The 69,855-nt window shown below is 45.3% G+C and overlaps 5 protein-coding genes across 7 annotated transcripts in view; 4 read left to right on the forward strand and 1 right to left on the reverse strand.

Annotated features, from left to right (window-relative positions):
• The window catches only part of si:dkey-219c10.4 (high affinity cGMP-specific 3',5'-cyclic phosphodiesterase 9A), a 5,354-nt gene extending 772 nt beyond the window's left edge, over positions 1-4,582 (forward strand). Inside the window, exons 2-14 of the mRNA XM_062402807.1 lie at positions 279-440; positions 528-579; positions 749-851; positions 1,122-1,264; positions 1,358-1,417; positions 2,321-2,498; positions 2,576-2,698; positions 2,966-3,058; positions 3,188-3,255; positions 3,338-3,440; positions 3,547-3,651; positions 3,755-3,901; positions 4,023-4,582. Of these exons, the coding sequence (XP_062258791.1) occupies positions 279-440; positions 528-579; positions 749-851; positions 1,122-1,264; positions 1,358-1,417; positions 2,321-2,498; positions 2,576-2,698; positions 2,966-3,058; positions 3,188-3,255; positions 3,338-3,440; positions 3,547-3,651; positions 3,755-3,901; positions 4,023-4,229 (1,544 nt within the window). The 3' untranslated portion in view covers positions 4,230-4,582. The remainder of the gene's footprint in view (positions 1-278; positions 441-527; positions 580-748; positions 852-1,121; positions 1,265-1,357; positions 1,418-2,320; positions 2,499-2,575; positions 2,699-2,965; positions 3,059-3,187; positions 3,256-3,337; positions 3,441-3,546; positions 3,652-3,754; positions 3,902-4,022) is intronic.
• A 506-nt stretch (positions 4,583-5,088) lies between these two features.
• Positions 5,089-18,912, forward strand: LOC133966885 (glycerol kinase-like). Of its 2 annotated transcripts, XM_062401946.1 has the most exons (20): positions 5,089-5,284; positions 7,406-7,479; positions 8,113-8,219; positions 8,336-8,413; positions 9,589-9,668; positions 9,807-9,944; positions 10,034-10,143; positions 10,548-10,614; positions 12,640-12,675; positions 12,866-12,933; positions 13,067-13,109; positions 13,202-13,282; positions 13,419-13,497; positions 13,626-13,722; positions 13,885-13,969; positions 14,083-14,203; positions 15,143-15,286; positions 15,887-15,973; positions 16,235-16,309; positions 17,751-18,912. In XM_062401946.1, the coding sequence occupies exons 1-19, from the start codon at positions 5,231-5,233 to the stop codon at positions 16,306-16,308; spliced, it is 1,623 nt and encodes a 540-aa protein (XP_062257930.1). In that variant the 5' UTR covers positions 5,089-5,230; the 3' UTR covers position 16,309; positions 17,751-18,912. The 2 variants fall into 2 exon arrangements, with proteins under 2 accessions (XP_062257930.1, XP_062257931.1); XM_062401947.1 differs by lacking the exon at positions 16,235-16,309.
• Positions 18,913-19,637: 725 nt separating this feature from the next.
• Positions 19,638-24,628, reverse strand: ddx18 (DEAD (Asp-Glu-Ala-Asp) box polypeptide 18). The gene is made up of 14 exons (XM_062401945.1): positions 24,468-24,628; positions 23,889-24,068; positions 23,608-23,796; positions 23,119-23,254; positions 22,865-22,965; positions 22,516-22,715; positions 22,316-22,430; positions 21,843-21,982; positions 21,600-21,761; positions 21,236-21,388; positions 21,038-21,151; positions 20,875-20,931; positions 20,567-20,744; positions 19,638-20,114 (listed from the first exon to the last, which is right to left on the reverse strand). The coding sequence occupies exons 1-14, from the start codon at positions 24,571-24,573 to the stop codon at positions 19,969-19,971; spliced, it is 1,977 nt and encodes a 658-aa protein (XP_062257929.1). The 5' UTR covers positions 24,574-24,628; the 3' UTR covers positions 19,638-19,968.
• Positions 24,629-26,824: 2,196 nt separating this feature from the next.
• si:dkey-3d4.3 (ras guanine nucleotide exchange factor F) lies at positions 26,825-34,078 on the forward strand. Of its 2 annotated transcripts, XM_062401833.1 has the most exons (8): positions 26,825-26,888; positions 30,457-30,649; positions 30,822-30,904; positions 31,054-31,132; positions 31,471-31,517; positions 31,932-32,052; positions 32,338-32,527; positions 32,657-34,078. In XM_062401833.1, the coding sequence occupies exons 2-8, from the start codon at positions 30,481-30,483 to the stop codon at positions 33,294-33,296; spliced, it is 1,329 nt and encodes a 442-aa protein (XP_062257817.1). In that variant the 5' UTR covers positions 26,825-26,888; positions 30,457-30,480; the 3' UTR covers positions 33,297-34,078. The 2 variants fall into 2 exon arrangements, with proteins under 2 accessions (XP_062257817.1, XP_062257816.1); XM_062401832.1 differs by lacking the exon at positions 26,825-26,888 and having other exon boundaries at positions 30,123-30,649.
• A 1,740-nt stretch (positions 34,079-35,818) lies between these two features.
• On the forward strand, positions 35,819-44,095 carry inhbb (inhibin subunit beta B). The gene is made up of 2 exons (XM_062401824.1): positions 35,819-36,792; positions 41,668-44,095. Exons 1-2 carry the CDS (start codon positions 36,405-36,407, stop codon positions 42,489-42,491), a joined length of 1,212 nt encoding a protein of 403 aa, XP_062257808.1. The 5' UTR covers positions 35,819-36,404; the 3' UTR covers positions 42,492-44,095.
• The last annotated feature ends 25,760 nt before the right edge of the window (positions 44,096-69,855 follow it).

The raw sequence follows: 69,855 nt of genomic DNA on the forward strand, positions 1-69,855 counted from the left end.
TATGCATTATATAATGTATTGTATAATACTTGATCTTATGGAAATATAAATAATTGATTTAATCTAGTACCTGCAGTCATATTTGTCAAGGGAACTTTTCACAACCTAAATGATTTCTTAAACAATTTATCAAACAAATAAGTATAACTTCTATTTATTAACCCTTCATAATAATCACCCTTATTAAAACATCTTCTAGTCCTTAATTCTCCTGCTTCTTTTGCAGAAGAAAAAAGAGAGGGCATCATAACAAATAAACGTTGCTCTGTTTTTTTCAGATCTCTTCCGCTCTGCAGCGGAGGCCGGACCCCACGACATCCTGAAGCTTTACAACCCCAAAGGCAACATCATCAACATCTCCCCGGGTTTGGAGCCCAACAGCCCGAGCTGCTGCTACAAGCTGGAGGTGGTGGCTGCCGACCGCAGCACCGAGCCGTTAGGTACCTTCACTTCAGCACCTCGGGAATCTGACGGCCTGGGTTTGTTCCACAGCTGATCACAGTCTCCCTCTTCTCTTGGCCTTTCAGGAGCAGAGCTGGCTGGTGCACTAGGATTTGATCTCTCGTCCATAGAGAAAAGGTTTGTAAGGGAGGGAAACCAGAGAAACTGGACACACTTAATGTTTTTAAGGGAAAAATATGATCGTGAAGTCTTTTCAGGGGTTGGGGTGGGGGGGTTTACAGCACAGTCCAAAGTTACACATGCATACCTGATGTTTAAAGACCTCACTGATGATGTGCGACTTCAGACTGCAGGGCCTGGAGAAGAAGATCCTGACGGAGGCTGGTGAGACGCCTGCAGTCGTGAACGAAATGATGAAACAGGTGGATTCATTCCGGGAGAAACTGGAGGTACGGCCAGAGACAGAATTCTGTGGGGAAAGATACACAGAATCTATCCATATAATGAAGTGACAAAATCAAGCCAACTCTAAGTGAAGGCCGTTGTTTTTACATATCATAAATCTGTTGTATGCTTCATGACAAGCTTTAGGTGAAACACAAAATTACTTACTGAAGTCCCTTCTCCTAATTAGTGCAATAAAAACAGCCAAGGGATCTGATGGGATGAACAATATAAATCTCAGTTCTCAGCTGGATTTATTCCCGTTCTGTTTTCAGAGTGTGGAGCATTTGAGTTGGCTTGGATTGTTTAAAGACCTGTCCGAGGGAAACCACAAGCCCTCCCCCTTCTACCACAAGAGAACCCTGCGCAAAACCAGGGAGGAGTGTGAGCATGTTCGGGAAAAGTTTCTACAAATGAGGTACGTTCAATATGCAAACACCAATAAACACTAGTCTCCATCCACATTGTGTGTTTGAATAATGTCACGAATGGTGATATGTTCCCCCTGCAGCTCCCTGGAGGTATCAGAAGAAGTGAGGCAGTATTTAAAGACCCCAACCTTTGATAACTGGTGAGTTATTAGGAGCCTAAAGGAGGAGACATGTGAATGTCACCTGTGCTCATCACATCGATGTGTCTGTGAAGATCACAAACAACCAGTGCACCTGTTTGCTCCGTGCACAGACAGGGAGGCAGATGGTCGCCCAGCGAGCACCTCCTCTGAGGAGGAGGAGGGGAGCCCTCGCCCTTTTCTCCTGATTGTCACACTCATCTCAATATGAATGGGTCGGCCGAGTGCTCGCAAATCAAAAGAGCGTCTTCATAAAAGGCTTAATCAACACACCGCGATTGAAGAGGGCTTCACAAACAGGAAGTGCATGTCATTATTCTGTTTGTCCAATTTATTTTCTTTTAAACACAAGGATGGAGATGAATAGATGTTAGAAGGATGCACGGGGTGCCAAACAAGAATTGGAGCTGATGGTGTCACGCATCACATAGTTAATTATCTTTTATATTTGAAATATAAATACACATGCATATAGGTATACATATAAATTTACATATGCCTACACATATACTTGGAGGGATTTGATGATTAATATAGAGATTCTAGATTTATTTCACAAATGGCTGACTTTCTATAAGATGTGAGATCATAAAGGAGAATATAATCTTTTTTACAAATGATAACAGAACATCTGGCTTGATTTGAATAGAAATGAAAAGCTTTAGATGGGGATGCTTACCTGACACATCGTCAATATACTGACCCTCAGTCAGGTAATAATTCATGTGTTATGTTGTGATGATGCCATGATGCATGTGCACAAGATGCACCAGGCAGAGTTACAGAGGCTGAAGGGAAGACAATGATTTTACGCTGCTGACCGCACTGACAAATCCTATCCTGTATTTTGTGTGTGTGTGTGTGTGTGTGTGTGTGTGTGTGTGTGTGTGTGTGTGTGTGCAGGCAGTGGGAGGACGCAGAGATCATGGTGCTCCTGCAGGTCATGTACACAGATTTAGATTTCATAGCCACGTTCAACATTGAGCCTGAGGTGCTGCAGCAGTTTCTGTTCGAGGTTTACCGAAGATACAACAACATCCCGTTTCACAACTTCAAGCACTGCTTCTGTGTCACCCAGATGGTGAGTCTCTGTGTGTGTGTGTGTGTGTGTTTAATCAAGACTAGAAAAGCTCTATTAAAATCAAACCATTTGAACAGATGTATGGTCTGATCTGGCTGACGGACCTGAGGAGTAAGCTGGATGCCATCGACCTGCTGATCATGCTGACCTCTGCAGTGTGCCACGACCTTGACCACACAGGATACAACAATGCCTATCAGGTACACAACTCCCTCTTTTTGATTACACTAGCTGAGGGAGGACCGTGGAGTTTGTGCCCCATCACTTCCACTGACATTTCTATAGAAAGGACTCTTTTCACTGCTGACCATAGACTGTACTATGAACAACGTGTCTTCACTTCCTCCTACGATACAGAAATGAGCCAAATATTCCAGAAACAACGCTGAGCATGACTCTACATTTCGATCGGGGGGGTGGGCATGTTTGACCACTCAATGTCAATCCTGACATTTGACCTTTTCCAGATAAATGCTCGAACTGAACTGGCTCTTCGCTACAACGACATCTCTCCACTGGAGAACCATCACTGTGCTGTGGCTTTTGAGATCCTGGAGAAGGTGAGGTTCTAACATTCTGTACCTGCTGCTATAAAAACATACATTCAGTTCATGGATTCAAACTAATTTAGGAATTTGAACCTAAGGAGACAGGAAGAAGGACTTAAGGTTTTTTCTTCTGTTGTGTAGACAGAGAACAACATCTTCAGAAATCTGCCCATGGATAAATACAAGCAGACACGAGAGGGAATCATCAAGTGAGATCACGAGCACATTTCCTTATTCCCTCTTGATAACTGATCATCACACAGAACGCCTCCTGATCTGTTGTCGCTGCAGATGCATCCTGGCCACTGACATGACGAGCCACAACGACATCCTCAGCAAGTTCAAGGCCATCCTGCCGACTTTCCACTTCACCAACAAGGACCACAAAGATGTGGTGAGAGGGCAGCAGACACACACACACACACACACACACACACACACACCATGTTTCCTCCTCCTGGTGTGATACACTCTCTTGTGACGCCTCCTTGTGTCTGCAGCTCATGATGATCCTGATCAAAGTGAGTGACATATCCAACGAGGCTCGGCCCATGGAGGTGGCTGAGCCTTGGCTGGATTGTCTTCTGCAGGAGTTCTACAACCAGGTAGTTCTTCAGATCTCAACTTCACTTGGGTTGGTTTTTAAAAAGAGGGCGAAACCCATTGGTCCCATTAAAACCAGCTGTCCCACCGTGTGTCTGTCCTCAGAGTGACGTGGAGAAGCTGGAGGGTCTTCCAGTCACTCCCTTCATGGATCGGGACAAAGTCACAAAACCTTCTTCTCAAACCGGCTTCATCCGATTTGTTCTCCTGCCGCTCTTCATCGAACTGGCCAACCTCTTCCCCTGCCTGGAGGTCAGTGATGTTCAACACTATACATGTTCATATACTAAACCTAAGCATAAGGTCTTTTGAGTTTTCGATTTCCTCTGGATGATGTGATAACTTATTTGTATTTCTTTCATAATTCCTGCAGCACCACATAATAGACCCCGTCCGGAAGGCTCTGGACTACTACACCGAAATGGAGAAAGCTCTGGAGAGGGAGAAACTGAACCGGGCTCAGATTGAGACCGCAGCCAAGAGCAAGGACCAAGCACCGAGCACAGCAGGGAGCCACGTGGAGGCCGGACCCGAAGCCTCCAGAGCACACACCCCGCAGACTGTGGTGGGCGACACCTGAGAACTCCTCACGAGCATCTCATCTGAACCTGGTTCAACTTTATATAATGAGTGAAGTGAATCTGCACCAACAGAATCTGAACCTTAAGCACAAACACTGCAGCTGCTCCGAGCTGTTGAGCTTCGGTGATGCAGAATGAAATGTTATGTGATGAATTGGAACTTTTAATTTATGATTCCACTGGACATTTCAATACAAATTCTATATAATTTGCATGGTCCTGAATCTCCTTGGGATGCCAGGCTTTTATTGGTCTTTTATCTCTATTATTATTATTATTATTATAATTTCTATTATTATTTATGTATCTTCTGTATTTTAACCATTTGTTTTCTTGTTGTGCAGCAATTTGTACTTTGTGCTCCGTAAATAAAGTTATTATTATTATTCCATCCATAAACCTGATTACATGTCCCAGAGCAGTCAGTTCTTTCTGTTGACATGAATAAGTGAAACCCAATAATTAGTCACTGATGAAAAAGCCTGATTGCTTGATATTCATGTGAGAAGGTGCAGTACACATGACTGGCCTCTAGGTGCCAGCAAACGTCCCTTGATGTGACTTAATCACACAATCAGAGCTGAGACTCTTCTTCTAATTCTGTCACGTGTATTTGAGAAGAGCGATTTGGGTTGTGTGTCTATCTATCTATCTATCTATCTATCCATCCCTTCATCCATTCATCCATTCATCCTTAACTCCAGTTTCTAATTAAAGTCCAAGGTTTCGAGTGACGTAACAAACATACTTTCCTTCAGAACGTGCCTACAGCTGTGATTGGACAGCGCGTGGCAACGCCTTCCAACAAGCAGCCAATCAGAGGCTGAGCCGGGGCCGACTCCAGTGCTTGCTCCTCCCCCAGGGTCCAGAGGGTGCCGGTGGTTCGAGCCCCTCACGAGCAGACGTGGCAGGTCTTTAAAAACCAAAACAATCATCAGCTGTTTGTATTGAACGTGGGTTTCCCAGCGCTTGAACACAGGAACACGAACTGGGAACCAGCATGGATCCACTGGTGGCTGCGATCGACCAGGGCACGAGCTCCACGAGGTTTCTGGTGAGTGTGGGAACAGTCGGCTCGTGCATGTCACCCATAGCAGAGGGTCTTTATTCCAGCAGCGTGCGCGCTCACGTCCCCACATGGCTGATATCAAGAGAGGACACTAGGAACTAAAACAAGGAAACGTCTTATAACTACGATTAGTGTGCAACGTGCAATAAGGAAATACAGTTGGAACAGAAATCAATCTGTACATGTTGCCCTTTATCTCAAGCTGGTGTTTACACACAATGATTAACTGAATGACAATCTACTCTTTAGCTACACACATGTTGTACAATACACAGACTGACAAATGTTGAAAATGCAGAAGGTCACAACTCACTGTAAATTAACTTTAATAAGATGTTTGAACTTATCCATTGGTCAGTTTAGAATGATCAGAGTATTTATTGTGTAGAGCACTTTGTGTTGTATTGTGTTTGTAAGACTATGAAGTTTTTCCACCCAGCATCCAAATTAGAACTTTGGATAATGTCCATGAGCAGATGTGAGAACACAGCAGGAGATATCTGGAGTGTTGACAACAGCGTTTCTAAAACATGACGACAAATATGCAAAAATCTAAACTAATACAAATGTAGAAGATCCCATCGAAGATGTCCAGAGAGCGTTCAATGATCAGAGCTGGTGTGGAAGTGTGTCATCTCCACAGCAGAATGAATGTGTCACCTGAGGACACCGGAGAGTTGTGTTGTTGTGATCTCCTGCTGCGTCACTCAAACTCCAGACAAGGTCGAGACCCGATTGTGAGGACATTCTCTGGACCCCAGAGAACGGCTTGTGACAAGTGGGACACAGATAAACTGAACAAGTCACTTCCTCCTTAATATCATCTCAGTCCAGTTTTACCTGTAAATGCTTCTTTGAAAGTTTCTGCCTGTGGAGGAAACCCGTCGGATCTTTGTGCTCGACCTCCTCATTCCGCTGTGGAGCTAAATTAATCCTGTGCAGTGAATGAAGTTGGGTTCCATCAAGTAGGTCAGCTGGAAGATTCTTGGCACAGAGGGCACAGCGTGGTGGAGCCCTGGAGAGACTCAAGTTCATCCTGCTGATTCAGTTTCCATTGAATCTAAACAGAATGGTTTTTGGACCACAGGGGTCATTGGCCCTGTTCAGACCTGGTGTTAGCGTATGTCTTAATCCCATCACAAGAGGACACCTCTAAGTTAAAGTGTGCAACACACCTGAGAAACATTGAGGACCCGGTGGAGACCCGATCATTCAGACCACTTTGAAGGTCGGTCTGGGAAGCAAGTGGCCACATTCCTGTTCTTCATGTTTTCCAGCCAGTTGATGAAACGTGGAAATAATCGGTTTTTAAAATAGCCTGAAAGTTAGTCAGTGGAACTCGTCAAAGAATCGTCAGTGGATGAACTTGAGCAGCTGTTTAATTAGATTTGGAAGAAGGTCGGTGCAGTCCTTCAAAACATGTCACCTTGAAGCAACAGGCCTCTGAACACCGTGCAACTACCATGACATCGGGTGAGGACACTAAAAGGTTTAAAGTGACAACCACTGTCACACAAAGTACGGTAAACTGAACATGCACCTTGTGTGGAGACAGTGTTTGACCTGAACTAACATGGGGGGGGGGGGGGTGTCACCCAGTGAGGAACTACGTTGAGCCACAGGTGAATGAACCTCTCCTGGTCTCAGAGGGAGCAGCTCCTAGTCTCAGTGTGTTCCTGCCTCCTCGATCCTCCTGAGCAGTTTCAGAGAATCATAAAGTTGAAAGAGTTCAAGGTTGAAGGTTTCCTGTGCGTCATGTGTCCGTTGAGGTTTCTCCTCGTGCAGCGTGCTGACCTGATTTAACCCGGCGGTTTGAGCCTGGTCTGTACTGTACGAGTAGAAATGTGATGCTGCCGGGAGCTGTGGTTCATTTGGCAGAACCCCGGGTCGAGACTCGTGCCAGGTGCAGGATGAAATCCACCCGGCCGGCGAAGACCGTCATCTTTCCACTGGCAGCGCCGACTCTCCTCCAGTCACGGGATCCTGTGTCACTGGGAAATGCCTCGTCCCACTCACTGCTCCTCTCCAGCACTGGGCCGTCGTCTTGTGAATCTTCTGGCTCCTTCCTCTCTGGTCCTTTCCTGACAAAATTCTTCTTCTCTGCAGGTGTTCAATGCAAAAACAGCCGAAGTGATCAGTCACCATCAGGTAGAGATTAAGCAGAGGTTCCCCAAGGAGGGGTGAGTGCTCCGACCTTCATTCCTGCTCAACACATGTTGATAACTAGATTCTCCTTAGAAGTAGCTGATGATGAGAGATGGATCCTCGAGATTCTGTATTTGAGTCCATAAATATCTTGTATGAAAATGGCAGAGAATAAAGTTAGTATTAAAACAAATATGGAAAGAATAAAGGTTCAAATCCATCTTTCTATAAACATAAACATAAAAATGAATCAGAGTGAGGTTCTCCCTCCTGTTTACTGGGTTATTCAAGTTATACTTTAACTGAATTGTAGATGAATGTCTGACTTTATTTAACAATGTGTCCAAGGTCCAGCTCCGTATTGTATCATTCATTGATTTATACATATTCACTTTGCTGTGTCTACACATCTGGTGGATGAACACCAGAGATACTGTAGAGTACATATTTGATATTACATTTTTGTGTGTGTAACAATAACTCGAAAACACAAGTTTTCACCAAACTTGAAGTACATATTACTTTGGGATGGTACCTGCAGATCTGTCAGTGGGGGGGTTGGATGATACATGATGATGCTGTTTCCTGCTCATTCATCTTCACAGTTCACCTCTGTGTGTTAACATGCCTGTGTGTGTGTGTGTGTGTGTGTCTGTGTGCTCGATCAGCTGGGTGGAGGAGGACCCCAAGGAGATCATACAGTCCGTGTACGAGTGCCTGGAGAGAACCTGTGAGAAACTCAACCAGCTCAACGTTGACCTCTCCAACATAAAAGGTGGGAGCCTGCTCGTCCTCTGAATACAGGACGGACACACAACCGGATGTTCACCAGCACCGAGCAGAGAGGATTCTGGGAGTATTGTCTTCACCTGTGTGTTGTTGTTTTATCAGCGGTGGGAGTGACCAATCAGAGAGAGACGACCCTGGTATGGGACAGGGAGACGGGAGAGCCACTCTACAATGCCATTGGTGCGTGTATCATATTCTACATCACTGTCTAATGTTTTTATTTGGATTTACATCTAAAGCTTATTCCACTAACGTCTGTCTTTGTGGATGAAGAGTTCAGTTTGGATCATTTGGACATGATACTTTCGATATTAAAACAAATTGAGGAGGACTCACTAATGACAAGAAGTCATTCTGAAGAAGCTCCAGGTTTAGAACAGTAAACTGCACAAGTTATTTCTCATTTAATGATTAAAATTACCAGCTTTCAGACTAAGTATCAACTACACACTAACTACACAACCAGGGGAAGTAGTGTGAAAGACAAAGTATGTTATGTAACTGCTAACTTTATAGACTGACGCACAACTCTGTCAAGAATAACCAGTGTAAAGAATCCCACCAAACTGGGTCTGACACGAGCCTCCATACGTCTTCTACTGAGCAAATGAGGTTATGTCATCGAGGAAACAGCTCAGCACATGAGTGGGTTGCATCAGAGTGTCATGTATCATGTCCAGCCCCCCCACCCCATGCACCCACCACCACCCATCAACACGTGAGCACACACAGTGACCTCCCACTCAAACCTTCTGCGCCAGTGGCTTGTATTCGTAGCTCCAGGCCTCTCGTCCCAGTTGATTGGTTTGTCTGGTTTGTCTAATGCAGTTTGTTCACTGTGTCGTGTGGAGCTGCTTCAGAATAACATCGCACAACTGTGTGTGAGTCGTCCTCAGACAGTTCTACAATGAACTGTCACTTTTTCAGTGTTTGTGTAAAGAGCTTTTTATAACAAGTGAAGTTAGAAAACGTTGTGTTCATGCTGCCTGGTTTTATCTGCATGGTTGATTATATATTTAAACAAACACAGAAATATGAAGGTGTCACTTTGGACTTGTGTTTGTCTTTTGACTGAGCAATAGTCCAACAGGTGTGACTGATATGGTTCACTCTCTGTAAAACCAGTGCTGCTGGTTCTTTATACTGGTTACCTGAAGGCGGAAGTTTCTGTATGACTTGCTTTTCTTTACATTCCCTCCAGCTCTCAAACAACAGACGTAATTAGAATAGAGTTGTGAATCTATTTGAATGTTTTCGGGTTTAGGGCAAAGTGTTGAAGGTGAAAGATTGTCATGATGAATGTTGATGCTTTCCTTTCTAACTGTGAGTCTGTGTGTTGTGTGTTCTGTGTGTAGTTTGGTTGGACCTGCGCACACAGTCCACAGTGGAGCGGCTCATCAACAAAACTCCGGGTCAGAACAAGAACCACCTGAAGGTGAGAGAGGATCTGATCTGAGTGCAGCGTTTACAAAGTCATTACTAACGAATCAGGCAGTCAGGGATAATGAACATATATAGAACTGTGATTAAAGATGGACGACATTCTGTGTCCCTGCTGTCCTCCCGTCTCCAGCACAAGACCGGTCTTCCCATCAGCACCTACTTCAGCGCGGTCAAGCTGCGCTGGCTTCTGGACAACGTGGAGGAGGTCCAACAGGCGGTGGCGAGCGGGAGGGCCTTGTTCGGCACGGTGGACTCCTGGATCATCTGGGTAGGGTCCGTTTGAAACACGGTTCGATCCTTTCCTTTACAACGTGTGAAGCGCAACGAGTCCATTGTTGTTGTTGTTTTCTTCCTCAGTGCCTGACGGGGGGCAGCAACGGGGGGGTCCACTGTACAGATGTGTCCAACGCCAGTCGCACCATGCTCTTCAACATCAACAGCCTGGACTGGGATCCTGAGCTGTGCAGGTGAGGAGACACAGTGGAGCACAAACCTTCACCGAGACCCAACAAGTCCCCTAGATCAATCAAGATGCACCAAATAACACACTCACAGATATCAGTCCTTAAATATGGCTGAATTATTTCAATTTTTATCAAGATCCATGAATTATTCCCTCGGAAATCCGGGTAATGTTAAAAAATAAAGAATATCTCCACCCTGTCTTACAAGGTTAGAGAAAGTGATAATTGATGGATTCCAAATGGATAGGGATGAAAAGAATGTTATATACATGTGAGTGTAACTGAAACACTTTCCCACTGGTCACAGTAGAATCACTTTTGTCGTGTGTGTGTCTGTTGTGTGTGTGTGTGTGTGTGTGTGTTGTGTGTGTGTAATACATCGTGACTGTTTGCTCTGCTGCTCTCAGGTACTTTGACGTCCCCATGCAGATCCTCCCCGAAGTCAGGAGCTCCTCTGAAATCTACGGCTGGATGGTAAACTCCACTGACCAGAGGTCGCTCTCTGTCTGTGTGTTGTGCTCTGTGTCTCTTCTGTGTCTCTTCCTTGTCTCTTCTGTCTCTTCTGTCTCTTCTGTCTCTTCTATCTCTTCTGTGTCTCTTCTGTCTCTTCTCTGTCTCTTCTGTGTCTCTTCTGTGTCTCTCCTGTGTCTCTTCTGTCTCTTCTGTGTCTCTTCTGTCTCTTCTGTCTCTTCTGTCTCTTCTATCTCTTCTGTGTCTCTTCTGTGTCTCTTCTGTGTCTCTTCTGTGTCTCTTCTGTCTCTTCTGTGTCTCTTCTGTCTCTTCTGTCTCTTCTCTGTCTCTTCTGTGTCTCTTCTGTCTCTTCTGTGTCTCTTCTGTCTCTTCTGTGTCTCTTCTGTGTCTCTTCTGTCTCTTCTGTGTCTCTTCTGTCTCTTCTGTGTCTCTTCTGTGTCTCTTCTGTGTCTCTTCTGTCTCTTCTGTGTCTCTTCTGTGTCTCTTCTGTCTCTTCTGTGTCTCTTCTGTCTCTTCTGTCTCTTCTCTGTCTCTTCTGTGTCTCTTCTGTCTCTTCTGTGTCTCTTCTGTGTCTCTTCTGTGTCTCTTCTGTCTCTTCTGTGTCTCTTCTGTCTCTTCTGTCTCTTCTCTGTCTCTTCTGTGTCTCTTCTGTCTCTTCTGTGTCTCTTCTGTCTCTTCTCTGTCTCTTCTGTGTCTCTTCTGTCTCTTCTGTGTCTCTTCTCTGTCTCTATTTGACATGGACCTCACCCACTTGTCTTCCCCAGCTCGTTCCAAAGCTGTTAATCTTAATTCCAGCTAAGCCATTGTCATAAAATACGATCTCATAATTGTCTAATAAAACATTTTAAATCACTGTGGTGAACACATACCTTTGATATGATGCAGTGTGTAATTTAATTGAAAAGCAGATAAAGCACTAATAAGAGCTGAAAGGTAAACTAGGGAGGAAATTACAGTTTAAATAACCTTTAAGTGACCTTTGACCCACTTCCTAACAATATAGTTTTTTCATGATAGCTTCCCGAGGAGGTTTTATTTTTAATTACTACTGATAGAGCTCTGTGGCCTCTCCCTGATACTTGGTGTGATAAGTTTCTCTTGTTCTTTATCACAGCAGCAGATCAGTTGATAACAGAGACACGATACTGAAGCAGTGGATCAGCCCATGTTCCAATTAACTGAAATATATAAAATACCTGCTTGTGTTATCATGTGTCTCTGTTTGTCTGTGCTCTTTTCTTATCTCCTGACCACAACCTGGTATCCGTCTGGTGCTCAAGCTTCTTTTTTATTCTATGCAACATGCACTTTGCCCGGCAGAGCCGAGGTCACCACCGGGCTCTGTTGGTTTTGCTGCAGAATGGATTTGTTGTTGTTTATTTCCCACGCGTTTGTTTTCCTGGTTGATTTCTCACAAACTGTTACAGCCTCTCTGTAAAATCATGATGATGTCCCCAATAAGAAAAGATCTGGGTTTTCCATTGCTACGACTCTTGTACAGAATTATCAGTTTTATATTTGTCTTAATCAAATATAATCACTTCTCTAAGGTCATAAAAATCCCTGCACTGAGTTTTTATAACTCTTGATTCTCCTTTCCATCTGTATGATGTGGATTTATCACATTTGTAAAGATAATAGATTAATCATCATCAATCATTAATCACCAGGGGCTGTCTCAATATTTATGACATAATTATTACCAACCCGACCAGTGTGACATAACAAGGCAACACTGTTATAGTAGAATATAATTAATGATTTAAAACTGCTGTTATATTGGATTATTATTCAATATAATACTTGCCTACAGAGAGTTATTGGCCTGTGAGTCACATGTTGGATTACATGCAGCAGCATCCCCCCCCCCCCCCCCCCCCCCCCGACTGTGACCGTGAACAACAACCTGCTCTAGTTTGTGTTAGTTAGTTTGTGTTTGGCAGGAAAATACAGAACAAACCGACTCGTTGTTGTTGTGCTGTCATTTCTCCAAAACTCTAATCACGTCCCGTTCTGTGTCCCCAACAGAAATCCACTTCTCTAGCAGGCGTTCCGATCTCTGGGGTGAGTTGTGTAACTTTGCTTTTATTTGATATAATACATGATAACTGAGTTTCAGAACCAGTGGATCTTGTTTTTCACCATCATGACCCACTGGTTTGGCTCCAGTTTGAGATAAAGATGTTGTTTGTCTCTGTGAATGAGACGTGAGATGCAAAGTGGGATTATATTCACTTGACCTTGTGTCTCTCAGTGTCTCGGGGACCAATCAGCTGCTCTCGTTGGTCAGATGTGTTTCAAAGAAGGACAGGCCAAAAACACGTAAGATTTTAAAGAGAGTGGAGAAAAACCAGTTCTGGATCTGCTCCCTGAACCAGATCTGCACTGAATGAGATCCTTGTGTGTTATGACCCGTACTGGATCCTAACCTGTGTTTCTCTCTGGTTGTGGAAAGGTACGGGACCGGCTGCTTCCTGCTCAGAAACACAGGGACCAAGGTGAAATGTTTCACTGGACTAACATTTAAAAATACCTTCATGACCTCTGTTCTGTCACTTGACCTTCAGTACTCTGCTCTTTCCTGGTTCAGCCTGTGATGTCCGAGCACGGCCTGCTGACCACTGTGGCCTACAAACTGGGAAAGGACGAGCCCGCCTGCTATGCACTGGAGGTGAGTGAGGGCTTCCACCAGTCCGTCTTACTTTGGACTGGGTTTAGTGTCTGCAGAGTCGGCCATGTTGTGCCCTGCATTGTCATTTCCTTCTCCCTGGTTCTCTGGATCCAATGTCTTGTCTCCGTCCTCCCAGGGCTCCGTGGCCATCGCAGGGGCGGTGGTGCGCTGGCTGAAGGACAACATGGGCATTGTGCAATCCGCCTCGGAGATCGGTACTTGCATGACACATTGATTCACTAAATAATAGAATGTGTGATTCTTTAAGATCTCACTGTAGACACACGATGTGTGTGGTTATACAACAAGGCTTCACTCTGTCCTCTGTCATTCTGTCATTCAGAGAAACTAGCAGCTGCAGTGGGGACGTCACACGGCTGCTACTTCGTCCCGGCCTTCTCCGGGCTGTACGCCCCCTACTGGGAGCCCAGTGCCAGAGGGTGAGATTGTCAGCTGTTCAAACACATCGGAGCAGTCGACTTCTATTTGACCCTGGAATCAGGAGAACTATCTATTATCTAATGATTGTGGTTTGTACAGAATCATTCCTTGATATTAGTGATAGTGATTATATCTGGGTTTCCTATTCTCTGTGTCTCCAGCATCATCTGTGGTCTGACTCAGTTCACCAACAGGAGCCACTTGGCGTTTGCTGCTCTGGAAGCCGTCTGTTTTCAGACCCGAGAGGTGAGCAGCTCCTTTTCATCCGACACGACATGTTGAGATCTCTCCTCTTGTTGCTTTGAGGCTGACCTAGAAACTGTTGCTTCTGGAATATCACCGCTCCTCCTGTGTTTCAGATCCTGGATGCGATGAACCTGGACAGCGGAGTCCCTCTGACTCAGCTGCAGGTGGACGGAGGCATGACCTCCAACAGATTACTGATGCAGCTACAGGCCGACATCCTCTGCGTGCCCGTATGTAAGTGGAGCGCGTGACACATTCACACACTGAGGCTTAAATCTCTGTGACAAAGTAAAGTGCAGAGAAATGCTAACGTATTAAAGCCTGAGCTGAGGAGCTGAATCCCGTTTTTGAAAAGTGAAGCCAAATGACGACAATCACCAAATAATTGAAAACCAGATTTCTCCTGCAGCTCAAGAACAATAACTGTGATGTTTTAAAATCTGTTGTTTAATCTGTGTAAACACCTGAAATGAGTCTGAACATGGACTCAACCACTTTCCATCTTCTCTGACCTTTGTCCCATTTAAAACACACACACACACACACACACACACACACACACACACACACACACACGCATGAATGAATGAACAAACTCTGACTTTGAATCACAAGAGAAGGTGAAGAGCTCAGATTCACTTGTGTGCTTTACTGTGAACTCATGAACCTTAAGTCAAAACAGAACTGACAGGACAAAGTCCACATGTATCCATATGTGTGTGATGAGTTTTGTTATTGGTCAGAGCAAAACTCAAGTCAAAATACATGAACTACAATTAGTTTCCTTCTCTGATTATCTGTCACATAAAATTTGAATAAAACTATTTTATATATACCAGAATATGATGCAGGGGAATATAATGATCGGCGTGTCGGTCTGTAATCATGTCATTTCTGAAGCAGATCAGAAAAAACTTTTAAAACAAATTCATGAAACTACTTAATCACATTGTAGTGTTCACCCTTCTTTTTATATACATATTTTAAAATGTCCATGTAAGCGAGTTTGACTTGTCCAATCGAAGAGAGGCTCTTTTCCCAGAACCTTTAACCAATAAGCAAAAACATTATTAACATGGTATAGATATGATTGGAGGAATGTTTTATTGCTAGTAGTTATTTACTTTCTGCTCATTTTAAGAACGTTTTCTAACTGGTATTGTCTCACCCCAGTACGACCGGCCATGGCAGAGACCTCAGCTCTGGGTGCAGCCATGGCAGCAGGGGCAGCAGAAGGGGTGGACGTGTGGAGCCTGAGCCCCGAGGACCTCCCAGACGTTATTTCCGAGAAATATGAACCTCAGATCAACTCTGAAGGTAAGAAAACAAAATCAAGAACCTGTCGTAGAAACTGGCATCAGTATTTTATCCTCAGAACAGAAATACCACAGTTCTCAGGGCGGAGGGCAGTAGTTGCTGTAGTGTGTTTTTGCTGCCATCTGGTGGTGGGAGGTAACAAAGTACATCCCACCACCACCATTTATTTCAGGTACTTTTTTCAGTAGCATCATCCGCAGAATGAGTTTGCATTATTCTTCTATTAAACAGAATATATATACTCAATATATAGTTGACTCTTGCATCAGAAAATAGACTCCACTTGATATGTATTTTTATTTTTAATACTTAACAAATATATTTTAACCAAATCTTTATTAATAATTGTGCATTTCACATTAACAGCTGCTGTTAATGTTTAAAAGATCTGTTTTCATTGTGGCAGTAGAGCTCAAAGGAAAATAAGTAATAAAAGAATAACATAAAAAAAGTTAACTTAATAATTCTAAACATACTAAAGATGATTGATTTCGTTATTTGAAATCAATCATGTTATTTCCCTCTGAATTCCATTCCGATAACACGTGAATGACTGTTATGACTTCTCTCTGCTAACGTGTGTGTTTGTCTCCGTCACAGAGAGCGAGTTCCGCTTCGCCCGCTGGAAGAAGGCCGTCCAGAAAGCCATGAACTGGGAGACCACAGAGCCGTGCTGCAACTCTAATGGTATTTAGCTGATATAAAACCCTCTCCCAGTAAACACGTGTGATGAGCACCAGTCACATGACGGCTGATCAAAGGGGGAAATGTTCGAGTCGGCTTAGCTGGACAAACTATGATGATGCTCTTTCTACATTTCCCAGAGCATCTTTTTCTATATTATCCTAGCAGCACACATTCAATAAGATAAACCAATATCAGCTGAGATGTCCATGACTTGTTTGTGACTGTTCCATCTCGGCTGCTCTCTCCTTCCCTCGACGACAGGTTTTGGAAAGAAGATAAACGGCGCCCCCTGGGTAGTGCCGCCCACTCCCCCCCCCACCAGAGTGGACCCCTAAGGTCCGACATTCACTGCTGCATGTCACGTGTGACCTTTCTGAACACGGTCCCCGTACACACCTGGTATTAACACGTGGTGGTTGTGATACGATCACAAGTGGACATCTCTGTGTGTGTGTGTGTGTGTGTGTGTGTGTGTGTGTGTGTGTGTGTGTGTGTGTGTGTGTGTGTGTGTGTGTGTGTGTGTGTGTGTGTGTGTGTGTGTGTGTGTGTGTGTGTGTGTGTGTGTGTGTGTGTGTGTGTGTGTGTGTGTGTGTGTGTGTGTGTGTGTGTGTGTGTGTGTGTGTGTGTGTGTGAGGTAGAGGGACGAGTCAGGAGATTTGACCCATTTAAGGAAAGTATTGATCATAATGAGGTGATCAGTGTTTCCATTGTGGCGGTGGTCACATTCAAATCAACGAGAAGAGAAACAACAGGACGTCCTGAATGTGTGAGTGTGTTCACAGCCGTACTGTTAACACCAGGTGTGTACAGGGCCACTAACTCACTGGGGCATGGTCACATTTCAGAGCATCACTAACACAGTGTGTTGAAGGGCCGGACTGATAAAGTTTACAAAAAATATATTTATTTTTCGATAAGTCGACCTGAGTGTGTAACAGTCAACTGGATAAGTAGAGTCCTGCTTCATTGTGCAGGCATCAGTTGTGTAAACCACCTTTTGTATCAGTCCTGCCACGGTGTTTAAGTTGTGTGGTTGTGCATGTTACTGTATATATTGTGTTTTTCCCTCTCACAGAAAGGGACTGTTGCTCTGACTGAAGCTCGGCTGCTGTTCACAAAGAGTTTATATCTGAAGAACATTGTGTAGCGTAATGTGTGTAGCACAGTGTCAGTTTAACTTGGTGAAACAGCTAAATGTCAATGAGACCTTTAAACTACTGATGGAGGTCAGTCATTAACCGACCATCCCCTGAAATTCATTAAACATCTGTTGTAGCTGCTTTAGGCTTTAATTTGATAAATGATCTGATTTGAAACCCCACAGCTCAGAGCTGGACTCTCAGGGACAGAGCAACAGAACCAGTGGGTGAACACGATTGGTTTCCAGCTGCTTTAAACCATTTCCCACTTACTAATGACTCTGCCACTGGACTGTGTGTTTAACCCATTCACTCTAAATAAAGATGGACGACGTCTCTCCACTTCTTCCTGAAGCTAAACTATCACAGACACGGTGCTGCCATCTTGTGCTTTTGACGTTATTATGAATCTGTTCATTAGTGATTGAACAAAACACTGACCGATAATCTAAATGAGGTCATAATCAGAAGAAGTAATAATCACATTAAAATGTGGAGTTTCTGACCGAGCGGTCAAGTCGTTCATTCTCATAGACAGTGGATGGTTCAACCTGACTCCCTGTCTGGGAAATCTGTTTCTCCTCTCGTGTGTGTGTGTGTGAGTCGCAGAATGATCTTGTGTTGTGTCTTCATCACAGATCATCAGCAGTAACACACCTGCAGTGCAACATGGCCGACTACTGTGGAACAAGCCTGGAGGAGGAGGCTCCCAGTGGAGGCCGGAGCAGTCGGCTGCACGAAGCTGTGCACGGGACTGAAAACTGAAAATCCTCCACGTTATGTACCGGCTGCAATCAGGTGACCTGTGGAGCTTCTTGTAGCAAGGAGGGAAAACATGGTCCATGTATATATTCTTCCTCGTCCTCTTCCTCTTCCTCTTCCTCGTCCTTTCTAATAAAAACCAGTGTTTATTTCTTTCACCACCTCACAGTAGAAACTATGGATTCCCTTGTAAAATCTGGTGTTTGTAGTCTGAAGCCCAGTTCCACACTCTACTGCCCCTCGTCACTGTGACTGTGAGTTGTTGCTACTGGTCTTTGTATTTAAACTGGGATTTGTTCCTGGACGAATGAGACACGCTGCCTTCTGAGCTGTAATATAATAGTTGTAGAAAATATTTTTTTTGAGAATAAGAAGGAAAATAGAATCATTAACTCTGGAATCTTTGCACCTGAAAAATGTATGATGTAATATGTAATATGAAGCCGACACTGTTTGATTGATCCTGTTTGATTTGTGACCCACACTGTTTTTAACCTGATTCACTTTGATGATTTGTTAAAGTTTCCATGAAGAGGTCAGAATCAGACCATGTGAAAAGAATCTTTACAAATCCATAAAGTCAAAGCAACTCCGTACGTTTTGATTCTATATGATCACATTTTATAATTCACTTTCCAGCCCGACTCTTTGTATCCGAGCCACGTGAGACTCACTTTATTTCAGAGTAAAGACACAGAGAGGAAATCACATATTTTAAATGACTGTATCCAGATTCATCATCATTGAAAAGCATGTATCTGTGGATGAGTGAGAACAACATTCTGATTTATGCAGGATTTGTGTGAAGGTCACTTCCCTGGATCCTTTCTGCACGATGCTTTTATTTGTAGTTGCACAATTGATATCCTGTTTATTTATTGCTTGTGCAGTGGGTGCTACGACTTTATATTTAGTGATGCTTTGATTATTGATTTTTATATTAGTATTTTTGAATTTTGAAATGAACGGGATCCAGACTCTTTCTTCAAATCTTGCCAATCTGGTATGTGCAACTAGACATTAAAGTTTTTAATTAATCCCACGACTTTGATCTGTTTGACTTCACATGCAAGAAGGTTAGCAAGTGAAAATATGATCGTGACATTTGTTTGGTATTTAATCCTTAATTGTCACCCTCAAGCTCAGGCATTGGAAACTGCAGGTCCTCAGATTCCTTTAACCTGGTGTCTTCCTCTGACTTTGGAAACATGTTTCACATTGTTGTGCTCGGCTCAACTACAGATAAAACTTTAACTATAACTTTAAGGGTTTATTTATACACACGTAGTATCACCTGATAGTGGACACTGGCTCAAGAGTTTCACCTTTATCAATCGACCTCACACAGCTTTTTACATTTGATGACTTGAATATCAGTATTTCTCAAACAGTAGCTTATTTAAATGTTTTAATTATTGTTTTGTGGCCTTGACGTCAAAGACATGACAATAACAAGCCAAACCAGCTGATTCTGGACATCGTGTCCTGTAACGGAGGACTGGTCACACTGGAATTCACTGCCAAAAAGAGACAGGCTCCATCTGGTCTGCAGTTTGCAGCTATCGCAGGGATTTTCTTCAGGAAATGAAAAATCGTATTGGTTTTATAAAAATGCATAATAAGAGTTCCCTCAGTGCAGGACTCCAGACTCACTTTTTACTGTGTTTGTGTTTAGAGTTAAAGTGTAAAGATGGTGGAGGGAGGAAACTCAGAATCTGACCAACCGCTGCTAAATGAAGAGAAGAGGCAGCGACACAACTCAATCGAATACAGACACATGGTTTATATCACGTTATTCTATTGTACTTAGAATTTACAAAGTCTTAACAAGTCAATGAAGGAAGCAAAGTAAATATATTCAAAGTCGATAAAGAGATTTGTCAGATACAACGAGGAAACTAAAATATTGAGTCTTGTTGTCGAGCAGAGTCCACAGAGGATTTCTTCCAAACTCAATTCTCTGACACAAGTTAGGAGGAAACTGGGTTTAGCAGTGAACTGGGAGACGTGCCCCACTCACTGGTCCCAGCAGGAAGTTCATGTAATAAAAAGGTCAGTTCTAATGACAGTGGAGGAATCGGTCCATCACAGGCCTCAGCGGGAGAACTGCCTCTTGTCGCCTTTTCCTTTGTTGACGTGCTTGAAGACTCTGGCTTTTTGTCCGGCCCATGACTTTGAATATCCAAACCCGCCTCCGCCTCCTCGCTTCTGTATCTTCACACCTCTGCTGCTGCTGGAGTCTGTGGGGGGGGAGCTGGGTTAAGGAGAACAACACTCATTGTTCCACGTTACATCTGTGTGTGATGTGTTGTGGCTTCTGCTTTCATAATGTAAATGTTTTGTGTTCTGAAGTGAGGCGTTGTCAGTGCTCAGAGTCCCAGCTGAGTAACAGGGGAGAGTTGTTCACGTCCCTGAGGTACGAACGTCTCATTAATGGAAACGAACAGTTACATAAGAAAATATGAGGAGAACTAACACTTGATCCAAACTTAAAGAAGTTGCAGCTGCTTATGCAGGACTGGTAAATAAATAACTTAGGGCCACATGATGTGAATCTTTAATAACTAGATCTGTCACGTTGTTGCTCTCGTGCTTGCTTTTTCCGTTAACACGCATGTGGGAGATAAAAGAAACGTTGAATAGCTACACAATAAAAAAAACACAATGTGTGTATATCCGCTACAAAGGATACTCAGGTCGACGTATGGTGGAACCTTGAATCCGAACGAGGCCGACACCATCGGCAGGTTGAGCGTGTTGACGCTGTAGATCTGTTTGAGCGAGTGGGAGTCGTACGCCCTCACATACGACTTGTAGGCTTCCTGCGCCGACTTGTGGAGGTAGTAGTTCTTCTCGATCAGTTTCTCCAGCTGAGGAAGAACAAAGTGTTTTACTGAAGCAAAGAGCCTGACTGAAGTTAGTATGGACACATACACTGAGGCTGGTGAGACTTCTTCACTGGATCTATTTACACAATTCAGATCGATTCAGATTCCTTACCTGAGACTGGATATCAGAGATTTTAGTCCAGGAAAATTCAAACTCGCTCAGTGGGACCTAAACAGCAGAAGAATCCAGTGAGTGGAACCAAATCATATTAAAACGTGGAACATGAATAGTGCATCTTATTCAAATCTAATTGTAAAGAAGCAGATGTTGTTACCTTGGCCTGTTTGAGGAAGCGGAGGAAGCCGAGCTCCTCTGGCCGGAGGATGAGGAGAGCGTGGCCGCTGCCGTTGATGCCTCGAGCCGTTCTGCCGACCCTGTGGATGTACTCCTGTGGACAGAGAGTAAAGCTTAGATTCTAAATAAACAGATCAAAAACCCCTGAGCTCTAGAGAGGATGTCTGAGTCTCAGTACCGTGGGGTCATCTGGGGGGTCATACTGGACGATCCAGTCCACCTCGGGGATGTCCAGGCCTCGAGCGGCCACGTCTGTGCACAGCAGGATGCCTGAGTCTGCGTTACAGAACTGGAAGAAGGTGGTGGTACGTTTGGTCTGCTTCTGCTTCCCCTGGGACACGGAACAAAGAACACACGGTTAGAGATCTGGCTCTGAGGAGGAGTCTTTAACCCTAACCATTTTAGATCGATATGAATATCATACACACTCTCTTACAAAACATCTTTTTACTTTAGATTTGAACCGAATCATGCAAATCGATATCTGCACGTGTCGCACCCCGACTGGAAACCGCGTTCAGCTGAAGGAAGCAGAGACTTACATGAATCGCCAACACAGGCAGGTCGATGTAGTTGAGCAGCTCATAGTGGAATTTCACAGACATACAAGAAGAGAAGAAGACCATGAGCTTCTTCTTGCGGTTCTTCTTCAGGAAGGTGAAGAGCAGCAGGAATCTCTTCTCTGACGGGCACACCACATAGCCCTGAAACACAGGCAGGTTCACGTCAGTATTGAGTTTGCTGAAAGGCCGTCACAGACTCATTCACTAGGCTGAGTGCAGTACCTGCTCCAGACCATCAACCGTCGCGTTGTCTTTGTTCTCATCCACCCCGACCCACAGGGGCTCCTTCTTCAGCGAGATGCGAGCCAGGTCCTCCACCTTCCGGGTCTGAGTGGCTGAGAACAGCATCGTCTGCCTCTTCTCTGGAGTCAGTGAGAGAACAACCGGGGTTAGAGAGCACATGAGTGATACTGTAGACAGAATGTAGAGTTCTTTATCCTCAGAGCTGGTTTCATATCAGGTGTTTTATCCATCCCTACTCTCAACCACAGATTAGAGAATGAGCTCAACTGAAGATTAACGTGCAGTGGGCAAGTGGGGAAGGAGGACATAGGGAGGACATTCCCAGTGGGTCTAGTGGCCCAATTTTGCAACTGTTGGGCCGCTGCTGCAAAATGGATATAGCCTCAACACTGAATTATATTTTGGTATGTGGGACAGCGATGCTCTGGGAACCTTCAGCTCTGGATACGTACTCGGCAGCAGTTTGATGATCTGCTTCAGCTCCTCCTCGAAGCCGACCTCCAGGATGCGGTCGGCCTCGTCGATGATCAGACACTGGAGGTTCTTGTACATGAAGCCGGGAGTATTCTGCAGATACAACAAAGACATGTTTAAAATAAAAAGTTCTCTGTATATGTGCTGATCCCTGAGGGCTTCACCCCCCCCTGCTCACCTGTAGATGGTCCAGCAGGCGACCGGGTGTGGCCACCAGGAGGTTCACACCATTGACGAGTCTCTGAGCCTCAGCTGATCTGTTGCTGCCTCCCATCACCAGACCGTAGGTGTGCACGTGAAACGTCATGAGCTCCTTCAGCACGCCGTAGGTCTGCATGGCCAACTCCCGTGTGGGCGAGAGGACCACCACTCCGGTGCCTGAGCAAAAAGGAGGAGGAAATTAGCAGGGCTTGTTGTTTCCCCTTCGACGAATCAACCACTGTGGTAGATTATAACATTTTTAACATATTTCCCAACCTGATCAATCTCTCATAAGAACATATAGTGTAAATTAAGAGGGGGTTTACCATTCCTGGGCATGAACTTGAGTTTGTAGATGAGCTCTATCGATGGGATCAGGAAGGCCAACGTCTTACCACTGCCCGTCTTCGCTGCAGCGAGCACGTCCCTGCAGATCGGCAAAAAACAAACAGAAGCTCAGTTATAGTATTTTAAATATCAACTAACATGATCTGAACCGATCCTACACTTGTTTTACATCATAGAACATCCATGAGTTGTGAGAATTGATTCATAAATTGAGTCTTTGCTGCAGACGTACCTTCCTTCCAGCAGGGGGCGGATGCTTTTATGCTGAATCTCAGTCATGTGTTCAAAGCTCATCTCCTTTACTCCTCTCAGGGTGTTGTCGCTCACCAGCCCAGCAAGAGACGCAAACGATGTGTCCTCAAACGCCCCTGAGGACACAGTTAACAGTTACAATAAGGGACAGGCTTCCCTAGACTCTGAATTCAAAGAAAGACCAAGATACCACACGTAAAAAGACTAAATGAAAGAGGTCGGGTTGACGTGTCCTTGCGGTTGCTCCCGTCAGAGGAGTCACCGGCGACTCCTCCGTGGGACAATCACAAGAGTCTCTGTATGCCTCAGTTGACACCCTGGTTCACGATGGAATCAGTGAACAGGCAACACATAAAGGCAACGCAGCCGAATGTGGCTCGTAGTTCTCAGGAGGTGTGTAAATAAATATGACGACTACAGTTTGGAAATATAACTTTAAATGGAACAAAGACATTAAATGTTATAATACCTGTTAGACCAGCTGGTAATTGTGGTTGATCTTCCTCTCCGTCATCGCCCTCAAGACTACCGTCATCCTTCTTCTCCTCCTCCTCCTCCTCTACCTCATCAGTAGCTGGTTCTCCATCCTCATCTATTACACCTGCTGCTTCCTCCTCCTCCTCTTCCTCATCCTCTGTTGCTTTGGTCTTCTTCTCAGCTGGAAGAAGAATCAACACACACGTGTTAGTTGACATTACAGGAATCTGGGGTTGGTTCCATTTTAACCAGGTCAATGCTTCCATGTGTTACCTGGTGATTCATGAGTGTCAGCGAGCTTCCGTTTCTTCTTAGTCTTCTTCTTCTGAGTAGGTGCTGTCTCTGTGGGGGTGTCGTCCACTGGTCCATCTTTCTCCTCCTTGGACACCTCGTCCGTCACACAGGAGGTTGTTGGTTCTTCAGAACATGCGTCTAGCAGCCCGTTGGAATTTACTGTCAAACACATAAAATCACGATGAGTAAAAGCGATAAACGCTAATGTGAATAATTCAACAGTATATTAAACGGGTTTCACTTCTTTTTAAGTGGGGGTGGTGATAATATTCTATTCTGGACGCTTGGCTGTGCTCACGTGCTAAATGCTAACGACGTGAGGCTAATGATGACATCACAGTTGACAGAGTGAGTTAACACGCACAATTAGCAGCTATTGATTTTGAGCTGCGTGTTAAAGCTCAAACTAAAACAGCTGATTTCAACCACAGCGATAAGAAGTACCGATTTAAAAACACGGCGTGCCACCGAAGCTAGCTTAGCCTAGCATGTGGAGTCCATCACGGTTTCACGGAACAACAACAAGCAGCAGCGGCGGCTTCATTTCTCAACACGCACCGGCCTCGTCGTCTTCTGTCTGTTTCCTCAGCAGCTTCCGCTCCTTGTTCTTCACGTTTCTCTTCTCAATCTTCTTGCGCAGCAGCTTCATCTGCAGGTCCGCCATGGTTCCGGCGCACAGCGACACGTGTGTGTGGTTTTCACGGAAGGACCCTCAGAAGGACAACTTTGCATTGCCTGATTGAAAACCCAAAGGACCTCGAAATGCTCGCCATGCGTAAAGACATTTGCCTGAATAATATTTTTTTTAAATGACGTCCAGAACAGACCTGACAACTTGTTATCATTAAAAACACGTGATACACATGCATAAATATAAAACTATTTTATACAGTTTGACTGACAGTTAAACGACCTCTTTCATTCGTTTTATTATTTTTTTTACCTTTATATTATCAATATTATTATTATATATTGAATTGGACTTGCCATGCAATTGCATTTTTTATGGTTAAATATTTTTTATTCAGGATCAATTCGGTTAATCTGGGATATGGGTTATTTGAAACCTAAACTTCAGGCTGTTTATTTCCTGTTAGAACAAAATCTAGTCAACAGGACTTTTGTCAATCAAACCTTTGGAATTACATGACGAGGTAAATGACAGGATTCTGACCAGATTACTGTGAAGGATGTAAACGGTCATGAATTAATCTTTGATCCTCATTGTTATCAAAGTATTTTTGGGACGTATTCAAGCAACAAAATATGCATTGAATTGCTAAACGTCATTGTGAAATGGGTTTTAGTTTATTATTAATATCCAAATATGTCTGCAGCCATTGGTTTCGCCAACATGTGGAGGAGACGATGGGCTGATCGATGATGAAGATTATCTCAACTGCAAGGACTGCTCGTTTCCCATCAGAATGGTGAATTACTGAATCAATGATGTGTTATCGTTGCTTGCTGCTGATTGGATTTTAATAGATGAATTACAAAATTGTAAATTGTAACCCTAACCCTAACACTTTCAATAGAATATTATAAATAAATATATATTTTCTTTATTTAGGCTAGCATTCTTTATGAATGTTCATATGAATTAATGACATTTCTATCCATAATATAAGTTCTTAACTTCTCCATAATGCTTTAAATAAATGTGTAAATTGAATTTAACATGCATAGCTGTGGCTGAGGGGGTAGAGTGGCTGCCTCCAACCTGAAGGTCGGCGGTTCGATCCCCAGTCTGAACAATCTGCATGCCGAAGTGTCCTTGGGCAAGATGCTGAACCCTGAATGGCCCCCATAGAATAACACAGTGCTGGGATAGATGCACTGTATGAATGTGTGTGTGATTGGGTGAATGTGAAACTGTAGTGTAAAGCGCTTTGAGTGGTCATCAAGACTAGAAAAGCGCTATATAAATACAAATCCATTTTACCATTTAAAGCAAGTTGATTTTGACTTTTTTTTTAAATGTCTGGACTAGATTTCCTCAGAAAAGCTAAAGACTCTTTTGTGAAAAGACAGTTTCTCTTCACCTTAATTTGAGAAAGACTTTATGTAGTCTTAAGTTTGTTTGTCAGTATGTTTCCTATGGAGCAGAAAGGACATAAATTGAGACAAAGTAGTGAGGTGCAGAGGAAAAGTCAAACAAAGGGTCCATGTCCCTACATGAGTAACATGTAGACTAAAGGAGAGGCAGGAAGTTACTATATAAACCGACATATGAATGGAAAACGCACAGAAAATAAAACAGAAACAAACGAAATTATAAGGAGAAGAGAATGAGGAAGTGAGGATAAAAAGAAGGAAGGAAAACAACAGTAAATCATTGATAAAGAACAAGATGGACAAAAACGTAGAGTGTTAGAGGGAAGAGGAGTCTATAATAAGTGTTTATTACTTATTTAGTATCGTTTCACTTTTATTAAAACAAGACAGAGGACTATTATCATCAGAGATCCTGCTGGAAAATCAAGGGAGTTGATGAGCGTGTGAATTTGACACCAAGATACATTCTGCCTGTACAGATATCATATTCTCTGTGAAAGTAAGATTTAACTGCATTTGTTATACTGTTTAGGTATTTTGTTGGGCTGGGAAGAAGTTACAAGTAGGAATTATCTTAGATAAACCAGTATTATAAAAAGTTGAAGAACACCAGATGCAAGGGGCCCCATGCCTGTGTTGGCCCCCAAATTCCTAAATCCGCCCCTGGTCTGGATCTGGAGGTAAAACAGTGAAATAACCTCAAAAACAAAATAAGGAGAAAGTTTAGGACCTGTTTAGATACAAATATAAATCACATCTTTGCAATGTCACGTCCAAACGAAACGCACCTCAGTAACAATAAAGTACTTTGTGTGTTTTCTGGGTTTGAGAGATGGGAGGGGCAGTTTACGGGGTGTCCCTGAATGCCTCAGCAGCCCGTTGCCGCTCCGCAGACAACGAGAAGAAGAAGAAGAAGACTCCGTAAGTAACAAACCTTTATTTACTCACAGAAGAAGACTGACTCCGGTTATCAGAGTTTTAAATAACAACAACCTAACTCGAGATCAAAGTCGTGTCATTCATCTGCTTCGATTCATCGACGAAGAAGAAGCAGAAGAAGAAGAAGCAGCAGAGAGAATGAAAAGTTCTCATCCTCGTTTTCCGCTGCTTCAGCTTCACCGTTAACTTCGACGATCCGAGCTGTCACGTGTGTTTATAAAGTTCACAGCTACGAGAGGACGATGATTTCTCCCAAGTGTTGAGGGGGGGGGGGGGGGGGGGGGATAGAGGAGAAGAAGGAGAAGAAGGAGGAACCTCCACATTCCTAGGAATGGGAACTGACCTGGAACCAGCTCAGCGCCTGTCGACGCTTCTCAAGCAGAGAGAGAGAGAGTCCCGCGTTACTTCTATTGTAAGAGTAACGTAGCAACTGTAACGCTAGAGGGACATGTTGTGTGTGTGTGTGTTGGGGGGTGGGGGGGGGGATGCACTGTGTCTTAAAGGTCGAGTGTGTAAGGTTGAGATGAAGGGGATCTACTCAATATAAAATAGTCATTGTGAGGTTTTCACTTTGTGTTCTACCCCAGTTTACCATAGAATGGGATTCTTTAGATTTTAATTCACTACATCTACATGGGCTCCCCTCTACAGAGACGTCACTAGATTCCAAACACTGAACCTTCAAGAGAAGCTCTGCTGCATGTTCATCAGTTTAAGAAGTGTCACAGCAAGGTGTACCCTCCCTGATATGTCAGGGATAAAAACATTAAAGCTAATCACAGGATTGTGTTTTGATTTCAGACCCATCATTTTCCTGTGACGCACTGGAGCCACACAGATTTTCCCAACAACACAATCACACTTTTTAAAAAACAGACACAACACTGAACAAGCAGGAAACAACACTAGAGGAGCATTAAGGTCCGTCCACATGAATGAGTTCAAGTTTTAAAATGCATCTGGTTTACATCTCGTTTCTCTATGTAACAGAAAAATACAATACATTCACTCCATATGTCAGAATCCGAGCGAGTTGTGTTATTGAAATGTCACAAGGTCCGAGCTGTTGGCTCCTCATGTGACAGTCTGATAAGGTGAAGGAGGCGAAGGAGGTGAAGGAGGCGAAGGAGGTGAAGGAGGTGAAGGAGCGAGGCCACGTCTTTGTCAAGACAAACTACTGTCTCAACTATGTGTCCTCTCTGTCATAGAGACTGCAGCGTGGAAAATAACACAAGAGCAATTCCACCTTGCACGTGCTGCGTCGTAAAAGGTCATTAAAGTGTCTCATCAGTTTACTCCTCTGCTTTTTCTCTTTCTGACAGAAAAGCCCGAACAATTCTGCCTTTATGAGTTTTTGGTCTTTTTTAAATAATTCATTAGTTGCATCTCCAAATGTTTTCCACGAGATTGTGTAGCACTATGTGTGCATGAGGGGGTGTGCATCCTCACACCTTGTAAGTGCCAAGTTACATCCAGTCTTTAATATTTAATGTTTTAAAGAAGTAGACTCGTCTCTTTAAGAGTGAACTGTTGCAGAGCTCCATTCTGAATCTGCCTGTTTAAGACCTTTAGCTTCACCTGTTTACTTTGCCTGTGGTCTTGTTGGTTGCAGATTCATTTCTGATACTGTGAAGGTGACCTGCAGCAAAAAGAGCTGTTCACCTGTTTGTTCAAATCTGAGTGAAGCTCCACTCCGTCCCAGAGAATCAGTTTCTGTTGCTGTTGTCGTGAACGTGCTGTGGTTGTGGTCGACAACGTCACTTGTGTTGATGAGCACCAGTCGCTTGTGTATTCAATGTTTGTTCATGTTGAATGTGTGTCACGCGTCCAAATAAGAACAAATTTGAGGTGACACTTCAAGAGATTAACAGCTCTCCAGATACCTGAGTCACAGACACACATTTCTGTTCATTGATTCTAACAGTTTTATGCAGTGAAGCAGAACAATACAAACACAACTAATGCACAAGAGAAGACAAAGCCATACACCCGGTCTTGGTGACACAACAATGAGACGTTGTACATAATTTAACAGATAAATTAACAAAGACACAAAGATCAGTTAGACAATCAGCCGTTTACTTGACATTTTCAATCAGCCTGAGGATCTGATGTCAAATACTCATAAAAGTCCCTCGCTGTTTGATCTAGTAAATCAAATTTTCTAACCCTAACCCTACTGTGGAAAAATTAAGTAAAACTTATATTTGAGTTGCTGCTGCATGGTGAAGATAGTATTTATAGTTGTTGCCAGGCATTAGCCACTCTAATATAAGCTTTTTAATTTTTCCACATCAAGAGTGTCTTGGTTTATTTCCTACTTTTGTATTAAAATGCGCTAAAACGTATTTTTTTGTTTTTTTTAACACATACTTTATATTTCTAAATAGACCGGCTCCTTTCTTCTATCTTTAGCTTTCTTCTTGTGTTCTGACTTTGTCCCCAGAGCGACACCCCACTGTGTCTGTGTGTTGGTGTGTGTGTGTGTGTGTGTCCCTCATGACAACAGGCCTGAAGCAGCAGTCAGGTGACCATGAGTCACAGTCCCAGCTGTGCATGTGTGTGTGTGTGTGTGGGGGGGGCACGGTCTCCACAACCATTACACAAAACAACACTTTGCTGCTAACACACAACAGCTCATTAAGGCTTGTGGCCTGTGTTGTGAGTGTGGGAGGATTTGGAGGAGAACAGGTGTCAGCAGAGGTCGGGGGTCATTCACTCATCTGATGACTTCACTTCTTTTTAGGAAGTTCACACACATCACAAGGGACCAGACAGTTTTTAAACATACATTTTTATAAAACATTTCTAATGGAGTGAATGTAAGTGTTTATTAATGTTTTCAATACCTTTTATATGGTTTTATTGGAGACATCAGTGTTACTTAATGTTAATATATACAAGGTGCTACACTGCAAATAGTTTACTTTCATTTAAAAGTAAAATACTGCATATAGTATCAATGGTAAATGGCCTGTAGCACTTTTCTAATCTTGATGACTCCTCTCAGTGCTTTGGAATGGGGAGACTGGGATCGAACAGCTGACCTTCTGCGTAGAGGATGACCCGCTCTACCACCTGAGCCACAGTTGCCTTGTCCCTGCGTTGGCTGTCAGTCTCACCTGTTGCTTCTGCCCCAGTGGGGTCTCCCTCGGCACCATGTTGGATGCTGTCCTCTTCCTCTTCCTCCTCCTCCTCCTCCTCCTCCTCTTCCTCCTCACATCTCTGTCTTCATCAGCTGCTGACCCTTCCTGAGCCTCTCTAGCTGCGACAGCTGTCATAGCAGCGCTGGTTGAAGCCTGGAAATATCTCAAACAAATGAATTTGTGAGTCCTTGAATCCTCTTGATTGTGGATTGAGGGAGGAGACAGTGTGTGAGTCCCTTACACTCTCCCTCACACTCCTGATCTTGTGTTGATCCACACAGATCCAGGGCTGCTGGTCCTACATATGCCCAGAAAGGGATCCGTTAGAGTGGTGCAGGGCGATGGGTTTGTTGTTTGCTTCATCTCATTCACTTCTCATCCTGTTCTCTTGTTGCTTGTTGTAGAAAATGGTCGAGTAGAAGAGGAAGATGCCAGGTATGAGTCAGAGTGGTCCCTGTTTGTGGACCCAGCTCCCACAGAGCAGCCGGTCCCCGTGTGACCGCTACAAACACGCCTGCTGCAGCCACGACGGACACGTGTACATCCTGGGCGGCCGAGACAACAGCTGTCTGAGGGACTTCTGGAGGTACAGCGTAGGTGAGAGCAAATACACACCACTTGTGTTCAGTTCATTCCAGCACCACAAAGGTTTGTGACATTCAAAGCAACAGTGGGAGTGACATGCTGGGTTCAGTGCTTATTTCATGGACCTGATCAAAAACAAGGAGCTGCATTGAAATCCAACACGTTACTTTGTCCACTTTCTTAGTGTGTAACGAGTGGATGAAGTTGAGCTGCAGCAGTGAAGCTGCACCAGAAGAGCTGGAGGAACATTCAATGGTGGCTCATGAGGTACAAACCCATCAAAATCTGATTAAAATCGTTTTTTAAATCCACTTTTTATATTTGATCTATAAAAAATTGATATGTCGCTTCCGTATTTGCCAAAATCAGTTTTTGTTGTTTGTCAAGAATGTGTTCAGCAGCTTCTACCTTTGCAGGGCTTCCTGTATGTGTTCGGGGGCCTGTTGGATTCTGCATACACCTCGTGCAAATGTGCCCTGTGGGTGTTTGACATCGGTGAGTTTCACTTTAGACGTTCATGCAAGACGCAGCTTGAACCATCAGCCATGCTCGTTGATTCCTGTCGCACTCGTCTCCCGTTCTGTGGGAAATCTGTGCTTTTCCTTAATATCCCAGTTTCTGAACCAAATGAAAAACTTTTAAATGAACTCTTTCAGTAAACATCTCAGAAAACCATAAGAAAATATATCCACATTTATTGCTTTCCAAAGTTCTGTTGTCCTCCCTCAAAATCTTTCATCAATAAACTAAAGCTGAAAGGTCAAAGATTCCGTCTATCACCGTCTTGTTTGGTTTTTCTCACGTGCTCTACTTTCCTTTCCTGTTTCTCTCAGCAAAGCAGAACTGGGTGTCCTGCCAGAGAAAGAGGAGCTCCCCTCAGGTACACAGCACCTTTCAAGCACTGTAGATATTATCAGATATTAAGTTGCCATGTTTGCTTCCAAATATCCTTGTAGCCTTGTTTTCAAATGGTCAGACGAGTACTATCAAGTCAATGAATAACTTCCACATTTCTGAAGAACAAGTCGAGTGCCAGATGTTCCAGAGGAAACTGACACATCTGTCTTCCCTGTAGAACCTGGTAGATGCTACGCTCTTTAGCAGTTATTGAGAAATGTTAGCTCTGAGAAGGTTCTGCATTTTGAAAAAAGGAAATTACACATTTGAATGTTTAATGATTCAGAAACTTCTCAGCACTTAGAGTTCTGAACACTCAGGGACACTTCAAGTGATTCCATGTATTAAAATGTGTGTATATTTCTGTGTGTGTGTGTGTGTGTGTGTGTGTGTGAAGTCCAAAATGCCGACCAACAGAAAGGGACACAGTGCAGTGGTGGTGGGTTCGGACATGCTGGTGTATGGAGGACTTGTAGACATGAAAGGATCTTCACAGGACTTCTGGGGTTTGGATTTCGGTGAGTTTACGACACGTGGATTTGCACTGCACGTTTTAACTTGTTGAGTTTTGAGTGTGTGTCAAGCATGTACACACTTCTACTGATGACGACACTGGGGTTGAACTATAGTAATTTCGTAAGTAAATTCCCAGCAGGGTGTGTTACATGCACTGCAATGTACCAAGAGTAAACAGGGGCTGTGCAACTTCAAGTGAAGCTTTCAAATGGTTAAAGAAAGGCTGGTCAGAAATATAGATGGTTTCAGATTCATTATCTGTCCCCCTGTGTTTTCATGTGTGACAGATACCATGGCCTGGTCCTTGCTGAGTGGTTGTCAGCAGGGCTCTTTAGGCCCAGGCCCCAGACACAGTCACTCAGCCGTGGCCCACCAGGATTGCATGTACCTGTTCGGGGGCTTGAAAGGCTTGAGGGAGCAGAGGGACTTCTGGAAGTGGAGTTCCATCAGCCACACGTGGAGTTCCCTCAGAACCAAGTGAGGAGTAAATTCAAATTGAGTCAATCAGTATCCCAGCTGGGGAAGAGGTCAGTGCACACAGTGGACATTGTGTTGTGTGTTCCTTCCTGTGACCCCCCCCCCCCCCCCTCTGATTGTTTCCCTCAGGTCCGGTCCCTCCAGACTGATGGGTCACTCGGCTGTAGTCTACAAGGACAGCATGCTTCTCTTCGGTGGAGGCGAGAGCCAGAACTCCCCGAACAACTGCCTGTGGAGGTACAGCTTCACCTCTCAGACGTGGGGGCAGGTGGCCACTCTCCCAGGCTCTAGCCCCCCGGACAAGATCCACCACTGCTGCACTGGTCTGGGTCCGAGCTACATGTCGGACAGCAGCAGCCCGTCCTCCACCTCAGGACGCCAAGAAAGGCTAATGGAGGACAAGCTCAGGCCCTTCAAGAACAAGTGCTTCCCTTCACCTCTCACATTTCTGGGATCAGAGGGAGCTATAGAGCTGGAGACGTTCAGCCTGGACCAGTGCTACGAGAGCAAAACACTCTCGAACTCTTCACAACTGGACCACAGCAAAGAGCACTTGATGGGGAAAGATGCGCAGCAGATCGGATACGGTTTGACCTTTGAGAACAAAGCTTTCGGGAACCAGTGGAGCTGCACAGAGGAGGACCTGATCAATGAGGACGATGGGGACATAGTCCAGCACCTGCCCGACCTGCTGCTGGTGCTGGGGGGGAGGCCGTGCTCCAGTCACAGCCCCATGTCCATATGGCAAATGACCCTCACTGACTCGTAGCCACCTGCGGACAAACTATATATATATTCTAAAAACTGTGTTATAATATATCTTTATCTTTTTTAATCTCACATATTCCAACGGTTATACCAACATCCTGTAAATAAGAAAACAACTTGAAATATTTCTATAAAGCTACGGAGCATTTTATATTGTGAATTTATGCGTTTGTCACTCTTTATTTTTGCGATGCTCAAATATTTTATTAGAGGAAAAGCCTTGTAAGTTACTGAAGTCGTTAACATGCATGTATGGCTCCAGGCCCTTACGGCCAATAAACAATAAGCATTATAGCTAATTGATGAATGGATGGATTGATTGACAGCAGTAGTGTTACTATGAACACAAAGGAGTAAGTACCACAGACAGTACAGATGTTTCTCCGCTCCCTCAGACTGAACAAACATCTGTTTATGGCATGTACAGCATCCAGCCACCAGGGGGCAATCAACACGTTCGGGCTTCACTCGTTACTTTCACATGCTGTCAGGAAATGTATACACATGTTCTGAGTTTGGTGCATAAAGCATGAAGGTCAGGATCAGTCCCCCCCTTCGACCTCCTCCTGTGGTAGTTCATTGTTTATTTGTGCTGAATGTCTGTGACACAGTTCGAACCCAACAAGCTGCCACATGTCTGCAGATCTGACGATGTTCATCTCCATCCAGCATTCCCTGTAAGATGACCTAAATTCCACACGGTGGCGCCAGAGCTCCGTGTTGTGTTGGTCCGTCTGTCTCACCAGTTGAAGCACAGTGTACTGCAGCAATAGTATAATGAAGAAACACAAATTGTATTATTGACAGTGAACTGAAAACTATCTAAAAGGGAAAAGCGACACCTACTAGCAGCAGTAACAACTGAACTCAAAACCACAACCTAAAACACTAAATTATCACACTACCAACACCAGCACACAACTTGAGCAGAGGAGCACCAACACACACAAACACACACACACACAAACACACACAGACACACACACACACACACTCACTCACTCACACAGCTGCAGGTACAAGTCTGACACCTGAATGGAGACTGGGAGATACAGCAGGTCTTATTCAGCCATGGCTAAAAACCAGTGAAGTTCAGGTCTGGTGGTGGGATCTGGATACGACAACACAGCCTCAACTTTTTACTACACCTATCTTATACATGTGATTAGAGTAATTAGAGTAATTTCTAAATAAATTAGCTTTGTATCATACTTCATCACTGCTCCACACATAACCTGGACGCTACCACAGCTACACGTATCACACATACTATGATTTATTAATCTAATATACTGTGAGTCATTCAGGCCTCAGTCAGCCATGTTACTTTTATAGACTGTGTTTAATAAAGTCTGCCTAAGTATTCAGTCTTCTTGTTGGAGTTATGACACCACATCTCTCTCTCTCTCTTTCTCTCTCTCTCTCTGTATCTAACTATCAATCGATCGATCTATCAATCGATCTATCGATCTATCTATCTATCTATCTATCTATCTATCTATCTATCTATCTATCTATCTATCTATCTATCTATCTATCTATCTATCTAACTCTATTTCTCTCTCTCGCTAACTCTATTTCCCTCTCTCTCTCTGTCTCTCTCTCTCTCTTTCTTATATCTATCTCTCTCTCTCTCGCTAACTCTATTTCCCTCTCTCTCTCTGTCTCTCTCTCTCTCTCGTATATCTATCTCTCTCCCTCTCTCTCTGTATCTAACTATCAATCGATCTATCTATCTATCTAACTCTATTTCTCTCTCTCTCTCTAACTCTATTTCCCTCTCTCTCTCTCTCTGTCTCTCTCTCTATTTATCAAACTATATAACTCTATTTCTCTCTCTCTATGTATCTAACTCTTTTCTCTCTCTCGCTCTCTCTCTCTCTCTCTCCCTCTCTCTCGCTCTCTCTCGTAAGTGTAATGAAATGTCTCACTCGCTAGATGGCGCTCTTTGCTTGGTAATCTGGATGATAACAGTCATGAACTGATTAGACTGAAGTCTCTTGACAACAATTTATGACTTTATCCAGATCCCTTAGAATATATGTTTGACTTCTATTTCAAATATCATTTTCATACACTTAGGCCCAATAAAGAAGAAATGAAGAGTTCATAACTGGACGTTTTTTATCACCTAAATAAGTGATTCCAGGTTCACTGGGATAAGTTTAAACCAGTTTAACTTTGCTGGTTTTATATTGTGTGTGTTTTAGAGTTTATAACATGAAGTTCGAGATGTGACTGAGTGATGACTTTACACAGCGACCTCCCCAGACCTGAGAGCGATGTGTAATCAGGTGATGCTACACACAGTCACAGTCTTTAAGACGAAATGATGCAACCCTATGTGTAACCATAATAAACCCGTGTCCCATCACTGGAGCCCTGGAGACGTAGTATTCGAATAATCCGGTGCGCCCAGTGGGTGGAAATCCCCACGTGGTTTCCACTCGTGTATAAAAACTTCGGGTGAGCGGAGCCCCTGTTGTCGTGATTGCAAAGACGGAGCAGGGTCTGGGTGCAGCAGCAGCAGCATCTCGCAGGGACGCACGGAGTTGGCCATCCACAGCCACGCGCACGGGACTCGCTCTCTCACTCAGTCAGTCACTCAGGCGCATTCACAGGAACACGCCTGGACCCACCGAGCGCTTACACTCTCCTCGGGTGGTTTGAATGAGGCAGACGCGACTGAGCTGAAGCGCACCGGGGGGTTTTCATTCAGACTTATCGGTGACCTGGTCGATTACGTGAACGTGGCGTCACCGGAGCGCCTCAGCGACATGGACTTTTATTTCGCGCGTTGCCGGAGCAGTGAGCGCACGATGACAGGAGTTAATTAGCCTCATCACTTGAGCTCTATACTCGTGTATGACTGGGAATACAATCCTCGCACTGGTCCCCTGTGGTGGACTCCTGGAGAACAAGTGGATGCGCAACCCGGAACTTTCACACGTTTTAAATTAACTTTGCTTTAACTCCAGAGAGAGAGCGAGAAAGAGAGAGAGAGTGTGTGTTGCGCGCATGTGTTCGTGCTTTGCGGGTGTGTATGCGTGTGCGTCTTTTCAGGCTTGTTTTGATTAGCCCGTTGGACTTACACCTTTAAGTTGAGAAAATGAGCTTCTACAGTCTGGCGTTGTCCTGCTTGCTGGCGTGCTTTGTCTCCGTGCGCTGCAGCTCGGTGGCCGGGGCTGAGGCGCAGAGCGCGACCCAGGAGTCGTGCGCGTCCTGCGGCCTCAGGGCTCCGGACGCGTCGGAGCGGGAGAACATAGACTTTCTGGAGGCGGTGAAGAGGCACATACTGAACCGGCTGCAGATGAGAGACAGACCCAACATCACCCACCCCATCCCGAAGGCGGCGATGGTGACGGCGCTGCGGAGGCTGCACTCCGGCAAAGTGCGAGAGGACGGCCGGGTGGAGATCCCCAACTTTGACGGGCAGTCCGCGTACAACAACGAGGTGCACGCGGAGACCTCCGAGATCATCAGCTTCGCCGAATCAGGTAGTCATCAATAATTCATTGAAAACATCTCTCGACCCCTGGATGAACCCGCTCAGTCTGACTTTATGCAACAGGCAGTGCAGGGACCCAGGTGAACCCACAACCCCACAGAGTCATTCACAGTGTGGTTCCAATCCATGGGACTCAACACATGATTATTATCTATAAGAACTCCATCAGATCCAGTGCAGTCACTGGTCTCATCCTCTTATTTACTGTCCCACTGAGCAGGACCCTGAACCTGCTCCTGAGGTCCTGGATGTGTGTGAGCGGCTGAATGAGATTTAAACTGTAAAGGCCTTTATCTGCTCTAAAGACTAGAAAAGCGCAATATAAATGAAGTCCATTTACCATGTACTGGTCCCTCCTGCACTGGAGCCACTGGTTGGTGTTAAACCTCCTGTTTCAGCCTGATGAAAATGAAGAAGAAATGAAACTAAAGAAAGAGTCCTTAAATTACCCCCGTGTGTTGTCTAGGGGATAAAAAGAACCTCTGAATCCAATTTCATCACTAAAGCTCTGCTCACACTCAATACTCCAATGTATAATGCCCTCTTTTAGATACGGACAAAGTCCCTCAATTGGCCATTTATCCCTTCCTCTCTAAGAATGTGTATCTAACTAATTCTCAGAAGTCCAAAGAGAACCCCCCCCCCCCCCATGCACACACAACCACATATGCAGGCTTACCCACACATACGCACACACACACACACCTAAAATCATCTGTGCTTGACAGAATCCAATAATTGTCAGTTAGAGCTGTGAGAACATCTTTGACACAAACTGTTAGTTTAACAAAAAGAAAACATATAATTAAATGCACCTAAATAGGATGTGTACACACACATATACACACAAAACACACACGCACACACACACACACACCATCCTGTCTTTTCCCATTGGCCCTGCCGGTACAATTAGCCTGAATGGACTGCTGGGTCCTGCCTTCCAATGGGAATGATCTGAGCACCCTCATGACAAGGGAACAAAAGCAAGGCAATTATTATAAGAGCACTATGTGTTCCTGCTGAACACAGCATGTCAACGTTAAGAAGAAAAAAGGAGGGAAAACAAAAGATATTGCTCAGAATAATGCATGAGACATTTGAGTCCGTGCAGGGCTGGATCGGGGAGTGTGGGTGGAGGGACATGGCATTGGCAATGGGGGAGGTGATATTGTGTGTGTGTGCCCATATTGCAGTGTTGTAAAGAATGCTTTTGTCGTTCCAAAGGTTCGCTGGGCTCCTTTGCTTCTTCTCCTTCTTCTGCTTCTATTTTTTTCCCCTAGTTCCATTCTTCCTCACACCTTTGAGCATTTGTGTGGCATTGTACCATGGAGCTGGCTTGGGTCCCTGCTCCCTAGACCCGGTCTGCCTCCCGGCCAGCTGGCTCACGCCCCAAGATCAGATACTGCCAGCCGGGGGCATGGCTCAGAGGCAAGGTCTCCAGAAAGCTCCGAAGCCAGGGGAGCTTGTCCCCCCCAAAAGCATGGGGGAGCCTGAATTGTTGTTGTCACAGTTGAGGACAAGGCGGTTGGGCGGGGGGTGCGGTTGGGGGGGTGCGGTTGGTAAATGTAGCGAGCCAACAAATGGATGTGGATGGGTGTTTATGTGTATGTGTGAAACAGGCAGGTCAGCATGGGTCCTCTGCTTCCCCTAAGCACCGGGTCAACCCCGGCCTCTTATCTCCGGTTGCAGCAGTGCAGAGGCATGAGCTCTGCCAGCGGCCCCCTGGCAGGTGAGCGAGTCGATGCCAATCTCCCTTCTCCCCTGACACGGTCCCATGGGTCGCCGCCGAGGGATTCGGTGTCCCGTGTCCACGGGAGCAGAGCGAGGGACACATGCAGGGAAGGAGGGAGGGAGGGCGAGAATGAGAGGAGTCGATGGAGAAGTTGAGATCTGCGCTTCTTGATTGCTCGCTGGAGCTGTGTGGACCCAGTGAACTCGTGGCGAGTGGTCCAAGACATGGAATTAAGACTTCATTATGGGAGGTCATTAACTCCAGCCCGGTTCCTCCACAGGATCAGTTGGCAGGTTTACTTCAGGACACAACTCTTTCATGAGGAGCTGTCAGTCAGGGCGCCGCTGGACCCGCTCCAGACATTTTCCACATTCACTCACAAGTGTGTGTTGTGGTCAGTGGGCCTTGCTGCCTCTGTGTGGCTTGTGACACTGGTAATAATTTATGTAATATTAATAAAAACACCACCGTAGTAGAGTCTAAGTGCCGTAGTGTCCGATAGTCCATCATCTCACCCCTGCCCCCCCCGCCGCCCTCCCACACCTCCTTAACCTTTCCTCAAGAGCTGAGGCTCGGGCCTGAGGGATGGCTGTTACATGTGCACACGCCTCGGCTCATGTTAGCGCCACATTGCCGAGCCCTTGTCCTTCCGCGCCGTGTGGTCTTTGTCGACAGCGGCTTTGAGTAATGAGCTCTGGAGCCGCCTGCCCGCCCGCCTGCCTCCACGGCCTCTTCCCTGGCTTGGTGGCGCAGGTGGAGACACGCTGAAGCAGCTCTTTATCCTCGCGAGCCCACCCAGGTGTCCTGCCTGCCGATACTCACCGGCAACCTTTCCACTGCGGGGTCAGGCGAGGCGTGTCCGGGCCAGCTGACACTGGATGAAAAGAACAATTTGCTCTCGAGGAGGAGCTCACTTGGAATATGGGATGTTGATGACCGTGCTCAGTGCTGTGGAAGACATATGGTCCAGCTTGTGTGCCTCATAGGGGACATACTGTAGAAGTGAAGCTGAAGGGACGTCAGTGATTAATCATTTTTGTTCACAGTTAAATATTTACCTCATCATCCGAAGTACTTTTGTCAGACGTGTAGACTCGACAGTTCCTTCCTCACTTTCCAAACACCAGTTGATGAAGCCGTCTCATCTGAAGCTCCATTCAGTGTCTGTTTCTGCAGCGTTGACCCAGAGGGGACATCGGTCCGTCAGCTGTACACAAGTTCATAGCAGCTGATGTGCTAAACCTCAGGTGAAGCTTTGTTTGGTGGTTTGCTCTGATACAACCCCATCTTCATTATTCTATGGGTCAGAAGAACTGTGGCTATGAATCAGAGATGAACAAACCATTTGATTGAATCTTAAAATTAGAAAATTGTAATGTGCATTTTTCACCTTTGCCTGACATTTGAGAGGCGGGTGAATCAGTAATGATATTAAAAGTAAGTGCAGCTGCTGTATAATAACATCAGCGCTGTCACTGCTTCCCATTAATCAATGTGACGGAATGCCAGACCCTGAATCAGTTATTCTCTCCGGCTCTGGACACCAGAGGTTCTAACTGTGATTTTCTTAAATGGGAAAGTCGTCTAATCAGGGAAACAGCTGAGCGCCTTCGCCAGTGGTCAGTTTTATTTTCTGACTTCATCTGTTCATCTGTTCATCTGTTCATCACGCTGTCACCACACGCCCGGTGCTGCGTGGTGCCTCGACTTCTGGGCCCGGAGCTGTCGGGACAAGTAGGAACGCACAGCGCAGAGCGAGGTGAGGTTAGTTACCTGTAGCCCCGAGGGGCCTTTACAGCAGTCACAGGTATGTCAATCACTTCAGATGGATTTCAGTGTGTACACAATGTGTACTTGATACTACGCGCTCTTTGGTATTGAGGAGGCTGATACTTGATGTATTGCTTGCTGTGGGGCGGGGTGTGTGTCAGTGCATGGGTGGATGGAAATGTGTGTGTGTGTGTGTGTGTGTGCGCACGTGTGTGTGAACAGCTTGAGCTCCCAGCTGACAAGCTACAGAGTGGGGAGCCGGTCTGAACAGGCCCCTGAGTGAGTGTAAAGCCGTGGTTTACAGGAGGAAGAGGCGTGAGGCGCCTTAAAGAGGGGGGCCCGTCTTTGGTGGCCACCTGTTGACATTGACACACACTAATCAGTCGGCAAACAAAGTAATTTAGCTGCTTTCAAAGGCGCTGCTCTGCTTGAGCACATTGTACCGATTCTCCAGAAATAGAAACCTTTCAAGTTACCTCAGGGTAATTTGGAAGACATCATTAGGCCCGAAAAAAAAAATACTGCTAGGGAGAACCCATTGCCACCTTTGGACACCCGGGATCTCTTCATTGTGGTGCTGTGTAAAGTGGCCAGTGTCATGTTAATGGCTTTTATTTTTGCCTCATCATGCTTTTTGCTGCAAGGCCACGCATTTCAATGCCGGGCTGCAGCGCGGCTGTCTCCCAGTGCCTAACAGGGGGCTTTGTGCTGTCACTCTCAGGGTGCTTACACTGGAGGGAGGCAGTGGGGGGTGGGGTAGGGTGGGGGTGGGGTTCAGGTTGGGCACTAACGACGAACCCAGTGAACCTCGCAGGAGCCTTGGCCGTGTCCGTCACCCTCCCACCTTTTCCACTTGCATCCTTCCTCCTTTGCTTCATCTTCCTTCTCTCTGTTCTCCTCCCTCCCTCCATCCCACCCCCCACCCCTCTCTCCTTTTTTGGCCCTGTCACTTACAAAACTGGATCTTAGGCCAACTGGGCCTGATCCCAGATCTGGCCTGTCACAGCTGGCCTATCAGGAGCTCCCTCAGGAGGTCACCTGACACAGTGATTGAGGGAGAACAGAGAAAACAAGGGGAAAACAGATCTTTAAAGACAAAGCCGTGCCATTCTTGGCTTGTGTGTGTGTGTGGTGGTGGGGGGGGGGGGGCTTTCTGCCTTCTAAGTGAGCATATGCTGTGTGTGAGTTTTATAGGCAAACAGTCTATGGGCCTTTCTCTTGAAATAGGAGAAATGTATTTGACTCACCTGTCTCTGCTTCTGATCACGAGGTGAAAACCACGACAGCACACTATTTACCGATGTAGACAAAAGGCCGATAGAGATTAATCCCCCCCTCTGTTTGTTTTGTCTCCGACAGATGGGCTCACATCCGTCAAGTCCAGCCTCTACTTCTTCATCTCCAACGAGGGCAACCAGCACCTGTACGCGTCCCAGGCCAACCTGTGGCTCTTTTTCCGAGTGCTACCAGCTGGTGCTGAGAAGGGCCTGCGGAGGAAGGTGACTGTCAAGATCCATTACCAGGAGGCCGGCACTCCGAGCGGTGCTGAGGGGGGACCGGGGGGCGGCGGCGGAGGGGGAACGGGCCGCTGGGCCCTGGTGGAGAAGCGTGTGGATCTGAAACGCAGCGGCTGGCACACCTTCCCCCTCTCAGAGGCGGTGCGGGCTGTGTTTGGGAAAGGCAGCCGGCGGCAGGACCTGGAAGTCCACTGCGACGGCTGTGAGACATCTGGTGTGACTCCGGTGCTGGTGGACCCAAGTGATCCGGCCCACCGGCCCTTCCTGGTGGTGCGCGCGCGGCAGGTGGATGGAAAGCACCGCATTCGTAAGCGGGGGCTTGAGTGTGACGGCACCAGCGGGGGCTTGTGCTGCCGGCAGCAGTTTTACATCGACTTCCGCCTTATCGGCTGGAACGACTGGATCATTGCACCAGCTGGTTATTATGGTAACTATTGTGAGGGCAGCTGCCCGGCCTACATGGCAGGAGTGCCGGGCTCGGCCTCGTCCTTCCACACCACAGTCGTGAACCAGTACCGCATGAGAGGGATGAGCCCCGGCTCAGTCAACTCCTGCTGCATCCCCACCAAGCTCAGTACTATGTCCATGTTGTACTTTGACGACGAGTACAACATCGTGAAGAGGGACGTGCCCAACATGATCGTGGAGGAGTGTGGCTGTGCTTGAATCCACACTGACTCCTCATTATCTGAACTCAGAACAGTCAGAAAGGCCTTTTGTACAAACAGGACGTTATTGTAGGTACACATATACAATATATCTATACCAACTGTATGTGCAAGCAACACACACACACACACACACACACACTGGTGCAATCTTGCAAATGCAAGTGTCAGTGCTGTGCCCGTGTGTGCATGCGTGTGCTCACTCCTGCTTGTGTGGGCGTATTTATCCGACTGAGTGACACACTCGCTGTACAACTTGTCAGCGGTGGGATGAGAAGGGAATGTTATCACCAAATGATATTTTACTCTAGTTTTGCCATTTCTAGTCAAAAAATAATGGCCCATCATCTCCTCTTGAATGAAGATAGAAAGCGCTTAAGGAAAGTGACAGGCTCAGCCGATGACATGATTGGCTTCACCATCCCCCTGCTCCCAGCCCTGCTCCTCCAGCCCCCTTAAATACTCTAAGCACATAACAGACTTTTTGTTTTTATAAAGCACTGACAATTCATCAGCTTATACAATTCAGAACACCAGCACTTCGCTACTACGCCGACAGACACAGTCCGACTGTCCTCTCTGATGGAATTAGACAGCGGCAGCGCTTAATGCCTTGCAGGATTAAACCCTGAGCAGCAGCAGAGTTGCAGATGGAGGCCGTGTGCGGAGCCACCGCTGTTGTCCTTCTTGCTGTTGACGACGGCCCTCGACCTCGACCTCGACCTTCGACCTCCTGCCTGTCAAGAGTGCTGCAGGCCCTGCTACCCTGACAACCAGGTGAAGATAGAACTCATAAGTGCACTTCACTTGTGCACTAGCAGCGACCGAGAGAGAACTGCTTCTTCCTGGGCCGTACGTTTCTGCAGGGGGGGGGCCCGAGGACACAGAGACTCTAGTTTCAGCCCAGTGCGTTGCCACAGTGCAGTGCAGCACTTGCAGAAACTGAAATGCACACCCTGAATAGCACTTGTTTAAAGAAATGCCTTCCAAGGGGTACTGAGTGTCCTGTCCTATCGCTAAATAAGTGCCACATGAGCTATGCAATGTATAGTAACCTATACCCATACTCAACATTCTCTATTAGACTGAATCCTTTTTCCATTTCTCCTTTCTCTCTCCTCCTCCTCCTCCTCCTCCTCTCTCTCTCCAGTCCTCAACTCTTTATCAATACTTGAAATGTAATCTTTCGCTTCCTTTCCAAAGCGAATGATTGTTGTGATGTTTGCACTGAAAAGTTGCAGGATTAGTGAAACAAAAACTGCCATTGAAATGTTATTTTTATAGAAGTAAATTGAATTTTGTTTCAAATGTATTTTAAATAATGGAACCAAAGAGGCCAAGATGTTAGCTATTGTACTAAGATGGCGAGGCCATTGAGTTACTGTGTACAATACTGTTTTTGATTAATCGCAAAAGGCCTACCACTGTATCAGGGTACGATATATGATCTTCATTTCTTAGCTCTATTTTCATTCTCTGTTTTGTACAATAAGCAACATTTCATTTTTTCATCTTTAATTCTATTTTTGTTTCAGTTTTCTATTTAATAAGAAAGTTATTTTTAGTTCCTGTATAAGAATCATTTAGTCCAATAAATTTCATCTGTACAGTTTATGTAAAATAAAATGTTTTCTTAAGTATTGTCGTAGCTTCAAGTTCTTTGTGAGACGTGTGTGAGAAATGGGTTGGGCCGATACCCCGAGCTGTTGTTGTTTTGTTCTGATGGAAGGAGCCTCGCTCGGATACCTCCCAGGACTCAAAGGTGGGGCTGAAAAATAACTGAGCATGGCACAAAAAAACACACGCACGCTCCAGCCTCCGTCTCTACTGGTTGAAACATAAAACTCCTCTCGTCTGCTGGGACTGAGTGTCTCTCTTAAGCTGGAGCTGTAGAGCAGTAATTACAACTGTGATTAACAACTGTGAGGCTCGGTGCGCTGGCAGCCGCTCTGGCGTCCAGAGCGGCTGCCAGCGCACCGAGCCTCACGGATCTGCCTGGTTCCCCTTTGGGCTGCAGTGTTTGTTCATGCACTTTATATGTTTGCATGCGCTCACAGATAGTTGTGTGTTGGTTTGCGTTGCGCTCCTGAGTCTGTAACATCAGAGCGCTGTCCCCCCCCCCCCCCCCCCCCCCCCCTGCACCGCCGCTCTGTGTCACAAGGTGGGTTGAGCAGCATGTCAACACTTTGTGAAACTGCACAAGGCATGTCGGACCGACCACCTGCCTGTGCCAACACCTTCCAGCAGCCCCATGTCCTGCGAGACGCCCCATCAAAACACATCATGTGTCTCTGTAAAATATCAGCCAGATAATTGCTCTAAATGTATCTGTGTTAGGCCGTGCCAAGAGATTTGTTTGCCTGCAGGGCAAATAGCATGTCAGGGAGGGATCAGTATAAATAACTTTACCTGTAGCTGGATGGATGAGTCAGCAGAGCGTCTCCCAGAGAGGGAGATAATAAAGCAATATTTATGGTGTGTGTGATTGATGGGTGGGCGAACACGGAGAGAAATGATTTGTCACAAGTGATCGGGGGCAGCCGGGGTTGTTGTTAATCTTCTTCGTGGAGCCCACACCTCTGCAAACAGACCGAGAGCAGGGAGAGAGTTGTGTAGCTGTCTTGTCATGCTTCCCAACGCAAGCCAACATCTCCACAGCTGGAATGTTAATGACGCCGAGCGAGAGCTGGAGGCCATTAAGCGTGCTGCTGCTCACGGCTGCAATCGGGGGCCACACACTCACTCGGGAAAACAACATCATCACAAGATGTGCGTCCACACTCGCACAAATCCAGAGCTTAGTGTGCTCTCGTGCAGACGTGTGTGTACGTAATGACGCTCCCTCTCAGGTGTGCTCATTCCCAAACTCAGCCTGACTTGCACATATGCACTATAAACAAGACACCTAACGCAACTATGCACGCACACACAGTCACACACACACACACACACACACACAACCTCTACAACCCTTAGTTATCAGCTTAAACAAATATTGTCCCCCTCCCCATCCACATCTCATAGCGCCGCAGGTTGAGGTCACCACAGCCGCCAAGTTGACAGGGTCAACTGGTTTATCACCCCAATAGCGCTGGCTCCTCCGAATCCGCCTGGTGCTCGTTCAGTGATGAATTTATGACATCGCCCGGGGGCCAGGATCTTCTCTGCTCCACGTCGCTTGTCTTCCGCTCTGTGGCCTGGAGCTGATGAATTCTCTGATCACTCACGTATCCGCCATCGTTGGAGTTTTAAAGATCTATTTTTTTTTAAATTCCCGATGATATTTCTGCTCGGCCTGTGACACCAGGTCCTTTACTCGGGATTGACAGCTTCAGTTCACTGGGCTAACACAACATGAGTCCTATTCCTGCCGATTAGAGCCTGACCCTTTGTTTCAGCTTCTAAAGATCATGTAAAGGCACTCTTATTCTACGGATTTATGGCGAGGGCCCCCTAAGACAGGAGGCTTACTCCGGCCCTGTTTGCTTCTTCCAACAACTCAAAGTGACATTTTGACCTTTGGAGCGACATGGACTGTGGTCCCTGTGCGCTCCCTCTCTCAGGCGGATTACTGCAGGAGAAGAAAGGCTTTACAACTTGAAAGCATATTTTTCCGCACTAATGAGCGAAAAACGTCATTAATCCAAACATTCTTTATAGCCACATTCTGTATTTCTCCCTTAATATTTTCTCGTCACTCTTTGTGCCTCTGTTGCTTTAATACAGGCAACAACAACAGGAAAGACTAAAGATATTGTTTGAATTCTCTAATCAGCACACAAATATATGAGTGAACCCGTGGCGACTTCAAAATAAGGGCATAATCCTTCATTCAGTGTCAATGAAAGGAAGTGGGGAGCGGTGTGCTAGTACAGTCCACAGTTAGAAACAGCTTTCAGCGATAACACAGCCTCTCAGCGCTGTTTCCAGATCAGTCAATATATTCTCTCTCTCTCTCGTGAACACTATCGTGAAGGAGCCGATGGGGTCAAAGTGGCTCCGTGTGTGTTGTACGTGTGTATTTCTGTGAGTCCACAGTGTCATAATGTCAGGGTTGTTCCCCCCCCAGTTTAGAAAAACAACTGAGGCCTTGTCACCAGAATCAACCCCCCCCCCCAAACGAACTATATCTCCCCGTCAGCCCGTAAACCTTCTCACCTCCTCACCCCGCCTTGCACCATGCTGACCTCCTGACTCCCCGAGTACAGAAGGCACACTCAGGGGCCACAAAGCCCTTATTTGTGTTGTCTACGGTGGCTAGTGCGAGCCCCGAGAACCACCTCCACTCACCTCCAGTGCAGGAGTAAAGCAACACGGCGCTGGCTGTGTGCGAGCCAGACACTGGGAATGGATGGAGGCAGAGGAGGGGGGGTAATGGTGCAGATTAATCTCACCCGTGGTTTGTTTTCTTTCCTCACCGATTTTTTGTTTTTGACACAATCGTCACAATTTCCCAGAGGCCGAAGTGAAGTCTTCACACAACACAACACAACACAACACAACAGAGATTCAATTTAAAAGAACACATCACAGAGAAAAGCTCCTATTTGTGAGGACCAGTAAACCAGTATAGTCCAAATAGCTTTCCCAGTTCTCTGGACTGTTATTATGTAACACGATCAACCATGCAGGAGCTATAATAAACTTCTGTGTGCAGTGTTTGTGGGTCTTTGGAGTATGAACAGCATTATGACGTGGCTCTATAATCAACAGCCCTTCTCCCCTTCTCCACATTATTCAGGCTTTTAGACATTTTGCTATTGTTTTCCCTCCTGGAACCTGTTGACAAGTTAAACCTGGCTTACCAATGGTATTCTGGACCGATGAAGGAATTTCTGCGTTTTTTTTAACAACCCTCTAAAAGGGAAAGGAATCCTGGTGACTAATGTCCTGTGCGCTCTCAGGAGTTAAATGTAGAACCAGTATGTAAACAGTCTGGCTTTTGTCTCGGAGGAGCATAGTTTCTGTGCACATTCAAGTGACATAGTGTATGTGATGGTCGGCCAACTGATAGCAGCAGCAGCAGCGGTGGTGGTGGTGGTGGTGGTGGTGATGGTGGCAGCGTTTGTGAATGGACCCGGTCGCACACGCTGATTGGAAAAGACCAACACTATTCCTACTTTAGTAATAAACCTAACAATAAAAGCCCTGTGTGTTGATCTCCAACGTTTTTTCTCCTTGTGCACCTTGTGTGTTTGTTTGCACTTGTGTTTGACTACTCAGTGTGTGTGTGTGTGTGTGTGTCAGAGGGGAAATTCCAGCCAGGGGGATCTAAGGTGTGGCTGAGGATCATCTCTGACCACTTTAAAGCGGGGCCATCATCAGCGTTCCTGTATGACTCTCCGCCCCAGCTGCATTTCCCTCTGAGGGCTCATTATTCGGGCAGGTGCCCTATTGTCCCATCTTTGCGGGCCTTTTCATGAGCATACCAAAAACACAACACCAAAATATGCAGGGAGGCGGAGGTGGCGGAGGCAGCGGTGGTGGTGGTGGTGGTGGTGGTGGTGGGGGGGGGGGGGGGGGGTGACCTGAGTCAGAGTGAGGAAGATTCAGAAAAACCATCAAAAGAAGAGAGGAACCTTTGTTGAGGGAGCACACACAACGGAAGAACAATGGGTTTACATGTTGGGGGGGTTAGAGCAGTTGGATGTGGTGATGGTGGCCACTATAAAGGAGAGAGAAACTCAGAGACACCGATGTGAGGAGGAATGTTTTCATGGTGAAGTGAAACCACAGCAGCGGTGTGCCCCAGTTCCTCTTAACTTGACTGTTTTTTTGTTCTCTTTCTAGGTCATTTCTGATGAATTTCAACCCCCTGTATTGTCAGTGTTGAAGAAATGACATTGTTGTCAGGGCACTAACATCCCCTGCTGTGTGTGTGAGAGACTATGTGTGTGTGTGTGTGTGTGTGTGTGTTTGTGTGTGTCTTTGTATGACCTCATGGGAAAGTCCTTTTGGTCGGGAGTAAATACAACAAAGGAGCTGTTGACAGATGTTTCAATAATAGAGAAAAACAACTGATGCTCGTGTGTTTTATTCTGGCAATGCACGGAGTGGTTGTGAGTCTTACTTGTGTCTAGCCAGCATCCTACAGACACACACACACACACACCCATCTTGGAAGTACAACAAAGTATTCTACTATATGAGAGTCAGAGTCAGAACTTGAAGTGACAGAGTTGGACGGTTTTGAGCAAAGTGATAATAAATATTACATTTTAGAAACTATGTAATAAGTCATAATATTAAATAATAATATGAAAATAATTAGATTGTGATACTGGGGGAAAAGTCAGGTAAACATTTGGTCAATGTGCAAACATTTTATATATTTCAAGAACAAAACACTCTTCTTGAATCTAGAATCTCTTCTTATCACAAAATATCATTTTTCCAAACTCTGAAACTTGTTACTGGTGGTGAGATGACTTTGCGTTACCGACCAGTGGCATCCAGCTCTGAAATGATTTACAGTTTACTGGGGTTGGATTAACCGGCTACTGGGCGGGAACAACATGAGGCCGAGTTAGCAGATGTTCTTATAAGCATACAAAAATAGAAGTGTTTGATGTGTGTACGTGTGAGAGAGCGTGTGTATGGACTCCATATATCTGCACGGAGGAAGCCGCCTCCCTTACAGAGCAGAGCAACACAACGCTCCACTTTTCTCCTAACACATGTCTGGCAGAGGACACAAAGACCGAAACAACAAATCTGTGGAATCCCGGTGATGAACAGTGACAGAGGAACGTTTACTTTTGGTATCAGACTGGACAAGCTCACATAGCGGAGTCACAGCACATAAGCAGGAGAGAGCTTGACATATTGACTTGTAGATTCAGCCGCCTTGCAAGTGAGGCCCTGCAGAGTGCTCTGAGTAAGAGCCGGAGAAGTAAACAGATGTAAGACGGCCTCGGGTGTGGGGTCCTCGCTGGGCGTGGACACACGTCTTGTTCTTGTGCATATCGCTGAGATCAAAATTAATTTTGCGGCGCCTTGGCTCGGGATCAGGGTGAGCGAGCGTGCCACACACAGTCTGTGATTGTCTCTGATGATCCAGAGGAGCAGATAGCATCTGATGTTACCCACCCTCTAAACTCTCTCCCCCCCCCCCCCCCCCCCCCGACAACTCTGTTTTTTCTAAATCTCAGATTACAGCGGTGGAATAAGATCCCTGCCCGCGCAGCACACACAACAAAGACATCGGTTGTACTCGGCAGTCATTGTGTACAATTTAATGTCTCCTAAATACTTTGATTGTTGACTGTTTCCAGGTACATTCTGAACATTCCTGGTGGCCGTGCCAGGAAGCCGTGCAGGTCACCGTCGAGGAGGAGGAAGAGGATCATCGCTCCTGAAGATGAGACACGATGAGAAAAGAAACCGTTTTCAGCTTTAAACCCAAACTAAAGTGTGAAATCAGTTTTTTAAAAAGAGACACACACACTTTGCTTGAACAAGAGCAGACACGGCCTTTAATTACACACAAACCTCCCCAGCCTCACAATGTGAAATTATGAGTCAAGGTATTTTCTTCTACCACAGCAGACATTCATAATGATGAGGAAACCAGTGCCCAGTGCCTAAAATAGGTACAACCTCCGGGGTGTGTGCATGGGACGGACTGTGCGTGTGTGTGTGTGTTTTTGTTTCCTTCTCTACACAGCCACCACAACAGCCACTCGTGGGCCTGCACACTGAGGTAATGGCCCGTCAGAGATTCCTGATGCCTTACCTCATGCCTGTCTGACTGAAAACGCCTCAGTTATCTCAGCCACTTCCTTCACTTGACCACATGCATATCAGCTGAGGTAAGGCCGGTGTGGCCTGGTGCTGCAGTGGAGAGCCGGCTGCCCTGACCTGATTAGATTGGGCTCCTGGAGTCAGGTGGCACGGGGGGTAAAGTGGATCACAAGTGCAGAGTCAACCTTCTATTTTAATAATAATAAGCTTGTTTTGTTCCATATCTGAAGACCCTTTATAAGATTGGTGAGGTGGGTGTGATGTCCTGTGTTTCCCTCTTGGCTAAACCTACAGCTCTGACTCCAGCCTCCATTCAGCTGCACAACACATCTCCTCCTCACCTCTTAGCAACTTGTTTACGACCAAGTTTGAATCTTTCCTCTTGCCTCCCTCTTCCTACTCCTTTCCTGTCCTGTCCTCCCTTTTCCACCCGAGTCCTCCCTTCTGTTTTCTGGGTGTTTCCTCTGAATGCTCCTCACAGGACCAGCAGGATTATCGTCCATGAGTAATAGGGGCTCTCCCTGGGACAAGCTCAGATGCTTTGCATGCTTTGCCAACACCAGTGGGATCAGTGGTAACTGTAGCTCTAACTGGGTTGGCTTCATTAAGAATCCCTTACAATAACAGGGAAGGGTTGTGTTTAAGTCTATCCAAGCGGTAGAAAAGCCACGGGGATTTAACAGAAAATCCACACAAGGGTATCATCAACGTATTGAGCAGGGGCAGTAAGTCAACACCCTTCACAGATCTCATAGTCACAAGGTCTCAAGTCATTCAAGGTAGTCTCAGCTTCAGATTGACCACAACAAACTAAATCATATTAGTAAAGTCAGTAGAGTCACACTTTATCTAGTCCTAAGTAATCCAAGTACTTTATTAATACTGACTCGAATAAACTGTGAAGTCTGGTGAAGCTATTCAAGGCCCTTCCAAGTCAGGTCCAGTCAGAACCTTCTCAACTGAGATACAAGGATTTCCACATCAAATCAAGTCCCCAGACAAATCATCAAGTCATCAGAGGTCTGAAGTCATTCAAGACAAGTTCAGTTCAAGTCTTTGGACCAAAACACTCAAGTCAAATCTGAAGACATTCAGGACGAGTCTCCATCCAGTCTCAAGTCTGTCAGATTAAGTTTGAAGAACACAATTTAGTTTTCGAGGGGAAAGTTCAAACTGACCTCACAACTCACTGAGAGGATCAGGGATCACCGTTGTGCTTCCTCTTTGTACCCACATTCATTACAAATATGTCGCATTATGGGATTTACAATTAATGTATAAGAATACTTAAATCCTAACGTTTGTATAGTTGCCATTAGATTTCCCATGGACCTCTGTGTCCCAGGCTAAATGATCACATTCTGTTCTTCCCTTGGATACGACCTGTGGGAGCACACCAGTGGCGGGGGGGGGCAGATCCTCTGTAAACAACACACTCGCTTAAGTTTAGGCAGAAAGATCATTGTTATAGTTAATAAAAGTACTTCAGATGACTTTTGTCATCACAAACACAATAACACACATCAATAGGCCTGATAGTTATAAATCAAAGGATTTCCTGCCATTGTGCTTATTGATTATTTCCCATATTTTCCATCTTTCCATTGACTCCACCCACTGCTGCTTGAAGGTGGCACGAAGGCTGAAGAGGATTGAGAGGTGGGGAACATCCATCGCCAGTCAACATAACTTGCATGTCTCTGAACTGTGGTAGGAACCTGGAGAACCCCTGAACCCACTCACTCACCCACTGGAAGGTGGATATTACCCACAATCCTCAGCTGCTCCTGGACAAATTTTAATAAGTTTTAATAAGTTTCCTTGCTCAATATTGGAGATAAACACAGTTTTTCAATGACTTCATGTGTTTTTTAACTGATCTACAGTTCAGCATCACACTTGAACTTACTGGACCTGATTCTGATAATTAAAGCTGCGACTACCAGACTCTCAGTTTGAACCATCAAACTCATTTTGAGGCTGATATTATAAAAAACATAGTTTAGCTTTAAAATAAAGTCAGAAGTCTAAAACCCCAAAAAGATTCTATTGTCGAGATGATGCCAAACTGAGCTTTACAGTCATTTTATAATTTGATGTTTCCAAACCCACTGTATAACTCTGGTGCGTTGGCTGATTCGACCGAGGCAGCCAGTCGTAATCCAGAGGCGAGACGCTGCAGAATGAGTTCATGGAGGATGTGTAAATCCTTGTGTGTGAATGGGTGAGTCAGTGCATAGGTGCTCCACCTCATCCCTGGGAGCAGCTGGCGGAGCCAAGGCTTGAGACATGTGTCTGGCTGCAGGCGCACACCAGCACGCAGACAGCAGGGGAGGATGTAATGTGGAAACTACTTCGGCAAATAAAGACACCAGAGGGGAAAAGGAGGGGTTTGAAACAATTTGTCTGATTCTGAAAAATCACAGACAGTCATTTCATAAGTTTCAAAAGCAGGAGGTCGGCTTGACGTTGTGTCTCCTCAAAGCAAAGCCACAACAGAAGCATTCCTTACAAGGCTACACTATGAAGCACAGACAGGACTGACACACGCCTGACACAAGGTGCAGGTGTGCCCTAGTTGGTATTTACAGGCTGCTCAGCCCCAGACCACTGTGGTTTAATCACACTCGTGGAAAAGCATCATCATTAGTTTATGAATGGAATATATGACACAGAGCAGCTAAGCGGGGGGCGGGGGGGGGGGGGTGTTAGTATAGAGGACTAATTGTCGATAGGAAGATCAGGTTGGAAGTCACTGTCTCAGCGTCGGCTCCATCTCCTGATCCAGCGTCTGTGGGGAAGCATCTACTGTCTGGACCTGTGTTGGGACAGGATAAAGATTCATGTTCACCATAAGACCCACATTCTCATTCATAGCTGTGTAGCTCAGGATCAACCTCAACCATGGAGAGCAGTCGTAGGAAAGAGTATTTGAGGTCATGTTGCAGATATCAATGTTTCTGGTTCCAAGAGACTCTGTCGCATTAGAGCCAAGCTACAGTTTTAGTCTCTTTAAGTAAAGACACCATTAAACTCGTCTTTGAGATTTAAGATGCTTTCACAGCTGAAAGTCCGAACTATTGTCCGAACCAAGGTCCGTGTCTTTGTTGCATTGTTTTCATTTAAGCCAGTTAGTTTTGGTTTCACGTGTTTGTCTTGTCATCCTCACTGTTTTGTTTAAAGTGAACAGGAAAGAAGTCTTTCACTCCCAACGGAGAAAATGAATCAACCAGTTCATTGTGGTTTTACTATCAGTAAAATGCACATTCAATTAAATAAATGTTTTTATCGAGACAGGAAGCTTTAACATGGAGTTAAGTGTTTGGCCGCCTGGTAATTGAAAGTCTAATGCTCACTCTGTTCTTCTTTTGGTCCCTATAGCTTCTCTCAGACATGCTCGGAACACTGGATTCGCTACGGACATGCTATGGAGTTTCTCCTGCCAGCCCCCTTCTGAAAGCCCTGGATGATGTCCAGATGGGCCAACGTGCAGGAGATCCTCCACAAGGTTTCCCACGAGCGAGGGGACATTTCTAACACGCGACAGACTGAAAACAGGACAAAAAGAGCACATATGTCTCAGGATGTAAAAGAAGAAGCCACAAGACAAGACACTGAGGATAGAGTTCAACGTGTAAAGACGAGGAGATTGGTGTGTTCTTCATGAGGTTTAGTGATTTAAATAAACACAGGACCTAGGATGCATTAAAGGAAACCCGTCCCTGCACTGGACGGTTAATTGAAACTTGTTTTCTCACTTTTAAATGCAGTTTAAAACAAGTCTCTCTTATAAGTGGCTAATTACGTGTGTGCTCCTCCCAATGGAGCTTTTAGCCACAGCTTAGCATCGAGGGCTACATGTCTCACCTCGTGAGCAGCTCCAGAAAATGGATAAATAACAGAACAGCTAAAAAAACACTGGTCCTCCTCACTCTCCCTCTTTCACACTTTTAACGAATGGTTTCTAATGATATACTATGCATGCAATTCACGTGCAGTGCAGTTCCTTCTCATAGGAATAATTATACCAGTACCCAACTTAACTTTTGTTCATGGGACCACTCGACACAATTGAGGCCAACTTCAAGGAGAAGGGTTAACTGGGCAAACTCAAGTTCTGTGTTTATAAGCAGTTGGAATGCATGTAAGCAGCAGGGCTTGTTTGTTCCTTCACAGTGGGGTTCACTTAAAAGCCTGAGAGGTTTTCAAAGGTAGCATTATGTTTCCTCGGGGGCTGTGTTTTCCTTGCCGTGCATGTATTAGCTACAGAGGTCAGCAATCAGCCCTGAGAATGAGTTGGTGTCTGTGCCAGCCACCTGAAGATTATCTTGACATTCTTATTGCTGCAGGGAGAGGATAGTCCTCTGACCTGATTCATAACACCGACATGACAAGGTAGAGCAGGAAGGAGGAGGTGAAGAATGAATTGAAGGACGGATGGAAGCATGAAAGGGACGGGGGGGAGGGCAGCAGCTAGAGTCAGCCACTGTACACTGCAGCACATCCATCAACTGTTTATAAGGTCCCTGTGCAGTGGTAATCCACTGGTATGACTGACTTTGTCAGTCAAGCATAGGAGCCAGACTGTATGGTGTATTACCATTAAGGGGCTTATGCAAACCCGTGGTGGTGGGAATGGGAATGCTGCCGCAATGGTTACAATGGTCCCCCTTCCATTCTCTGATCCCCTTCCAGCTTGCTTTAATGTGTGTTTTTAAAACTTCCTGTAAGTCACCCTCTAAGGCCAGGCACTTAAGAGACCTTTTAGATAAGGCTGTTAAGGTCCGCTCCTCAGAAAAGCACGCTGCCACATCTTGTAAAAAGTTAGCAGGCAGGGTAACATGTCCTGACACCCGTGGCTTAAAAGGAGCTGGTAGAGAATGCAGTGAATGCCAAATTTGTGTTTCCTTAAAGAGAGTGGGCTTTAAGTTTCCTGGCCAGAAGCTTCCTCATAGTTTCTGGGCTTAAGATTGCCAAACATGATGTCTAGGCCCTGATCCTGTTATCCCTTCATGCTGGCCTGTCACACTGGATGTGATACATAATACCATACAATAATACACAAATAAATAAATAACTACACAACAAAAGGTTTTAATGTACTTTTTCCGATGCATGGGGACATCTGTGGGTTGTGCCTACTTTTCAAAGTTAAACAGAACGGTGCTCTGAGCTGACCTTCTCTGAAGTGAAGCTTCTGCACTATTATAAACAGCGGCTTCACCCAGTAAAGAAGTTCCTGATCATCATATTTTTAATGGTTTTCTACACACTTGTGTAAGGATCCTCACAGTTCTGAGTGTTTGGATGTTGGTCGGAGCCTCCTGGGGGAAAATAAGAGTGTGTGTTAAAAGAAGTCAGACAACCCCTAAGCTCCTCTAGATATGTGTTTGTCAATCCAAACCATATTTCCAACTTCTTTTAAAGTATGTAAGTAACCAAACTGTTTGGGTTTTTGAGGTATGATTGTCTGCAAACATAGAAACCAATGTGCTGAACATTTCACTTGGTCCTGACTCAAACTCAATTACTGTAGTCGGTCAAAGAAAGCGATTTTAATGTCGTACTCCGTTCCTTGAAATGTGAGTTTAGCGTACGAGCTCTTATTGCTGAAGGACACTAGAAGGTTTCCTGGCAGTGGGTGTGTGGTCATCTGGACCTAAAGAACGGCCCCATTGTTTCCATTCAAAGGTGAGGGGGACGGGGACCTGAAAAGCACCTCTCATCCAAACCCGTCCTTCTAATGGCTACACTTGACATGCAGGGGACAATTCCCCCGGCAGAGAGTGAAAAGGCGCTGGCCAGCTGAGCGGGACACTCAGCGAAAAGGAAGGACAGACAGAGGTCTGAGAGAGGAAGAGTGAAAGAGAGAGGGGAAGCTGGAGGTGGGATACGAGGAAATAATCTAACTTTGCAAATTTTTTGTTTCTACATCATGTTCAAAACTCAACTGGTGTTCAGAGGTGACGGGTGAAGAAGTAAAGGTGTGTGTCTGCTGAGCAGTGTGTGCTGGAGAGGTGAGTGAGGCCCATGAGCAGGGCCTGGGATCTTTAAAAGCACATCCTCTAGAGCCTGGGGCAAGCTCTGAGAGGAATACCAAGCTCTGTGAACAATGAGGAGAGGGCCGAGTCACCCCTGCTCACCAGCCTTTCACCGCACTGGCCACTCAAAGGGCCACTACCAGCACTGCACTGCAAACCAGCCGGGGCAGAGATGCTCTCTCACCACAGTGTCCTCACCATGCTAAACCTGTGTCAATAAGGTAAATGTCAATGAGATGTATTTTTCATATTCACAATGAACAGGCTGAGATGTGCTGCTTGTACTACACCTCCAAAGATTTAAGGGTGGACATGCATGACCTTTGGTGCTGGTGCAACCAATCCCAGTTTCCCCCATGCTTGGAACATGGTTTTATTGGTTGCTACTTTTTTCCACTTCAAACCCATCCAGCGCAAGAAAACTGATGGATCCCATGACCTCAGCCCATTTAAAAATGACTGTGTAGGAAAAATGCAAAGTTAAATTGGTTTGAGATCAAAACTGAGCTTAAAGAAAAGTCAATAATGGACCCAGAAGAAAAACAGCTCCAAATGAAAGCTAATGTTTAAGTTGGCACATTTTTTGGCTAAAGCTGCAAAAGCGTCAGACACGGAAGGAGGAGGATCTCTGGAGGACTTTCTCTGCAGCTCAGTAGAAAGCAGCTGAATGCGTTTCTGTAGATCTCGTTCATCTCAGACCGAGCTCGATGCAGTTTGAGTTTGAGGGACAAGTCATTGATAAGACCAAAAAGGAGCAGAATGGGAGAACCAAACAAAAAATGTAATAATATTTTAACTAGGGTTTAGATGGAGGTCAAAGAGAATTCCACTAATAGTTCTTACCTGTGCAGAACTTGTCTTCCTCCCACTGTTCCCTTCAAATCTCTCTCCTGTCTCTTTTCCGGTCTTTCTTCCTCCTTTCCCCTAATGTGAAACCAAAGACAGCATCTCTCTTTAACTGTGATCAATCCCATGCAGCTTGGAACGATAAGAGACACTGCAGGCGAGCCCTTGGCACCGCTCACCAGTACAAAGGCCTCATATTTACATACAAGCCTCTTTATCTCAGCTGTGGGCTTGTTTTTTTCTGTATTTGCGGTTAACTCCTCAAAGCCTCGGTCGAGATCCAAGGCTTGTACAGCTTGTACTTAATTACTGTAATTTCTAACATTAAAAGCTAATGGGTTGCCACTGCAATAATAAAGAGTGTGCTTTGTCTGTCAAGCCTTTTGATCTTGACACTTAAAAACCCAGTCCCCTAGGACGCTGACAATGAAGCCGACTGACAGGCCTGCTTGTAGGCTGCGGAGAAAAGAAGATTATTGCTCTTTGTAGACATGACCCCATTTGTCTTTTTTAGAGATTTGAGCTGTCTTAGAGGAATTTGGGGACAAAACGTTCTACCCATGTTCCAGGAGAGGAGGAACACGCTTCAGAGAGAGGAGGAGCGCCACTTAGAACCAAATAGTTTCTCATCCAGAACGCCATCAAATGAGAAGCTCTGACGAGAGTTACGATGGAAAAACAAAGCAAATGTCAGTTACATTTCACAAGCTCAGATGAAGATCTAAAAAGGATAATGAGTCTCCACACATTCTAAATTGCATTTGCCGGATTTACGAGATAACAAAAAAATTCGGAACATGTCCACAGGCCGCGATCATCACGAGAAGACAAGGAGGGTTGCTGGAGGCTGCAGCTGTCATTTTGCTTATTGACATTATGCATGCTCGATGTTTGCCATGCTGTTTATTCCCCACTCCACGGGGTAATTTGGGACACAATAAAATACTCAAGTGGGTAACAGAGCCCCCTTTGTGAGATGGGCCCCCCGAGGGCCTCTAATCTCTGCCAAGGAAAACAATGGCCCACTGCTGCACCAGGGCCCGCTGCTGTCAGTAATGCATCAGGTTCAAACACATGCTCATGCACACACATAGACAACAGACATGGTTGGCACGGAGCCTTGTTCCGTCAGCCATAAGGAGCAAGCACCCGGCTCACAACCCGACCAGTAAAAGGTAGGCGTACTGGACCTAACCCCCCCCCCCCCCCAAACCATGAACGAATCAGAAAACCCAGTCCACGATGCCAAAACCCCAAATCAATGCATCTTCAGCCAAGTTCACACTGAACCACTATCTTGTGACCTGGAGTCGTTGTGAGTTCATACTACATGAGTCACCCACAACACAGTCCTTCACCAGGAGAAGCTTCTGACTCGTGATCATGAAATCACACGTGAGGAGAAACACGGTGAGTCGGACTCTGCTGTGTCGTCCTGCTACAGAATGAGGTGTCTATGTGAAGAATGGAACGAGGCTCAGGCTCCATTTCTGTGGCCGAGTGCATCAGAGCCGTGAGAGAAGAGGAACCGAACCTGAACCTTCTGTGTACTCTGTCTGAAACCAAGCTCAGCTAGATGCAGTTAATACAAAGTGCACTGTGTTTGTTCTACCCTGTCCTATCACATGCATGCAGTGAAAACAACAGGGGGCGCCTCACCAAGACATGCACCTTCACCACCTTAATCCCGTCCTTTGCTCTGATTGGCTGACTGGGGAGCCTATCTAATCGCATCTTTGGCAAAATCAGGCTGAAATCATGTGGTGTGAATCAGGCAACAAATGTGCGACTGGAATTGGAAAGCGTGTCTGTTCAAACCATTTTCCAAGAAACTGTTAATGCAGTGTTTTCCCATTCATTATCTAAACTGTTGTGGCCAACCATTTTCTAATTGGTCCCAGAACAGATCCCTAATGAACCAAAACATTTTTAACACTGCGATCGTCCTGAATGATTTTACTGTCCTCGCAGACAGTCGGACCTCATAGCTTCAGCTGCAGCTGTGGCATCGATGCAGTTCTTTCACTCTTTACTCTGTGGACCTGTTGCTCTGAATCTGTTGTGTGAGAGAGGGACCATGTATTTCTCACTGTGACTTCTTACCATGGAATAATCTATCCTTAACTTCCAATTGATAATATAACTGTCCGTCCTCTTTCCTTCTCCTATGAAGAGTCTCTGCTTTAACCTAAAGAAATGATAGTGAAACCCAACAGTTCCCGTAACGAGCAGATACTTGAGCAAAAACTGTTGAGAGGGAAACGCCCACATTAACTGAAGGAAACCTGTTGCAGAAGCCGACTTGACGTGGGCGGCCATCTGCCTCGGTCGGTTGGGGGGGGGGGGGGGGGGAGAAGTGGGTGGATCAAGGGGAGAGGAGGGGGAGGAGGGAGGTGAGAGAGACCAGGAACAGTTGTGAAACCATCATATTTAAGCTCTGACTGACTGATTGTTATCATGAAATCAGTGATCTTTATAGATAATGATGTGATTAACGATAGCAGCACAACTACTAATTATAATACAAGTTGTTCTTGAGAAGTGTCCAACCTTGATCCTGCAGCCAGTTGTACCTGCAGATCTAATCTGCATGACCCTGAACAGATGTAATCCGTCATCAATCATCCAGACAACTTCTATAAATAGTTTGCAGTGAGGAGCTAATAACAGGGATGAGTCAGAGAACTGAACCAACAACAGCAGCTGAGTCACGACTCCAAAGGACAGATTCACCGACTTCTACCGAGTTCCTCACCAGCAAATGAATCAGAACCAGGGACCTTATGCCCATTTCACACTGACCACGCACTCGTCTTGCTTTTCATTCTGGTGTCCGTGTTATCAGACCAGAGCGTCCACACTGTCTGAGTGAGCAGGCTCAGCAGCTCGTCTGCAGATTCGATATCTCGCCTATTCTCTCTGCAGAACAGACAGTTTTAATGTTTATCTGTTGAATATGTCATTACATAAACATTTGCATAGCTTCCTGTGCCTGTTTCAAAGTTAAAGTACTCTCAGGTTGTTTTATCAAGGTAGTGATTGTTGACCAGAAGATACGGCTTCACACTGTAGAGTCCTGGTATTTAGTTGTGTATTTTGTTCAAGGAATAAAATAGTCTTACCAGAACCCTCACATTGCAGGGACGCTGCCTGAGTGAACCACAGACAACCGTGACATGCAGCCGATCGGCAGTGCAGCCTTGATCCAGTGATCCACCCATCCATTATCTGTCCTGCTTATCCTGTGAGGGTCACGGGAGACTGGGTCACCGGCGTATCGCAGAGCCCAGCAAATAGAAACAAACAACCATCCACACTTTAAACAGGCTCAATTTAAAGACTCCAATTAACCAAACCCCAATCTGCATGTGAAGCTTACATTTCCAGGTGTAAAATGTGTCTTTGTGTGGCACAACTAGAAATGATGCACACAATGATTATGTGCCATCAATGATTCGTCTTCAACTGGTCATTAACCACAGGAAGGCTTCTCTTTAGAGGTCAAGTGTGACAGTGCTTAGCCATAAAATGTGTCAGAGCGAGACAAGGCGCTACTGATTTACAACATTCTATTGGTTCACATCAGTGGTGGAGGAAGTACTAAAACATTTTAGTTTGAAAAGTCTTTTGAATCAGTTATAATAACAGTATATTAGGTGATATCACTGAAATCATGAAACAAGGGCAGTGAGACATGAGGTGGTTTTACTGGGTCAAAAAAAGATGATGTCATAATTTTCACAACAAACATTTTGACGTGTCACAGCTGGAAAAGTACTGGTGAAACCATTATCCATGGCTCAGTTCCCAGTGTCCCAGAAATGAACCGTTCCTTCAACTGCCTAAACAGGAATGCAGCCGTTATTAAAGTTATTAAATATGCCTTTACTTTGGAAAAAGTCCCTTAATTTTGTCTGTTATTACTAGTAAAACTCACGGGGGAAAAACTACACAAATAACAACTTATTAATAACAAAAATGGAATCTGTCCTTTGATAAAATCAACTTTCCTGCTGATTATGGTTTTCAATGAGAAAAACACATATGATCTTACAAAGCAGCAGCAGCAACTTTACAGAGGAACTATTTAAAAACCTTGGGCACAATAATGACAGGTTGAAAAAATATATAACTGTCCTCTGGAGTCGTTTCACCGGCCAATGACAATTAGAACTCCGACCGAGAGCCTGTAATCTACGTGTCCTCTTTGCATGTAACCTAGATCTGTTCTTTATTGGTTAACCACATGCACTACAATAGCCAAACCACATGTGAGGGATTGTATCAATAAGAGCAGGTCATTAATCAAGCTTGTGTTTGCTGAGGGTTCCCTGCCTTCAAATGAAAGGCGGGATCGCTGCACTGCTGTTAGCTTGAAAAACATCAGTGTTTTTCACAAAGTAGTGGAGGGGCAGTCCGCTAAGACGTGCCCCCCCGAACAATACCACTGATATTTAGATGTGTAACACGTATGAAAGAACTCCTCATATCCGCGGAAGTCTAAGTTGACAGATGACAGGGCATTCCAAGCTCAAAGGGAATCTAAAGAGAGGATGAGCTAAAGGCAGCGGAGAAAAGAAGAAGATGAAAGAGATAAATGTTCTGGCCTCAACAAATGTGCGTTGAAGCCTCATTTCCAAAGCCTGTTTTCTTTGGAAACAGGCTTTACCTCTGGACCAGGCTGTAAGTGGCCGCTAAACGCTCCTTTCAGAAACTAAATCTGTGACAATGCTGGAGCCAAGAGATCAGTCGTAGAGAACCCTCAGGAAAACCAAGGGATAGGGTAAGAATCAAATTCCTCACTGAAACAGGCGAAGGTCATACACTGGGCGAACCGTCCAATAAAACAGGCCGATAAATCCAAAGGGAGCAGGCAAACAGAATATCAAAAAATACTAGAAACGAGGCCAAAGTCTGAGCACAGAAGTTACACAATGAAAACCACGGGGAAGCTTAGGGCGGCTGCTCACTGGAGGATAATCCAGAATCAATTTGAGACCCGATTCGTCCCTTCTGATGAATATCGGGTTTGTTCCCGACTGGAGGCAAGTTGGTGCCGATTAGCTGCTCAAATAAACCTGAAATTTAATGTATAATAACCACAAAGAGAAACAAAATTAAGAGATGTAAATGACCACAAAGAGACACAAAATGACCACAGAGATGTAAATGACCACAAAGAGAAACAAAATGACCACAGAGATGTAAATGACCACAAAGAGACACAAAATGACCACAGAGATGTAAATGACCACATAGAGACACAAAATGACCACAAAGAGACACAAAATAACCACAAAGAGACACAAAATTACCACAAAGAGACACAAAATGACCACAGAGATGTTAATGACCACATAGAGACACAAAATGACCACAAAGAGACACAAAATGACCACAAAGAGACACAAAATGACCACATAGAGACACAAAATGACCACAAAGAGACACAAAATGACCACAGAGATGTTAATGACCACATAGAGACACAAAATGACCACAAAGAGACACAAAATTACCACAAAGAGACACAAAATGACCACAGAGATGTTAATGACCACATAGAGACACAAAATGACCACAAAGAGACACAAAATGACCACAAAGAGACACAAAATGACCACATAGAGACACAAAATGACCACAAAGAGACACAAAATGACCACAGAGATGTTAATGACCACATAGAGACACAAAATGACCACAAAGAGACACAAAATGACCACAAAGAGATACTAAATGAGAAGTAGAAAAAAACTCTCTGTGGCCACGACGACAGATGCAAAACATGAAAGCTGGTGTCAGGTGCCTATTTATAACATATTATACTATTATATTGATAATGTCCCATATTAGAATATTAATGATGATCAATAATGTTTCAATTACTATCACAAAATATGATGGAAAACAGATGTAATGTGCGTCTGTCTTTAAAACTGTTCCCTCTCACAATGCAATGCTATAAACATCTATCAACAGCCCTCTAAGCCCCGCCCACTTACCAGAGCTTTCATATCTGTATCCTCTCCATCCCGACAAACAATCCACATGTTTGCGTATGAAGAACTAACCCCCCCGGTCTATAGGGCAGAGCAACCCTCATTACCCACATCAGACGCTCACCGTGGACCCTTACATGTGCTGTCAACGAACAGTCAGTGGAGGGGATTAGACCCCTTGTTCATCCCCTGCTCGTGGGTTGGGTCCGGACTCCAGAGGTTGTCAGATCCAGCTGGGAGACCTCACTTTGCCTCCCGGTGTTGTGACACCGCGCCGACGGATGAATCAAACCGTCGAGCCACTTTGAAGATCAGCGGCTATTATTGCCCGAGTGCCCACATTGTTCTACGCTTGAATTCGTGCACCTGAATCCACTAATCGATGGTTGTTTGTTCTGTGTGCACATGAATGACATGTGAGGGCTGTTAAGTGATATTTGAGTGTTTCACAAGGAGAGGCGGCCCGAGGTTCAGTCGACCAAGATGCCGGTGTGAGGCTGTGAGTCCGTCGTCAGCTGCTGGAGAATCAATCCCTCTCAAAGCCTTCTTTCTTCTCCTGAGTCCATAACTTTCTGGATCTGATCTATAAACAAGTGCAGTGACTAAACCGGCCTGTTTGAAATGGGCTGTTCTTCAGAATTATACCTTCTGTGAGTCCTCCTCAAGTTTTCTAAAATAAAATTACACTTTTTGTTATTGTTTATGTGTTTGAGAGCTTTTTATAAACAGTCTATGGTGCTGAGTGAAGTTTTGTGTTCATCATACCTGGTTAATCTGCAGTGAAGATTGTATAGTTAATGTTTTTCATATAGTGAACCTGAATTTGCTGCATTACTGTTTACATGTGTGGAAGAAATATTTATTTTTGTCTCTGCAAACTGACACAATTCTTCAAAACATAGGTTTACAATTTTTCAAAATAAAAGCTCTGCAATTCACCTCAATATGAAGCATTACAGCAACAAACAAACATTGTGCTTTTACTTAGTAGAAATAGCTAAAAAGGGAGAGAATGTCCAATATGATGGAATAAAAAAAGACTACAGAACTGGAGACACGTTGTCCATCTCTGTATAGAGTCTATGTCCTAACAACCAGCTTAATACACGTTTATTTCTCCATACATCCCATAAACTGCAGTCGATCACACATGCTAAGACATGGCTGACATTGAATCAATACGCGACACGAGGATGACACATCTCCCTGAGCCGTTGATGATTGTTGAGACAGCTGTCCCCCCGTCCTGAAGCGTCTACAGTCTGAAGACAGGCAGCAGCCAGAGATCAGCAGCCAGGGCCCTGTGTCCTCCCTGAGTAATGGACATTTACAAATGGGTTCCATGGGGATCTGCTGAGGAAGGGAGACAGACACAGAGTGGAAGCGTGGAGGAAATGTCTGTGGCCTGAGATGCAGGACATGTGGTCACACACCTGCACCGAGGCTGGATGGTGGTCGGGCTCGTCCTGAGGGGATGAGGTATAAATCCCAGCTATGGACGGACTGGCTGTAAAAGAATGGCCTGAGCTCCCAGTGGGAGTTGTGAGGCTGGAGAACAAGTAATAAAACTGTGTCACGCTACAATACAATGACACGGTGAGCACGAGGTGTCAGCAGAGCAGCGCGAGAAGACACATTTAAAAAAGATCAGACTACAAATGGAAGAAGAAGGAAACCATCCCTGATCCTGTGTCATTGAGTTCACCTGCTTCAGTTGTTCTCCTCATGTCTCCATCTGATCGTGTCTTGACGTGAGGACAGAGGAGACGACGCTTCCCCTGTACGTACAGTAAACAGGTTGATGGCTGCTGGCTGCCTCAATGCTGCAATTAGTTTTTGTGTTTGGACTGACGGCACAAATTAATTTGCAGTTATGTTCAATGAGGTTTAAATGTGTCCCTGACCTTCTGTAGGGGAGGTTTGGCCAATTGGATCATCGTTTTATAACTTCCTGGAATTATGAAAGTATGATTAGAATTCCCAAGTTAACAAATAAATTAATCTGAATTCACCATCACACTGTTTTTGCAACACAGAAAAACAAAAAATAAGTAATTTCATTTCATCAGAACTTAAGACTGAGTCAGTTCTTCCACAGACGAGTGTCATGTTGTCCTTTGGAACAAGTTAAATATCTTTGACTGTCACAACGTTGAAAGAAACCTGAGATGCAATCGTCATTTTTCTAAATATAGTTGCCTTGAGAATGTTTGACAAAACAACCATTGTCATTTATCAACACAACTTCCAATGAACAGGCAGCCGAAGGTAAACCAAGAAAGATAAAGATTGTTAATTCCTGTCTTGTTGGATCACATAGCACAGTGAGAACAATGGATGCCTCTATGAAAAGCTCATTCAAAGAAACCTGAGGAAAACTATAACACAACATCACACAACAGAGGGAAAACCCTGAAGGAAACACAACGCTGTGACCGCCGATGTGTAATGTAATGAAGCAACAGTAACACTAGAACTTCTTAATGTATAGATACAGTGTGTGACGCCTAGCCCTGTGTAAACAGCTATTACCAAATTATAATGTCTAAGCAAATCATACATCACCTACAGTGTCATTTCCCCAAAAGTATTCTGTATTGAGCCATTGAATACACAAATATTGTATTCATCTGAATCCCAGTGACGCTGTGGTCTTTTCCATCTTCTAACATCACAGCTCATTTCTTCTCGGTCCAGTTATGATCCAAAAAGACTGAAATGTCAGCGACATTGAAGTTTGTCACATTCCTCCACCCAGTTGTGGCTCGTGGTCAGGCACACATGTCTGTAAACACACATACATATCTGTGTTTGATTTGACACACACACACACACACACATCTGTCTCTATACCCTATAACCTTACACTTAACTTCTATCACACATACACACATTTTAACACACACACCTCTTGTGTAACCTGTGTGAAGGCTGTGACATGTCGAGCTCTGTAATCTACTGAACGGAGACAGGTCACTTATATAATCCCAAGATGTTAGCCTACTGTAAAGTGTGGGCAGGCTCACACATGCACCTGAGAGTACAGTGTAGCCCCAGAGGTATTCACACAGTCCCCCCCCACACACACACACACACTTTTATAACATGTTTGAATTTTTTTTTTTAATGGATAAACACCAGATTCCACTAAATATGGATTTAAGTTTGAAGGTATTTAATCATAGAATATTCACCTATTGATGCCCAACACCAAACTCATTCAATGGCCCTTCTACTAGGATTATATCTTTAAATTGTGTTGTAAAAAATCAGCTTTAGACACATTTTAAAACATATACACAACTATTCTGCTTAATAAACATATTTCCCCCAGAAAATGTAAAATTCCTCAAAGCACAAACTCCATGGAACCTATGAATAATATCGCTCAGTGCAAAAGTTTAACCACTAGACTCAAGATGTGTCCGGAGGTTTCAAATTCCCAAACCACAGTTGTGGAAGCTGTGAAACCCACACGGAGGATTGAATTCCTCAGCACTCGAAAACTTCCCAAGTGCAAAAAACATGCAAATAATTCCGCGCTGTTCTAAACCTGCGGTATTTTGTCTGTTGTAAACACTGAGCTGAAAGATTCCGAGTGGACATTCAGCCTGAGGGATTCTCTCCCTTGGTGAGGAGCACCGCTGCCTGGGAGATTGTCCACACAGAGGAGAAGAACAAAGGTCACGACTCAGAGACCAAGGTCTAAGCCCCCCCCGCACTATTCAACCGTGGTCATCGTCTTGCTCCGTCTTTGGCACTCACTGATCCCAACCAGCTCCCAGCTACCGGGTCTAAAAGCCAGAAAATGTGGCCCCGCTCTGCTGTGGTGCTCCTGCCAGCAGAACAGAACTGAAAGCCCCCCCCCCCCCCGGTGTAGGCTACGCCCTTCCTGTGTCACCGGGCGGTGCAACAATGCCAAATGTTCGACTTTAACGGCGGGCAATTTATAGACTCTGACAGGAGCAAATTTGGACTTGTGGCCAGAGGTGTTGATTACCCTTTTTATCTGCCCCTTTGTTTGGGAGCACGATCAAAGCCTTCACCCATTAGCCATCATGTGCCACTCCCCCCCCCCCACTGCCTCCTGCCAAAACTTTGGCACACGGCCACTCACCGGCCTACTTTTCTTTGTTTTTATCACTTCAAAAGGTGGCGCCTCGCCCCATTCATCACACAACAGTGCTCCTGTCGAAGCTGTAACAGAGTCAGGTTGTTCAGGAATTTTGTGCATCTAACAAAGCGTGGTGAGCATCTGATAAAATCTGAAAATGAAACTCAAGGAAGGATAATTCAGCTCAGAGGCATCTTTGATCTGTGAGCTGTTGCATATCTGCAGCCACACACTCACCCATGGTTCTCTTTATCATGCGCCATTATGCTTTTTTTGATAATTCATCCCGCCGAGCCCCATTTGAACACATCACCATAAATTAGCCCTGTGATGTGGAATGCCCCTCGATGATGATGCCTTTGTTTTTCACTGCTTCTCAGAAGGGGACTTTCATATGGGGGCAGATATCTGTTGACTGTTTGGACTCATTTCTGTTTTGAAGCTCGGGACAAAGAATGGGAAAACATCCAGAAGGGCTCATGGCAGTGGGAAGAGATCAGTCCTAAATATGTCACACAAAATAACAACCAGGTCTCTGAACTTCTGCCGCCACAACCCCACACTCTGGAGGAAGCTGTTTTTTGAAAGATCATAAAGAAAGTGTGTCTTTCTCATGAGGGGGTTGTTTTTGAAGCCGAGTTGCGGCCGGGTGGATTCGAGTGGGTATCTTCCCTTCCTGCCCATATTTGTGCAAATGTTGGCTATATGAAGAAAAGGCACGAGACTGAGGAAGCCACCCCGGCTCTCTCCGAGGCACCCTGCCCCTATCGTGAAGCCTAATCCGATGAGCTCACACTCAGCATGTTCCTCTTGTGAGTTCTGCATGACTTGCGCTGCCCCCAGAGATAAAGGGCGGATGGGGTGCTGCTGTCCTCCTGGAGAGATGGCTAGTGTGTGTGTGAGTGTGTGTGTGTGTGAGATTGGGGTGGGGAGCTTACAAGGAGGTGGGAGGGAACGGGTGGGGAGTTGGGGTATGCTGGAGGGGTAAGGGGCGTATAGGGGACATACTAAGGCCTCTGTGTGCATGTGTGGGGGAGTCGCATCATCCACCACCTCTCCCGCCCTTGGACACTGACCTCTTTGTAGGATGCATATTAAAAAACTCAGGCCTGTGAAGATGACCCCCCGAGACTAATCCTGTGACCTCCAGCGCATTAAAGTGACCGTTAGTGGACGGGGCCGGGGACAGTCTGTCATGTCAAACTCCCAGTGGACGGATACTGGTGTGTGTGCGCTTGTGGTCAGTGTTTGTTCCGTGAGTGCGTGAGTGCAGCGTGTTGTCCGGAGTCTGTTGTTGCAGTGGGGTGTTGCGTGTGTGCAGCGTCCGGGGCCGGCAGCACAACACAACAGTGGATGTGGTGGCAGCCTGATGTTCAGGGGGGGGGGGGGGACATTTGGACATGTGGCCGGCACCATACACAACAGATTTAGGTGTTTACTGAGCTGCTGGTGGAACAACAGCACCGCCGGTCATGTCGTGACTACTTTGATTACTTTAATATGTGTGATATAAAAAAACAAACTATTGAATAAGTTTCATAAATGTCATGGAATCCAGTTCACAGTAGGCTGTAGGGAAACTAACTGGTTCCACTGGGTCATCCGTGAATGTCACTTTATTTTTTAACTATTTATAACCGGCCATGGGGAAAAACCCTGTTAGCTACAGAAGCACATTTTCTTTATCCTTTTTTGAAAGGTGCTCCGACCCGAGGGGAATCTTTTACAGCTCCTGGAGTCTGTAACTTTGAGCGGCCATTTGGTTTGTTATGTGCAATGGAAGCTCAAAGTACCGACTTGTCTCTGGGACCGGTGGACACATCTTCTGAAGCTCCGAGACTGAAACTTTATGTGGTGATAAAAAAAAAGGGCCCAATAAAGGCTTCTCACCAGCAGCAGATCCTCCCAGTGCAGCAGTCCCTGTTAATCACAGCAAACAGTTGGAGATCCTTTCAAAGGGGATTATATCAGGGTCAGGAGCATTTGGACCTTAATTACCCTTGACATAATGTTTGACCATTCTGTTACCGCTGGGGAGGGCAACACTTATCAAGGGGACATGGGCCGAGGGGTCGCTGGGGTTACTCAGGTCAACACTGCAAACACAGCCCAGCCCCCAACCCCCAACGCAACTTGTCCCACATTTCTATGAATGAGTCCGGGGATGGAGCTCTGATCCTTTTACCTCGCCAGGACTCGTGATTGGTCGGGCTTGGTAGCATCGCATTTCCGGCAAACAGTATTTCTAGAGTCTCCTGCTTCACCTCATTCGGTTTAATGGTCGTTCAGAATATCTCCTCTGACGGCTTTTCTTTTCTTGAGTTAGTGTTCTTCAAGAAAAGAGTAATTGCTCTTCAAAATCGATCAGATCCAACACATCACATTGTTCTAAAGTAAACAGACCAGAAACCAGAAGAAACTCAACCCAGTACAAACATTTTGTTTACATGTCTGCCAGTGTTTGTGTTGTGAGTGCCTGTTATAGTTGCTTCAACAATATGAACTTGTGATTCCAAATAAAAAATGACAAATTACATATTTGCCTCCACACTTTTCATCCAGCATCTCAAAATCCATCTGAGTGCCCATGGATTGTTTATCTTAAAGTAAGTAAGT

Source organism: Platichthys flesus, chromosome 13, assembly GCF_949316205.1.
Source record: "Platichthys flesus chromosome 13, fPlaFle2.1, whole genome shotgun sequence".
NCBI classification, from domain to species: Eukaryota; Metazoa; Chordata; class Actinopteri; order Pleuronectiformes; family Pleuronectidae; genus Platichthys; species Platichthys flesus.

Coding starts and splice junctions, on each gene's coding strand:
- LOC133966885 (XM_062401946.1), top strand. CDS start 5,231: ATGGATCCACTGGTGGCTGCGATCGACCAGGGCACGAGCTCCACGAGG. Junction 8,220..8,335: donor TGACCTCTCCAACATAAAAG/GTGGGAGCCTGC, acceptor TTGTTTTATCAG/CGGTGGGAGTGACCAATCAG. Junction 15,287..15,886: donor ACCTCAGATCAACTCTGAAG/GTAAGAAAACAA, acceptor TCTCCGTCACAG/AGAGCGAGTTCCGCTTCGCC.
- ddx18 (XM_062401945.1), bottom strand. CDS start 24,573: ATGGCGGACCTGCAGATGAAGCTGCTGCGCAAGAAGATTGAGAAGAGA. Junction 24,069..24,467: donor GACAGAAGACGACGAGGCCG/GTGCGTGTTGAG, acceptor TGTGTTTGACAG/TAAATTCCAACGGGCTGCTA. Junction 21,762..21,842: donor CGGTTGATGGTCTGGAGCAG/GTACTGCACTCA, acceptor CCTGTGTTTCAG/GGCTATGTGGTGTGCCCGTC.
- si:dkey-3d4.3 (XM_062401833.1), top strand. CDS start 30,481: ATGCCAGGTATGAGTCAGAGTGGTCCCTGTTTGTGGACCCAGCTCCCA. Junction 30,650..30,821: donor CTTCTGGAGGTACAGCGTAG/GTGAGAGCAAAT, acceptor CCACTTTCTTAG/TGTGTAACGAGTGGATGAAG. Junction 31,518..31,931: donor GAAAGAGGAGCTCCCCTCAG/GTACACAGCACC, acceptor GTGTGTGTGAAG/TCCAAAATGCCGACCAACAG.
- inhbb (XM_062401824.1), top strand. CDS start 36,405: ATGAGCTTCTACAGTCTGGCGTTGTCCTGCTTGCTGGCGTGCTTTGTC. Junction 36,793..41,667: donor CATCAGCTTCGCCGAATCAG/GTAGTCATCAAT, acceptor TGTCTCCGACAG/ATGGGCTCACATCCGTCAAG.